Raw genomic sequence first — 72,089 nt, 5'->3', positions numbered from 1 at the left:
AATCAGTGACTTCGAGCATCCATGATGATCAGTGACTTCCAGCATCCATGATGATCAGTGACTTCCAGCATTCAGAATGATCAGTGACTTCTAGCATCCGTGATGATCAGTGACTTCCAGCATCCACGATGATAAGTGACTACCAGCATCCGTGATGATAAGTGACTACCAGCATCCGTGATGATCAGTGAGTTCCAGCATCCATGATGATCAGTGAATTCCAGCGTCCACGATGATCAGTGACTTCCAGGATCCATGATGATCAGCGACTTCCAGCATCCACGATGATCAGTGACTTCCAGCATCCGTGATGATTAGTGACTTCCAGCATCCACGATGAACAGTGACTTCCAACATCCGTGATGATCAGTGAATTCCAACATCAGTGATCAGTGACTTCCAGCATGCATGATGATCAGTGACTTCCAGCATCCACGATGATCAGTGACTTCCAGAATCCATGATGATCTGTGACTTCCAGCATCCACGATGATCAGTGACTTCCAGAATCCATGATGATCTGTGACTTCCAGCATCCACGATGATCAGTGACTTCCAGCATCCATTTTGATCAGTGACTTCCAGCATCCATGATGATCCATGACTTCCAGCATCCGTGATCAGTGACTTCCAGCATCCATGATGATCAGTGACTTCCAGCATCCACGATGATCAGTGAATTCCAGCATCCACGATGATCAGTGACTTCCAGCATCCACGATGATCAGTGACATCCAGCATCCGTGATGATCAGTGACTTCCAGCATCTACGATGATCAGTGACTTCCAGGATCTATGATGATCAGTGACGTCCAGCATCCATCATGATCAGTGACTTCCAGCATCCGTGATCGGTGACTTCCAGCATCGATGATGATCAGTGACTTCCAGCATCCACGATGATCAGTGACTTCCAGCATCCATGATCAGTGACTTCCAGCATCCGTGATCAGTGACTTCCAGCATCCGGAATGATCAGTGACTTCCAGCATCCACGATGATCAGTGACTTCCAGCATCAGTGATCAGTGACTTCCCGCATCCGTGATGATCAGTGACTTCCAGCATCCACGATGATCAGTGACTTCCAGCATCTTTGATCAGTGACTTCCAGCATCCGTGATGATCAGTGACGTCCATTCTCCGTGATCAGTGACTTCCAGCATCCAGAATGATCAGTGACTTCCAGCATCCAGAATGATCAGTGACTTCCCGCATCCACGATGATCAGTGACTTCCAGCATCTGTGATCAGTGACTTCCAGCATCCGTGATGATCAGTGACGTCCATCCTCCGTGATCAGTGACTTCCAGCATCCATGATGATCAGTGACTTCCAGCATCCAGAATGATCAGTGACTTCCAGCATCCACGATGATAAGTGACTTCCAGCATCCGTGATGATCAGTGACTTCCAGCGTCCATGATGATCAGTGACTTCCAGCATCAATGATGATCAGCGACTTCCAGCATCCAGAATGATCAGTGACTTCCAGCATCCATGATGATCAGTGACTTCCAGCATCCATGATGATCAGTGACTTCCAGCATCCACGATGATAAGTGACTTCCAGCATCCGTGATGATCAGTGACTTCCAGCATCTATGATGATCAGTGAATTCCATCGTCCACGATGTTCAGTGACTTCCAGGATCTATGATGATCAGTGACGTCCAGCATCCATCATGATCAGTGACTTCCAGCATCCACGATGATCAGTGACTTCCAGCATCCATGATCAGTGACTTCCAGCATCCGTGATCAGTGACTTCCAGCATCCGGAATGATCAGTGACTTCCAGCATCCATGATGATCAGTGACTTCCTGCATCCATGATTATCAGTGACTTCCAGCATCCAGAATGATCAGTGACTTCTGGCATCCGTGATGATCAGTGACTTCCAGAATCCACGATGACAAGTGACTTCCAGCATCCGTGATGATCAGTGACTTCCAGCATCCATGATGATCAGTGAATTCCAGCGTCCACGATGATCAGTGACTTCCAGGATCTATGATGATCAGTGACGTCCAGCATCCATCATGATCAGTGACTTCCAGCATCCGTGATCGGTGACTTCCAGCATCGATGATGATCAGTGACGTCCAGCTTCCACGATGATCAGTGAATTCCAGCATCCACGATGATCAGTGACATCCAGCATCCGTGTTGATCAGTGACTTCCAGGATCCGTGATGATCAGTGACTTCCAGCATCCACGATGATCAGTGACTTCTAGCATCCACGATGATCAGTGAATTCCAGCATCCACGATGATCAGTGACATCCAGCATCCGTGATGATCAGTGACTTCCAGCATCCGTGATGATCAGTGACTTCCAGCATCCACGATGATCAGTGACTTCCAGCATCAGTGATCAGTGACTTCCAGCATCCGTGATGATCAGTGACTTCCAGCATCCACGATGATCAGTGACTTCCAGCATCTGTGATCAGTGACTTCCAGCATCCGTGATGATCAGTGACGTCCATCCTCCGTGATCAGTGACTTCCAGCATCCAGAATGATCAGTGACTTCGAGCATCCATGATGATCAGTGACTTCCAGCATCCAGAATGATCAGTGACTTCTAGCATCCGTGATGATCAGTGACTTCCAGCATCCACGATGAAAAGTGACTTCCAGCATCCGTGATGATCAGTGACTTCCAGCATCCATGATGATCAGTGAATTCCAGCGTCCACTATGATCAGTGACGTCCAGCATCCATGATCAGTGACTTCCAGCATCCAGAATGATCAGTGACTTCGAGCATCCATGATGATCAGTGACTTCCAGCATCCAGAATGATCAGTGACTTCTAGCATCCGTGATGATCGGTGACTTCCAGCATCGATGATGATCAGTGACTTCCAGCATCCACGATGATCAGTGACTTCCAGCATCCATGATCAGTGACTTCCAGCATCCGTGATCAGTGACTTCCAGCATCCGGAATGATCAGTGACTTCCAGCATCCATGATGATCAGTGACTTCCTGCATCCATGATTATCAGTGACTTCCAGCATCCAGAATGATCAGTGACTTCTAGCATCCGTGATGATCAGTGACTTCCAGAATCCACGATGACAAGTGACTTCCAGCATCCGTGATGATCAGTGACTTCCAGCATCCATGATGATCAGTGAATTCCAGCGTCCACGATGATCAGTGACTTCCAGGATCTATGATGATCAGTGACGTCCAGCATCCATCATGATCAGTGACTTCCAGCATCCGTGATCGGTGACTTCCAGCATCGATGATGATCAGTGACGTCCAGCTTCCACGATGATCAGTGAATTCCAGCATCCACGATGATCAGTGACATCCAGCATCCGTGTTGATCAGTGACTTCCAGGATCCGTGATGATCAGTGACTTCCAGCATCCACGATGATCAGTGACTTCTAGCATCCACGATGATCAGTGAATTCCAGCATCCACGATGATCAGTGACATCCAGCATCCGTGATGATCAGTGACTTCCAGCATCCGTGATGATCAGTGACTTCCAGCATCCACGATGATCAGTGACTTCCAGCATCAGTGATCAGTGACTTCCAGCATCCGTGATGATCAGTGACTTCCAGCATCCACGATGATCAGTGACTTCCAGCATCTGTGATCAGTGACTTCCAGCATCCGTGATGATCAGTGACGTCCATCCTCCGTGATCAGTGACTTCCAGCATCCAGAATGATCAGTGACTTCGAGCATCCATGATGATCAGTGACTTCCAGCATCCAGAATGATCAGTGACTTCTAGCATCCGTGATGATCAGTGACTTCCAGCATCCACGATGAAAAGTGACTTCCAGCATCCGTGATGATCAGTGACTTCCAGCATCCATGATGATCAGTGAATTCCAGCGTCCACTATGATCAGTGACTTCCAGGATCCATGATGATCAGTGACGTCCAGCATCCATGATGATCAGTGAATTCTTGCGTCCACGATGATCAGTGACTTCCAGCATCAATGATGATCAGCGACTTCCAGCATCCACGATGATCAGTGACTTCCAGCATCCGTGATGATTAGTGACTTCCAGCATCCACGATGAACAGTGACTTCCAACATCCGTGATGATCAGTGAATTCCAACATCAGTGATCAGTGACTTCCAGCATGCATGATTATCAGTGACTTCCAGAATCCATGATGATCTGTGACTTCCAGCATCCACGATGAGCAGTGACTTCCAGCATCCATGAGGATCAGTGACTTCCAGCATCCACGATGAGCAGTGACTTCCAGCATCCATGATGTTCAGTGACTTCCAGCATCCGTGATCACAGACTTCCAGCATCCACGATAATCAGTGACTTCCAGCATCCACGATGATCAGTGACTTCCAGAATCCATGATGATCTGTGACTTCCAGCATCCACGATGATCAGTGACTTCCAGCATCCATGTTGATAAGTGACTTCCAGCATCCATGATGATCAGTGACTTCCAGCATCCGTGATCAGTGACTTCCAGCATCCATGATGATCAGTGACTTCCAGCATCCACGATGATCAGTGAAATCCAGCATCCACGATGATCAGTGACATCCAGCATCCACGATGATCAGTGACATCCAGCATCCGTGATGATCAGTGACCTCCAGCATCCACGATGATCAGTGACTTCCAGCATCCGTGATCAGTGACTTCCAGCATCCGTGATGATCAGTGACTTCCAGCATCCGTGATCAGTGACTTCCAGCATCCATCATGATCAGTGACTTCCAGCATCCGTGATCGGTGACTTCCAGCATCGATGATGATCAGTGACTTCCAGCATCCACGATGATCAGTGACTTCCAGCATCCATGATCAGTGACTTCCAGCATCCGTGATCAGTGACTTCTAGCATCCGGAATGATCAGTGACTTCCAGCATCCATGATGATCAGTGACTTCCTGCATCCATGATTATCAGTGACTTCCAGCATCCAGAATGATCAGTGACTTCTAGCATCCGTGATGATCAGTGACTTCCAGAATCCACGATGACAAGTGACTTCCAGCATCCGTGATGATCAGTGACTTCCAGCATCCATGATGATCAGTGAATTCCAGCGTCCACGATGATCAGTGACTTCCAGGATCTATGATGATCAGTGACGTCCAGCATCCATCATGATCAGTGACTTCCAGCATCCGTGATCGGTGACTTCCAGCATCGATGATGATCAGTGACGTCCAGCTTCCACGATGATCAGTGAATTCCAGCATCCACGATGATCAGTGACATCCAGCATCCGTGTTGATCAGTGACTTCCAGGATCCGTGATGATCAGTGACTTCCAGCATCCACGATGATCAGTGACTTCTAGCATCCACGATGATCAGTGAATTCCAGCATCCACGATGATCAGTGACATCCAGCATCCGTGATGATCAGTGACTTCCAGCATCCGTGATGATCAGTGACTTCCAGCATCCACGATGATCAGTGACTTCCAGCATCAGTGATCAGTGACTTCCAGCATCCGTGATGATCAGTGACTTCCAGCATCCACGATGATCAGTGACTTCCAGCATCTGTGATCAGTGACTTCCAGCATCCGTGATGATCAGTGACGTCCATCCTCCGTGATCAGTGACTTCCAGCATCCAGAATGATCAGTGACTTCGAGCATCCATGATGATCAGTGACTTCCAGCATCCAGAATGATCAGTGACTTCTAGCATCCGTGATGATCAGTGACTTCCAGCATCCACGATGAAAAGTGACTTCCAGCATCCGTGATGATCAGTGACCTCCAGCATCCACGATGATCAGTGACTTCCAGCATCCGTGATCAGTGACTTCCAGCATCCGTGATGATCAGTGACTTCCAGCATCCGTGATCAGTGACTTCCAGCATCCATCATGATCAGTGACTTCCAGCATCCGTGATCGGTGACTTCCAGCATCGATGATGATCAGTGACTTCCAGCATCCACGATGATCAGTGACTTCCAGCATCCATGATCAGTGACTTCCAGCATCCATGATGATCAGTGATTTCCTGCATCCATGATTATCAGTGACTTCCAGCATCCATGATGATCCATGACTTCCAGCATCCGTGATCAGTGACTTCCAGCATCCATGATGATCAGTGACTTCCAGCATCCACGATTATCAGTGAATTCCAGCATCCACGATGATCAGTGACTTCCAGCATCCACGATGATCAGTGACATCCAGCATCCGTGATGATCAGTGACTTCCAGCATCCACGATGATCAGTGACTTCCAGCATCCATGATCAGTGACTTCCAGCATCCGTGATCAGTGACTTCCAGCATCCGGAATGATCAGTGACTTCCAGCATCCACGATGATCAGTGACTTCCAGCATCAGTGATCAGTGACTTCCCGCATCCGTGATGATCTGTGACTTCCAGCATCCACGATGAGCAGTGACTTCCAGCATCCGTGATCGGTGACTTCCAGCATCGATGATGATCAGTGACTTCCAGCATCCACGATGATCAGTGACTTCCAGCATCCATGATCAGTGACTTCCAGCATCCGTGATCAGTGACTTCCAGCATCCGGAATGATCAGTGACTTCCAGCATCCATGATGATCAGTGACTTCCAGCATCCACGATGATCAGTGAAATCCAGCATCCACGATGATCAGTGACATCCAGCATCCACGATGATCAGTGACATCCAGCATCCGTGATGATCAGTGACCTCCAGCATCCACGATGATCAGTGACTTCCAGCATCCGTGATCAGTGACTTCCAGCATCCGTGATGATCAGTGACTTCCAGCATCCGTGATCAGTGACTTCCAGCATCCAGAATGATCAGTGACTTCCAGCATCCATGATGATCAGTGATTTCCTGCATCCATGATTATCAGTGACTTCCAGCATCCATGATGATCCATGACTTCCAGCATCCGTGATCAGTGACTTCCAGCATCCATGATGATCAGTGACTTCCAGCATCCACGATTATCAGTGAATTCCAGCATCCACGATGATCAGTGACTTCCAGCATCCACGATGATCAGTGACATCCAGCATCCGTGATGATCAGTGACTTCCAGCATCCACGATGATCAGTGACTTCCAGCATCCATGATCAGTGACTTCCAGCATCCGTGATCAGTGACTTCCAGCATCCGGAATGATCAGTGACTTCCAGCATCCACGATGATCAGTGACTTCCAGCATCAGTGATCAGTGACTTCCCACATCCGTGATGATCTGTGACTTCCAGCATCCACGATGAGCAGTGACTTCCAGCATCCGTGATCGGTGACTTCCAGCATCGATGATGATCAGTGACTTCCAGCATCCACGATGATCAGTGACTTCCAGCATCCATGATCAGTGACTTCCAGCATCCGTGATCAGTGACTTCCAGCATCCGTGATGATCAGTGACTTCCAGCATCCACGATGATCAGTGACTTCCAGCATCAGTGATCAGTGACTTCCCGCATCCGTGATGATCTGTGACTTCCAGCATCCACGATGAGCAGTGACTTCCAGCATCCGTGATCGGTGACTTCCAGCATCGATGATGATCAGTGACTTCCAGCATCCACGATGATCAGTGACTTCCAGCATCCATGATCAGTGACTTCCAGCATCCGTGATCAGTGACTTCCAGCATCCGGAATGATCAGTGACATCCAGCATCCGTGATGATCAGTGACTTCCAGCATCCACGATGATCAGTGACTTCCAGCATCCATGATCAGTGACTTCCAGCATCCGCGATCAGTGACTTCCAGCATCCGGAATGATCAGTGACTTCCAGCATCCACGATGATCAGTGACTTCCAGCATCAGTGATCAGTGACTTCCCGCATCCGTGATGATCTGTGACTTCCAGCATCCACGATGAGCAGTGACTTCCAGCATCTTTGATCAGTGACTTCCAGCATCCGTGATGATCAGTGACGTCCATTCTCCGTGATCAGTGACTTCCAGCATCCAGAATGATCAGTGACTTCCAGCATCCAGAATGATCAGTGACTTCCAGCATCCATGATGATCAGTGACTTCCAGCATCTGTGATCAGTGACTTCCAGCATCCGTGATGATCAGTGACGTCCATCCTCCGTGATCAGTGACTTCCAGCATCCATGATGATCAGTGACTTCCAGCATCCAGAATGATCAGTGACTTCCAGCATCCACGATGATAAGTGACTTCCAGCATCCGTGATGATCAGTGACTTCCAGCGTCCACGATGATCAGTGACTTCCAGCATCAATGATGATCAGCGACTTCCAGCATCCAGAATGATCAGTGACTTCCAGCATTCATGATGATCAGTGACTTCCAGCATCCATGATGATCAGTGACTTCCAGCATCTACGATGATAAGTGACTTCCAGCATCCGTGATGATCAGTGACTTCCAGCATCTATGATGATCAGTGAATTCCATCGTCCACGATGATCAGTGACTTCCAGGATCTATGATGATCAGTGACGTCCAGCATCCATCATGATCAGTGACTTCCAGCATCCGTGATCGGTGACTTCCAGCATCGATGATAATCAGTGACTTCCAGCATCCACGATGATCAGTGACTTCCAGCATCCATGATCAGTGACTTCCAGCATCCGTGATCAGTGACTTCCAGCATCCGGAATGATCAGTGACTTCCAGCATCCATGATGATCAGTGACTTCCTGCATCCATGATTATCAGTGACTTCCAGCATCCAGAATGATCAGTGACGTCTAGCATCCGTGATGATCAGTGACTTCCAGAATCCACGATGACAAGTGACTTCCAGCATCCGTGATGATCAGTGACTTCCAGCATCCATGATGATCAGTGAATTCCAGCGTCCACGATGATCAGTGACTTCCAGGATCTATGATGATCAGTGACGTCCAGCATCCATCATGATCAGTGACTTCCAGCATCCGTGATCGGTGACTTCCAGCATCGATGATGATCAGTGACGTCCAGCTTCCACGATGATCAGTGAATTCCAGCATCCACGATGATCAGTGACATCCAGCATCTGTGTTGATCAGTGACTTCCAGCATCCGTGATGATCAGTGACTTCCAGCATCCACGATGATCAGTGACTTCTAGCATCCAAGATGATCAGTGAATTCCAGCATCTGTGATCAGTGACTTCCAGCATCCGTGATGATCAGTGATGTCCATCCTCCGTGATCAGTGACTTCCAGCATCCAGAATGATCAGTGACTTCGAGCATCCTTGATGATCAGTGACTTCCAGCATCCAGAATGATCAGTGACTTCTAGCATCCGTGATGATCAGTGACTTCCAGCATCCACGATGAAAAGTGACTTCCAGCATCCGTGATGATCAGTGACTTCCAGCATCCATGATGATCAGTGAATTCCAGCGTCCACTATGATCAGTGACTTCCAGGATCCATGATGATCAGTGACGTCTAGCATCCATGATGATCAGTGAATTCTTGCGTCCACGATGATCAGTGACTTCCAGCATCAATGATGATCAGCGACTTCCAGCATCCACGATGATCAGTGACTTCCAGCGTCTGTGATGATTAGTGACTTCCAGCATCCACGATGAACAGTGACTTCCAACATCCGTGATGATCAGTGAATTCCAACATCAGTGATCAGTGACTTCCAGCATGCATGATTATCAGTGACTTCCAGAATCCATGATGATCTGTGACTTCCAGCATCCACGATAAGCAGTGACTTCCAGCATCCATGAGGATCAGTGACTTCCAGCATCCACGATGAGCAGTGACTTCCAGCATCCATGATGTTCAGTGACTTCCAGCATCCGTGATCACAGACTTCCAGCATCCACGATAATCAGTGACTTCCAGCATCCACGATGATCAGTGACTTCCAGAATCCATGATGATCTGTGACTTCCAGCATCCACAATAATCAGTGACTTCCAGCATCCATGTTGATCAGTGACTTCCAGCATCCATGATGATCAGTGACTTCCAGCATCCGTGATCAGTGACTTCCAGCATCCATGATGATCAGTGACTTCCAGCATCCAGAATGATCAGTGACTTCTAGCATCCGTGATGATCAGTGACTTCCAGCATCCACGATGAAAAGTGACTTCCAGCATCCGTGATGATCAGTGACTTCCAGCATCCATGATGATCAGTGAATTCCAGCGTCCACTATGATCAGTGACTTCCAGCATCCATGATCAGTGACTTCCAGCATCCAGAATGATCAGTGACTTCGAGCATCCATGATGATCAGTGACTTCCAGCATCCAGAATGATCAGTGACTTCTAGCATCCGTGATGATCAGTGACTTCCAGCATCCACGATGAAAAGTGACTTCCAGCATCCGTGATGATCGGTGACTTCCAGCATCGATGATGATCAGTGACTTCCAGCATCCACGATGATCAGTGACTTCCAGCATCCATGATCAGTGACTTCCAGCATCCGTGATCAGTGACTTCCAGCATCCGGAATGATCAGTGACTTCCAGCATCCATGATGATCAGTGACTTCCTGCATCCATGATTATCAGTGACTTCCAGCATCCAGAATGATCAGTGACTTCTAGCATCCGTGATGATCAGTGACTTCCAGAATCCACGATGACAAGTGACTTCCAGCATCCGTGATGATCAGTGACTTCCAGCATCCATGATGATCAGTGAATTCCAGCGTCCACGATGATCAGTGACTTCCAGGATCTATGATGATCAGTGACGTCCAGCATCCATCATGATCAGTGACTTCCAGCATCCGTGATCGGTGACTTCCAGCATCGATGATGATCAGTGACGTCCAGCTTCCACGATGATCAGTGAATTCCAGCATCCACGATGATCAGTGACATCCAGCATCCGTGTTGATCAGTGACTTCCAGGATCCGTGATGATCAGTGACTTCCAGCATCCACGATGATCAGTGACTTCTAGCATCCACGATGATCAGTGAATTCCAGCATCCACGATGATCAGTGACATCCAGCATCCGTGATGATCAGTGACTTCCAGCATCCGTGATGATCAGTGACTTCCAGCATCCACGATGATCAGTGACTTCCAGCATCAGTGATCAGTGACTTCCAGCATCCGTGATGATCAGTGACTTCCAGCATCCACGATGATCAGTGACTTCCAGCATCTGTGATCAGTGACTTCCAGCATCCGTGATGATCAGTGACGTCCATCCTCCGTGATCAGTGACTTCCAGCATCCAGAATGATCAGTGACTTCGAGCATCCATGATGATCAGTGACTTCCAGCATCCAGAATGATCAGTGACTTCTAGCATCCGTGATGATCAGTGACTTCCAGCATCCACGATGAAAAGTGACTTCCAGCATCCGTGATGATCAGTGACTTCCAGCATCCATGATGATCAGTGAATTCCAGCGTCCACTATGATCAGTGACTTCCAGGATCCATGATGATCAGTGACGTCCAGCATCCATGATGATCAGTGAATTCTTGCGTCCACGATGATCAGTGACTTCCAGCATCAATGATGATCAGCGACTTCCAGCATCCACGATGATCAGTGACTTCCAGCATCCGTGATGATTAGTGACTTCCAGCATCCACGATGAACAGTGACTTCCAACATCCGTGATGATCAGTGAATTCCAACATCAGTGATCAGTGACTTCCAGCATGCATGATTATCAGTGACTTCCAGAATCTATGATGATCTGTGACTTCCAGCATCCACGATGAGCAGTGACTTCCAGCATCCATGAGGATCAGTGACTTCCAGCATCCACGATGAGCAGTGACTTCCAGCATCCATGATGTTCAGTGACTTCCAGCATCCGTGATCACAGACTTCCAGCATCCACGATGATCAGTGACTTCCAGAATCCATGATGATCTGTGACTTCCAGCATCCACGATGATCAGTGACTTCCAGCTTCCATGTTGATCAGTGACTTCCAGCATCCATGATGATCAGTGACTTCCAGCATCCGTGATCAGTGACTTCCAGCATCCATGATGATCAGTGACTTCCAGCATCCACGATGATCAGTGAAATCCAGCATCCACGATGATCAGTGACATCCAGCATCCACGATGATCAGTGACATCCAGCATCCGTGATGATCAGTGACCTCCAGCATCCACGATGATCAGTGACTTCCAGCATCCGTGATCAGTGACTTCCAGCATCCGTGATGATCAGTGACTTCCAGCATCCGTGATCAGTGACTTCCAGCATCCAGAATGATCAGTGACTTCCAGCATCCATGATGATCAGTGACTTCCTGCATCCATGATTATCAGTGACTTCCAGCAGCCAGAATGATCTGTGACTTCCAGCATCCACGATGATCAGTGACTTCCAGCATCCATGTTGATAAGTGACTTCCAGCATCCATGATGATCCATGACTTCCAGCATCCGTGATCAGTGACTTCCAGCATCCATGATGATCAGTGACTTCCAGCATCCACGATTATCAGTGAATTCCAGCATCCACGATGATCAGTGACTTCCAGCATCCACGATGATCAGTGACATCCAGCATCCGTGATGATCAGTGACTTCCAGCATCCACGATGATCAGTGACTTCCAGCATCCATGATCAGTGACTTCCAGCATCCGTGATCAGTGACTTCCAGCATCCGGAATGATCAGTGACTTCCAGCATCCACGATGATCAGTGACTTCCAGCATCAGTGATCAGTGACTTCCCGCATCCGTGATGATCTGTGACTTCCAGCATCCACGATGAGCAGTGACTTCCAGCATCTTTGATCAGTGACTTCCAGCATCCGTGATGATCAGTGACGTCCATCCTCCGTGATCAGTGACTTCCAGCATCCATGATGATCAGTGACTTCCAGCATCCAGAATGATCAGTGACTTCCAGCATCCACGATGATAAGTGACTTCCAGCATCCGTGATGATCAGTGACTTCCAGCGTCCACGATGATCAGTGACTTCCAGCATCAATGATGATCAGCGACTTCCAGCATCCAGAATGATCAGTGACTTCCAGCATTCATGATGATCAGTGACTTCCAGCATCCATGATGATCAGTGACTTCCAGCATCTACGATGATAAGTGACTTCCAGCATCCGTGATGATCAGTGACTTCCAGCATCTATGATGATCAGTGAATTCCATCGTCCACGATGATCAGTGACTTCCAGGATCTATGATGATCAGTGACGTCCAGCATCCATCATGATCAGTGACTTCCAGCATCCGTGATCGGTGACTTCCAGCATCGATGATAATCAGTGACTTCCAGCATCCACGATGATCAGTGACTTCCAGCATCCATGATCAGTGACTTCCAGCATCCGTGATCAGTGACTTCCAGCATCCGGAATGATCAGTGACTTCCAGCATCCATGATGATCAGTGACTTCCTGCATCCATGATTATCAGTGACTTCCAGCATCCAGAATGATCAGTGACTTCTAGCATCCGTGATGATCAGTGACTTCCAGAATCCACGATGACAAGTGACTTCCAGCATCCGTGATGATCAGTGACTTCCAGCATCCATGATGATCAGTGAATTCCAGCGTCCACGATGATCAGTGACTTCCAGGATCTATGATGATCAGTGACGTCCAGCATCCATCATGATCAGTGACTTCCAGCATCCGTGATCGGTGACTTCCAGCATCGATGATGATCAGTGACGTCCAGCTTCCACGATGATCAGTGAATTCCAGCATCCACGATGATCAGTGACATCCAGCATCTGTGTTGATCAGTGACTTCCAGCATCCGTGATGATCAGTGACTTCCAGCATCCACGATGATCAGTGACTTCTAGCATCCAAGATGATCAGTGAATTCCAGCATCCACGATGATCAGTGACATCCAGCATCCGTGATGATCAGTGACTTCCAGCATCCGTGATGATCAGTGACTTCCAGCATCCACGATGATCAGTGACTTCCAGCATCAGTGATCAGTGACTTCCAGCATCCGTGATGATCAGTGACTTCCAGCATCCACGAGGATCAGTGACTTCCAGCATCTGTGATCAGTGACTTCCAGCATCCGTGATGATCAGTGATGTCCATCCTCCGTGATCAGTGACTTCCAGCATCCAGAATGATCAGTGACTTCGAGCATCCATGATGATCAGTGACTTCCAGCATCCAGAATGATCAGTGACTTCTAGCATCCGTGATGATCAGTGACTTCCAGCATCCACGATGAAAAGTGACTTCCAGCATCCGTGATGATCAGTGACTTCCATCATCCATGATGATCAGTGAATTCCAGCGTCCACTATGATCAGTGACTTCCAGGATCCATGATGATCAGTGACGTCTAGCATCCATGATGATCAGTGAATTCTTGCGTCCACGATGATCAGTGACATCCAGCATCAATGATGATCAGCGACTTCCAGCATCCACGATGATCAGTGACTTCCAGCGTCTGTGATGATTAGTGACTTCCAGCATCCACGATGAACAGTGACTTCCAACATCCGTGATGATCAGTGAATTCCAACATCAGTGTTCAGTGACTTCCAGCATGCATGATTATCAGTGACTTCCAGAATCCATGATGATCTGTGACTTCCAGCATCCACGATGAGCAGTGACTTCCAGCATCCATGAGGATCAGTGACTTCCAGCATCCAGGATGAGCAGTGACTTCCAGCATCCATGATGTTCAGTGACTTCCAGCATCCGTGATCACAGACTTCCAGCATCCACGATAATCAGTGACTTCCAGCATCCACGATGATCAGTGACTTCCAGAATCCATGATGATCTGTGACTTCCAGCATCCACGATGATCAGTGACTTCCAGCATCCATGTTGATCAGTGACTTCCAGCATCCATGATGATCAGTGACTTCCAGCATCCGTGATCAGTGACTTCCAGCATCCATGATGATCAGTGACTTCCAGCATCCACGATGATCAGTGAAATCCAGCATCCACGATGATCAGTGAAATCCAGCATCCACGATGATCAGTGACATCCAGCATACACGATGATCAGTGACTTCCAGCATCCGTGATCAGTGACTTCCAGCATCCGTGATGATCAGTGACTTCCAGCATCCGTGATCAGTGACTTCCAGCATCCAGAATGATCAGTGACTTCCAGCATCCATGATGATCAGTGACTTCCTGCATCCATGATTATCAGTGACTTCCAGCAGCCAGAATGATCAGTGACTTCTCGCATCCGTGATGATCAGTGACTTCCAGCATACACGATGATAAGTGACTTCCAGCATCCACAATGATAAGTGACTTCCAGCATCCGTGATGATCAGTGACTTCCAGCATCCATGATGATCAGTGAATTCCAGCGTCCACGATGATCAGTGACTTCCAGGATCTATGATTATCAGTGACGTCCAGCATCCATCATGATCAGTGACTTCCAGCATCCGTGATCGGTGACTTCCAGCATCGATGATGATCAGTGACGTCCAGCTTCCACGATGATCAGTGAATTCCAGCATCCACGATGATCAGTGACATCCAGCATCCGTGATGATCAGTGACTTCCAGCATCCGTGATGATCAGTGACTTCCAGCATCCACGATGATCAGTGACTTCCAGCATCAGTGATCAGTGACTTCCCGCATCCGTGATGATCAGTGACTTCCAGCATCCACGATGATCAGTGACTTCCAGCATCTTTGATCAGTGACTTCCAGCATCCGTGATGATCAGTGACGTCCATCCTCCGTGATCAGTGACTTCCAGCATCCATGATGATCAGTGACTTCCAGCATCCAGAATGATCAGTGACTTCCAGCATCCACGATGATAAGTGACTTCCAGCATCCGTGATGATCAGTGACTTCCAGCGTCCACGATGATCAGTGACTTCCAGCATCAATGATGATCAGCGACTTCCAGCATCCACGATGATCAGTGACTTCCAGCATCCGTGATGATTAGTGACTTCCGGCATCCACGATGAACAGTGACTTCCAACATCCGTGATGATCAGTGAATTCCAACATCAGTGATCAGTGACTTCCAGCATGCATGATTATCAGTGACTTCCAGAATCCTTGATGATCTGTGACTTCCAGCATCCACGATGAACAGTGCCTTCCAGCATCCATGATGATCAGTGACTTCCAGCATCCACGATGAGCAGTGACTTCCAGCATCCATGATGATCAGTGACTTCCAGCATCCGTGATGATCAGTGACTTCTAGCATCAGTGATCAGTGACTTCCTGCATCTATGATGATCAGTGACTTCCAGCATCCATGATGATCAGTGACTTCCAGCATCCGTGATCAGTGACTTCCAGAATCCATGATGATCAGTGACTTCCAGCATACACGATGATCAGTGACATCCAGCATTCATGATGATCAGTGACATCCAGCATCCAGAATGATCAGTGACATTCATCATCCACGATGATCAGTGACTTCCAGCATTCACGATGATCAGTGACTTCCAGCATCCGTGATGATCAGTGACTTCCAGCATCGATGATGATCATTGACTTCCAAGCATCTACGATGATCAGTGACTTCCAGCATCCATGATGATCAGTGACTTCCAGCATCCGTGATGATCAGTGACGTCCAGCATCCGTGATCAGTGACTTCCAGCATCCAGAATGATCAGTGACTTCCAGCATCCATGATAATCAGTGACTTCCAGCATCCATGATGTTCAGTGACTTCCAGCATCCACGATGATAAGTGACTTCCAGCATCCGTGATGATCAGTGACTTCCCGCATCTATGATGAGCAGTGAATTCCATAGTCCACGATGATCAGTGACTTCCAGGATCTATGATGATCAGTGACATCCAGCATCCATCATGATCAGTGACTTCCAGCATCGATGATGATCAGTGACGTCCAGCTTCCACGATGATCAGTGACTTCCAGCATCCACGATGATCAGTGAATTCCAGCATCCACGATGATCAGTGACATCCAGCATCCGTGATGATCAGTGACTTCCAGCATCCGTGATGATCAGTGATTTCCAGCATCCATGATGATTAGTGACTTCCAGCATCCATGATGATCAGTGACTTCCAGCATCCAGAATGATCAGTGAATTCCAGCATCCACGATGATAAGTGACTTCCAGCATCCATGATGATCAGTGAATTCCAGCGTCCACGATGATCAGTGACTTCCAGGATCCATGATGATCAGTGACGTCCAGCATCCATGATGATCAGTGAATTCCAGCGTCCAAGATGATCAGTGACTTCCAGCATCAATGATGATCAGCGACTTCCAGCATCCACGATGATCAGTGACTTCCAGCATCCGTGATGATTAGTGACTTCCAGCATCCACGATGAACAGTGACCTCCAAAATCCGTGATGATCAGTGAATTCCAACATCAGTGATTAGTGACTTCCAGCATGCATGATTATCAGTGACTTCCAGAATCCATGATGATCTGTGACATCCAGCATCCACGATGATCAGTGCCTTCCAGCATCCATGATGATCAGTGACTTCCAGCATCCACGATGAGCAGTGACTTCCAGCATCCGCGATGATCAGTGACTTCCAGCATCCATGATGATCAGTGACTTCCAGCATCAGTGATCAGTGACTTCCTGCATCCATGATGATCAGTGACTTCCAGCATCCATGATGATCAGTGACTTCCAGCATCCGTGATCAGTGACTTCCAGCATCCATGATGATCAGTGACTTCCAGCATACACGATGATCAGTGACTTCCAGCATCCATGATGATCAGTGACATCCAGCATCCAGAATGATCAGAGACTTCCATCATCCACGATGATCAGTGACTTCCAGCATTCACGATGATCAGTGACTTCCAGCATCCGTGATGATCAGTGACTTCCAACATCCCTGATGATCAGTGATTCCCAGCATCCGTGATCAGTGACTTCCAGCATCCAGGATGATCAGTGACTTCCAGCATCCATGATGATCAGTGACTTCCAAGCATCTACGATGATCAGTGACTTACAGCATCCATGATGATCAGTGACTTCCAGCATCCGTGATGATCAGTGACGTCCAGCATCCGTGATCAGTGACTTCCAGCACCCAGAATGTTCAGTGACTTCCAGCATCCATGATGATCAGTGACTTCCAGCATCCATGATGATCAGTGATTTCCAGCATCCACGATGATAAGTGACTTCCAGCATCCGTGATGATCAGTGACTTCCAGCATCCATGATGATCAGAGAATTCCAGCGTCCACGATGATAAGTGACTTCCAGCATCCACAATGATAAGTGACTTCCAGCATCAGTGATGATCAGTGACTTCCAGCATCCATGATGATCAGTGAATTCCAGCGTCCACGATGATCAGTGACTTCCAGGATCTATGATGATCAGTGACGTCCAGCATCCATCATGATCAGTGACTTCCAGCATCCGTGATCGGTGACTTCCAGCATCGATGATGATCAGTGACGTCCAGCTTCCACGATGATCAGTGAATTCATGCATCCACGATGATCAGTGACATCCAGCATCCGTGATGATCAGTGACTTCCAGCATCCGTGATGATCAGTGACTTCCAGCATCCACGATGATCAGTGACTTCCAGCATCAGTGATCAGTGACTTCCCGCATCCGTGATGATCAGTGTCTTCCAGCATCCACGATGATCAGTGACTTCCAGCATCTTTGATCAGTGACTTCCAGCATCCGTGATGATCAGTGACGTCCATCCTCCGTGATCAGTGACTTCCAGCATCCAGAATGATCAGTGACTTCCAGCATCCACGATGATCAGTGACTTCCAGCATCTGTGATCAGTGACTTCCAGCATCCGTGATGATCAGAGACGTCCATCCTCCGTGATCAGTGACTTCCAGCATCCATGATGGTCAGTGACTTCCAGCATCCAGAATGATCAGTGACTTCCAGCATCCACGATGATAAGTGACTTCCAGCATCCGTGATGATCAGTGACTTCCAGCGTCCACGATGATCAGTGACTTCCAGCATCAATGATGATCAGCGAATTCCAGCATCCACGATGATCAGTGACTTCCAGCATCCGTGATGATTAGTGATCTCCGGCATCCACGATGAACAGTGACTTCCAACATCCGTGATGATCAGTGAATTCCAACATCAGTGATCAGTGACTTCCAGCATGCATGATTATCTGTGACTTCCAGAATCCATGATGATCTGTGACTTCCAGCATCCACGATGAACAGTGCCTTCCAGCATCCATGATGATCAGTGACTTCCAGCATCCACGATGAGCAGTGACTTCCAGCATCCACGATGATCAGTGACTTCCAGGATCTATGATGATCAGTGACGTCCAGCATCCATCATGATCAGTGACTTCCAGCATCCGTGATCGGTGACTTCCAGCATCGATGATGATCAGTGACTTCCAGCAACCACGATGATCAGTGACTTCCAGCATCCATGATCAGTGACTTCCAGCATCCGTGATCAGTGACTTCCAGCATCCGGAATGATCAGTGACTTCCAGCATCCATGATGATCAGTGACTTCCTGTATCCATGATTATCAGTGACTTCCAGCATCCAGAATGATCAGTGACTTCTAGCATCCGTGATGATCAGTGACTTCCAGAATCCACGATGACAAGTGACTTCCAGCATCCGTGATGATCAGTGACTTCCAGCATCCATGATGATCAGTGAATTCCAGCGTCCACGATGATCAGTGACTTCCAGGATCTATGATGATCAGTGACGTCCAGCATCCATTATGATCAGTGACTTCCAGCATCCGTGATCGGTGACTTCCAGCATCGATGATGATCAGTGACGTCCAGCTTCCACGATGATCAGTGAATTCCAGCATCCACGATGATCAGTGACATCCAGCATCCGTGTTGATCAGTGACTTCCAGGATCCGTGATGATCAGTGACTTCCAGCATCCACGATGATCAGTGACTTCTAGCATCCACGATGATCAGTGAATTCCAGCATCCACGATGATCAGTGACATCCAGCATCCGTGATGATCAGTGACTTCCAGCATCCGTGATGATCAGTGAACTCCAGCATCCACGATGATCAGTGACTTCCAGCATCAGTGATCAGTGACTTCCAGCATCCGTGATGATCAGTGACTTCCAGCATCCACGATGATCAGTGACTTCCAGCATCTGTGATCAGTGACTTCCAGCATCCGTGATGATCAGTGACGTCCATCCTCCGTGATCAGTGACTTCCAGCATCCAGAATGATCAGTGACTTCGAGCATCCATGATGATCAGTGACTTCCAGCATCCAGAATGATCAGTGACTTCTAGCATCCGTGATGATCAGTGACTTCCAGCATCCACGATGAAAAGTGACTTCCAGCATCCGTGATGATCAGTGACTTCCAGCATCCATGATGATCAGTGAATTCCAGCGTCCACTATGATCAGTGACTTCCAGGATCCATGATGATCAGTGACGTCCAGCATCCATGATGATCAGTGACTTCCAGCATCCGTGATCAGTGACTTCCAGAATCCATGATGATCAGTGACTTCCAGCATACACGATGATCAGTGACATCCAGCATTCATGATGATCAGTGACATCCAGCATCCAGAATGATCAGTGACATTCATCATCCACGATGATCAGTGACTTCCAGCATTCACGATGATCAGTGACTTCCAGCATCCGTGATGATCAGTGACTTCCAGCATCGATGATGATCAGTGACTTCCAAGCATCTACGATGATCAGTGACTTCCAGCATCCATGATGATCAGTGACTTCCATCATCCGTGATGATCAGTGACGTCCAGCATCCGTGGTCAGTGACTTCCAGCATCCAGAATGATCAGTGACTTCCAGCATCCATGATAATCAGTGACTTCCAGCATCCATGATGTTCAGTGACTTCCAGCATCCACGATGATAAGTGACTTCCAGCATCCGTGATGATCAGTGACTTCCCGCATCTATGATGAGCAGTGAATTCCATCGTCCACGATGATCAGTGACTTCCAGGATCTATGATGATCAGTGACATCCAGCATCCATCATGATCAGTGACTTCCAGCATCGATGATGATCAGTGACGTCCAGCTTCCACGATGATCAGTGACTTCCAGCATCCACGATGATCAGTGAATTCCAGCATCCACGATGATCAGTGACATCCAGCATCCGTGATGATCAGTGACTTCCAGCATCCGTGATGATCAGTGATTTCCAGCATCCATGATGATTAGTGACTTCCAGCATCCATGATGATCAGTGACTTCCAGCATCCAGAATGATCAGTGACTTCCAGCATCCACGATGATAAGTGACTTCCAGCATCCGTGATGATCAGTGACTTCCAGCATCCATGATGATCAGTGAATTCCAGCGTCCACGATGATCAGTGACTTCCAGGATCCATGATGATCAGTGACGTCCAGCATCCATGATGATCAGTGAATTCCAGCGTCCAAGATGATCAGTGACTTCCAGCATCAATGATGATCAGCGACTTCCAGCATCCACGATGATCAGTGACTTCCAGCGTCCGTGATGATTAGTGACTTCCAGCATCCACGATGAACAGTGACTTCCAAAATCCGTGATGATCAGTGAATTCCAACATCAGTGATCAGTGACTTCCAGCATGCATGATTATCAGTGACTTCCAGAATCCATGATGATCTGTGACATCCAGCATCCACGATGATCAGTGCCTTCCAGCATCCATGATGATCAGTGACTTCCAGCATCCACGATGAGCAGTGACTTCCAGCATCCGCGATGATCAGTGACTTCCAGCATCCATGATGATCAGTGACTTCCAGCATCAGTGATCAGTGACTTCCTGCATCCATGATGATCAGTGACTTCCAGCATCCATGATGATCAGTGACTTCCAGCATCCGTGATCAGTGACTTCCAGCATCCATGATGATCAGTGACTTCCAGCATACACGATGATCAGTGACTTCCAGCATCCATGATGATCAGTGACATCCAGCATCCAGAATGATCAGAGACTTCCATCATCCACGATGATCAGTGACTTCCAGCATTCACGATGATCAGTGACTTCCAGCATCCGTGATGATCAGTGACTTCCAACATCCCTGATGATCAGTGATTCCCAGCATCCGTGATCAGTGACTTCCAGCATCCAGGATGATCAGTGACTTCCAACATCCATGATGATCAGTGACTTCCAAGCATCTACGATGATCAGTGACTTACAGCATCCATGATGATCAGTGACTTCCAGCATCCGTGATGATCAGTGACGTCCAGCATCCGTGATCAGTGACTTCCAGCACCCAGAATGTTCAGTGACTTCCAGCATCCATGATGATCAGTGACATCCAGCATCCATGATGATCAGTGATTTCCAGCATCCACGATGATAAGTGACTTCCAGCATCCGTGATGATCAGTGACTTCCAGCATCCATGATGATCAGAGAATTCCAGCGTCCACGATGATAAGTGACTTCCAGCATCCACAATGATAAGTGACTTCCAGCATCAGTGATGATCAGTGACTTCCAGCATCCATGATGATCAGTGAATTCCAGCGTCCACGATGATCAGTGACTTCCAGGATCTATGATGATCAGTGACGTCCAGCATCCATCATGATCAGTGACTTCCAGCATCCGTGATCGGTGACTTCCAGCATCGATGATGATCAGTGACGTCCAGCTTCCACGATGATCAGTGAATTCATGCATCCACGATGATCAGTGACATCCAGCATCCGTGATGATCAGTGACTTCCAGCATCCGTGATGATCAGTGACTTCCAGCATCCACGATGATCAGTGACTTGCAGCATCAGTGATCAGTGACTTCCCGCATCCGTGATGATCAGTGACTTCCAGCATCCACGATGATCAGTGACTTCCAGCATCTTTGATCAGTGACTTCCAGCATCCGTGATGATCAGTGACGTCCATCCTCCGTGATCAGTGACTTGCAGCATCCAGAATGATCAGTGACTTCCAGCATCCAGAATGATCAGTGACTTCCAGCATCCACGATGATCAGTGACTTCCAGCATCTGTGATCAGTGACTTCCAGCATCCGTGATGATCAGAGACGTCCATCCTCCGTGATCAGTGACTTCCAGCATCCATGATGGTCAGTGACTTCCAGCATCCAGAATGATCAGTGACTTCCAGCATCCACGATGATAATTGACTTCCAGCATCCGTGATGATCAGTGACTTCCAGCGTCCACGATGATCAGTGACTTCCAGCATCAATGATGATCAGCGAATTCCAGCATCCACGATGATCAGTGACTTCCAGCATCCGTGATGATTAGTGACTTCCGGCATCCACGATGAACAGTGACTTCCAACATCCGTGATGATCAGTGAATTCCAACATCAGTGATCAGTGACTTCCAGCATGCATGATTATCTGTGACTTCCAGAATCCATGATGATCTGTGACTTCCAGCATCCACGATGAACAGTGCCTTCCAGCATCCATGATGATCAGTGACTTCCAGCATCCACGATGAGCAGTGACTTCCAGCATCCACGATGATCAGTGACTTCCAGGATCTATGATGATCAGTGACGTCCAGCAACCATCATGATCAGTGACTTCCAGCATCCGTGATCGGTGACTTCCAGCATCGATGATGATCAGTGACTTCCAGCATCCACGATGATCAGTGACTTCCAGCATCCATGATCAGTGACTTCCAGCATCCGTGATCAGTGACTTCCAGCATCCGGAATGATCAGTGACTTCCAGCATCCATGATGATCAGTGACTTCCTGCATCCATGATTATCAGTGACTTCCAGCATCCAGAATGATCAGTGACTTCTAGCATCCGTGATGATCAGTGACTTCCAGAATCCACGATGACAAGTGACTTCCAGCATCCGTGATGATCAGTGACTTCCAGCATCCATGATGATCAGTGAATTCCAGCGTCCACGATGATCAGTGACTTCCAGGATCTATGATGATCAGTGACGTCCAGTATCCATCATGATCAGTGACTTCCAGCATCCGTGATCGGTGACATCCAGCATCGATGATGATCAGTGACGTCCAGCTTCCACGATGATCAGTGAATTCCAGCATCCACGATGATCAGTGACATCCAGCATCCGTGTTGATCAGTGACTTCCAGCATCCGTGATGATCAGTGACTTCCAGCATCCACGATGATCAGTGACTTCTAGCATCCACGATGATCAGTGAATTCCAGCATCCATGATGATCAGTGACATCCAGCATCCGTGATGATCAGTGACTTCCAGCATCCGTGATGATCAGTGACTTCCAGCATCCACGATGATCAGTGACTTCCAGCATCAGTGATCAGTGACTTCCAGCATCCGTGATGATCAGTGACTTCCAGCATCCACGATGATCAGTGACTTCCAGCATCTGTGATCAGTGACTTCCAGCATCTGTGATGATCAGTGACGTCCATCCTCCGTGATCAGTGACTTCCAGCATCCAGAATGATCAGTGACTTCGAGCATCCATGATGATCAGTGACTTCCAGCATCCAGAATGATCAGTGACTTCTAGCATCCGTGATGATCAGTGACTTCCAGCATCCACGATGAAAAGTGACTTCCAGCATCCGTGATGATCAGTGACTTCCAGAATCCACGATGACAAGTGACTTCCAGCATCCGTGATGATCAGTGACTTCCAGCATCCATGATGATCAGTGAATTCCAGCGTCCACGATGATCAGTGACTTCCAGGATCTATGATGATCAGTGACGTCCAGCATCCATCATGATCAGTGACTTCCAGCATCCGTGATCGGTGACTTCCAGCATCGATGATGATCAGTGACGTCCAGCTTCCACGATGATCAGTGAATTCCAGCATCCACGATGATCAGTGACATCCAGCATCCGTGTTGATCAGTGACTTCCAGCATCCGTGATGATCAGTGACTTCCAGCATCCACGATGATCAGTGACTTCTAGCATCCACGATGATCAGTGAATTCCAGCATCCACGATGATCAGTGACATACAGCTTCCGTGATGATCAGTGACTTCCAGCATCCGTGATGATCAGTGACTTCCAGCATCCACGATGATCAGTGACTTCCAGCATCAGTGATCAGTGACTTCCAGCATCCGTGATGATCAGTGACTTCCAGCATCCACGATGATCAGTGACTTCCAGCATCTGTGATCAGTGACTTCCAGCATCCGTGATGATCAGTGACGTCCATCCTCCGTGATCAGTGACTTCCAGCATCCAGAATGATCAGTGACTTCGAGCATCCATGATGATCAGTGACTTCCAGCATCCAGAATGATCAGTGACTTCTAGCATCCGTGATGATCAGTGACTTCCAGCATCCACGATGAAAAGTGACTTCCAGCATCCGTGATGATCAGTGACTTCCAGAATCCACGATGACAAGTGACTTCCAGCATCCGTGATGATCAGTGACTTCCAGCATCCATGATGATCAGTGAATTCCAGCGTCCACGATGATCAGTGACTTCCAGGATCTATGATGATCAGTGACGTCCAGCATCCATCATGATCAGTGACTTCCAGCATCCGTGATCGGTGACTTCCAGCATCGATGATGATCAGTGACGTCCAGCTTCCACGATGATCAGTGAATTCCAGCATCCACGATGATCAGTGACATCCAGCATCCGTGTTGATCAGTGACTTCTAGCATCCGTGATGATCAGTGACTTCCAGCATCCACGATGATCAGTGACTTCTAGCATCCACGATGATCAGTGAATTCCAGCATCCACGATGATCAGTGACATCCAGCATCCGTGATGATCACTGACTTCCAGCATCCGTGATGATCAGTGACTTCCAGCATCCACGATGATCAGTGACTTCCAGCATCAGTGATCAGTGACTTCCAGCATCCGTGATGATCAGTGACTTCCAGCATCCACGATGATCAGTGACTTCCAGCATCTGTGATCAGTGACTTCCAGCATCCGTGATGATCAGTGACGTCCATCCTCCGTGATCAGTGACTTCCAGCATCCAGAATGATCAGTGACTTCGAGCATCCATGATGATCAGTGACTTCCAGCATCCAGAATGATCAGTGACTTCTAGCATCCGTGATGATCAGTGACTTCCAGCATCCACGATGAAAAGTGACTTCCAGCATCCGTGATGATCAGTGACTTCCAGCATCCATGATGATCAGTGAATTCCAGCGTCCACTATGATCAGTGACTTCCAGGATCCATGATGATCAGTGACGTCCAGCATCTATGATGATCAGTGACTTCCAGCATCCGTGATTAGTGACTTCCAGAATCCATGATGATCAGTGACTTCCAGCATACACGATGATCAGTGACATCCAGCATTCATGATGATCAGTGACATCCAGCATCCAGAATGATCAGTGACATTCATCATCCACGATGATCAGTGACTTCCAGCATTCACGATGATCAGTGACTTCCAGCATCGATGATGATCAGTGACTTCCAAGCATCTACGATGATCAGTGACTTCCAGCATCCATGATGATCAGTGACTTCCAGCATCCGTGATGATCAGTGACGTCCAGCATCCGTGATCAGTGACTTCCAGCATCCAGAATGATCAGTGACTTCCAGCATCCATGATAATCAGTGACTTCCAGCATCCATGATGTTCAGTGACTTCCAGCATCCGTGATGATCAGTGACTTCCCGCATCTATGATGAGCAGTGAATTCCATCGTCCACGATGATCAGTGACTTCCAGGATCTATGATGATCAGTGACATCCAGCATCCATCATGATCAGTGACTTCCAGCATCGATGATGATCAGTGACGTCCAGCTTCCACGATGATCAGTGACTTCCAGCATCCACGATGATCAGTGAATTCCAGCATCCACGATGATCAGTGACATCCAGCATCCGTGATGATCAGTGACTTCCAGCATCCGTGATGATCAGTGATTTCCAGCATCCATGATGATTAGTGACTTCCAGCATCCATGATGATCAGTGACTTCCAGCATCCAGAATGATCAGTGACTTCCAGCATCCACGATGATAAGTGACTTCCAGCATCCGTGATGATCAGTGACTTCCAGCATCCATGATGATCAGTGAATTCCAGCGTCCACGATGATCAGTGACTTCCAGGATCCATGATGATCAGTGACGTCCAGCATCCATGATGATCAGTGAATTCCAGCGTCCAAGATGATCAGTGACTTCCAGCATCAATGATGATCAGCGACTTCCAGCATCCACGATGATCAGTGACTTCCAGCATCCGTGATGATTAGTGACTTCCAGCATCCACGATGAACAGTGACTTCCAAAATCCGTGATGATCAGTGAATTCCAACATCAGTGATCAGTGACTTCCAGCATGCATGATTATCAGTGACTTCCAGAATCCATGATGATCTGTGACATCCAGCATCCACGATGATCAGTGCCTTCCAGCATCCATGATGATCAGTGACTTCCAGCATCCACGATGAGCAGTGACTTCCAGCATCCGCGATGATCAGTGACTTCCAGCATCCATGATGATCAGTGACTTCCAGCATCAGTGATCAGTGACTTCCTGCATCCATGATGATCAGTGACTTCCAGCATCCATGATGATCAGTGACTTCCAGCATCCGTGATCAGTGACTTCCAGCATCCGTGATGATCAGTGACTTCCAGCATCCACGATGATCAGTGACTTCCAGCATCTGTGATCAGTGACTTCCAGCATCCGTGATGATCAGTGACGTCCATCCTCCGTGATCAGTGACTTCCAGCATCCAGAATGATCAGTGACTTCGAGCATCCATGATGATCAGTGACTTCCAGCATCCAGAATGATCAGTGACTTCTAGCATCCGTGATGATCAGTGACTTCCAGCATCCACGATGAAAAGTGACTTCCAGCATCCGTGATGATCAGTGACTTCCAGAATCCACGATGACAAGTGACTTCCAGCATCCGTGATGATCAGTGACTTCCAGCATCCATGATGATCAGTGAATTCCAGCGTCCACGATGATCAGTGACTTCCAGGATCTATGATGATCAGTGACGTCCAGCATCCATCATGATCAGTGACTTCCAGCATCCGTGATCGGTGACTTCCAGCATCGATGATGATCAGTGACGTCCAGCTTCCACGATGATCAGTGAATTCCAGCATCCACGATGATCAGTGACATCCAGCATCCGTGTTGATCAGTGACTTCCAGCATCCGTGATGATCAGTGACTTCCAGCATCCACGATGATCAGTGACTTCTAGCATCCACGATGATCAGTGAATTCCAGCATCCACGATGATCAGTGACATCCAGCATCCGTGATGATCACTGACTTCCAGCATCCGTGATGATCAGTGACTTCCAGCATCCACGATGATCAGTGACTTCCAGCATCAGTGATCAGTGACTTCCAGCATCCGTGATGATCAGTGACTTCCAGCATCCACGATGATCAGTGACTTCCAGCATCTGTGATCAGTGACTTCCAGCATCCGTGATGATCAGTGACGTCCATCCTCCGTGATCAGTGACTTCCAGCATCCAGAATGATCAGTGACTTCGAGCATCCATGATGATCAGTGACTTCCAGCATCCAGAATGATCAGTGACTTCTAGCATCCGTGATGATCAGTGACTTCCAGCATCCACGATGAAAAGTGACTTCCAGCATCCGTGATGATCAGTGACTTCCAGCATCCATGATGATCAGTGAATTCCAGCGTCCACTATGATCAGTGACTTCCAGGATCCATGATGATCAGTGACGTCCAGCATCTATGATGATCAGTGACTTCCAGCATCCGTGATTAGTGACTTCCAGAATCCATGATGATCAGTGACTTCCAGCATACACGATGATCAGTGACATCCAGCATTCATGATGATCAGTGACATCCAGCATCCAGAATGATCAGTGACATTCATCATTCACGATGATCAGTGACTTCCAGCATTCACGATGATCAGTGACTTCCAGCATCGATGATGATCAGTGACTTCCAAGCATCTACGATGATCAGTGACTTCCAGCATCCATGATGATCAGTGACTTCCAGCATCCGTGATGATCAGTGACGTCCAGCATCCGTGATCAGTGACTTCCAGCATCCAGAATGATCAGTGACTTCCAGCATCCATGATAATCAGTGACTTCCAGCATCCATGATGTTCAGTGACTTCCAGCATCCACGATGATAAGTGACTTCCAGCATCCGTGATGATCAGTGACTTCCCGCATCTATGATGAGCAGTGAATTCCATCGTCCACGATGATCAGTGACTTCCAGGATCTATGATGATCAGTGACATCCAGCATCCATCATGATCAGTGACTTCCAGCATCGATGATGATCAGTGACGTCCAGCTTCCACGATGATCAGTGACTTCCAGCATCCACGATGATCAGTGAATTCCAGCATCCACGATGATCAGTGACATCCAGCATCCGTGATGATCAGTGACTTCCAGCATCCGTGATGATCAGTGATTTCCAGCATCCATGATGATTAGTGACTTCCAGCATCCATGATGATCAGTGACTTCCAGCATCCAGAATGATCAGTGACTTCCAGCATCCACGATGATAAGTGACTTCCAGCATCCGTGATGATCAGTGACTTCCAGCATCCATGATGATCAGTGAATTCCAGCGTCCACGATGATCAGTGACTTCCAGGATCCATGATGATCAGTGACGTCCAGCATCCATGATGATCAGTGAATTCCAGCGTCCAAGATGATCGGTGACTTCCAGCATCGATGATGATCAGTGACGTCCAGCTTCCACGATGATCAGTGAATTCATGCATCCACGATGATCAGTGACATCCAGCATCCGTGATGATCAGTGACTTCCAGCATCCATGATAATCAGTGACTTCCAGCATCCATGATGTTCAGTGACTTCCAGCATCCGTGATGATCAGTGACTTCCAACATCCCTGATGATCAGTGATTCCCAGCATCCGTGATCAGTGACTTCCAGCATCCAGGATGATCAGTGACTTCCAGCATCCATGATGATCAGTGACTTCCAAGCATCTACGATGATCAGTGACTTACAGCATCCATGATGATCAGTGACTTCCAGCATCCGTGATGATCAGTGACGTCCAGCATCCGTGATCAGTGACTTCCAGCACCCAGAATGTTCAGTGACTTCCAGCATCCATGATGATCAGTGACTTCCAGCATCCATGATGATCAGTGATTTCCAGCATCCACGATGATAAGTGACTTCCAGCATCCGTGATGATCAGTGACTTCCAGCATCCATGATGATCAGAGAATTCCAGCGTCCACGATGATAAGTGACTTCCAGCATCCACAATGATAAGTGACTTCCAGCATCAGTGATGATCAGTGACTTCCAGCATCCATGATGATCAGTGAATTCCAGCGTCCACGATGATCAGTGACTTCCAGGATCTATGATGATCAGTGACGTCCAGCATCCATCATGATCAGTGACTTCCAGCATCCGTGATCGGTGACTTCCAGCATCGATGATGATCAGTGACGTCCAGCTTCCACGATGATCAGTGAATTCATGCATCCACGATGATCAGTGACATCCAGCATCCGTGATGATCAGTGACTTCCAAAATCCGTGATGATCAGTGAATTCCAACATCAGTGATCAGTGACTTCCAGCATGCATGATTATCAGTGACTTCCAGAATCCATGATGATCTGTGACATCCAGCATCCACGATGATCAGTGCCTTCCAGCATCCATGATGATCAGTGACTTCCAGCATCCACGATGAGCAGTGACTTCCAGCATCCGCGATGATCAGTGACTTCCAGCATCCATGATGATCAGTGACTTCCAGCATCAGTGATCAGTGACTTCCTGCATCCATGATGATCAGTGACTTCCAGCATCCATGATGATCAGTGACTTCCAGCATCCGTGATCAGTGACTTCCAGCATCCATGATGATCAGTGACTTCCAGCATACACGATGATCAGTGACTTCCAGCATCCAAGATGATCAGTGACATCCAGCATCCAGAATGATCAGAGACTTCCATCATCCACGATGATCAGTGACTTCCAGCATTCACGATGATCAGTGACTTCCAGCATCCGTGATGATCAGTGACTTCCAACATCCCTGATGATCAGTGATTCCCAGCATCCGTGATCAGTGACTTCCAGCATCCAGGATGATCAGTGACTTCCAGCATCCATGATGATCAGTGACTTCCAAGCATCTACGATGATCAGTGACTTACAGCATCCATGATGATCAGTGACTTCCAGCATCCGTGATGATCAGTGACGTCCAGCATCCGTGATCAGTGACTTCCAGCACCCAGAATGTTCAGTGACTTCCAGCATCCATGATGATCAGTGACTTCCAGCATCCATGATGATCAGTGATTTCCAGCATCCACGATGATAAGTGACTTCCAGCATCCGTGATGATCAGTGACTTCCAGCATCCATGATGATCAGAGAATTCCAGCGTCCACGATGATAAGTGACTTCCAGCATCCACAATGATAAGTGACTTCCAGCATCAGTGATGATCAGTGACTTCCAGCATCCATGATGATCAGTGAATTCCAGCGTCCACGATGATCAGTGACTTCCAGGATCTATGATGATCAGTGACGTCCAGCATCCATCATGATCAGTGACTTCCAGCATCCGTGATCGGTGACTTCCAGCATCGATGATGATCAGTGACGTCCAGCTTCCACGATGATCAGTGAATTCATGCATCCACGATGATCAGTGACATCCAGCATCCGTGATGATCAGTGACTTCCAAAATCCGTGATGATCAGTGAATTCCAACATCAGTGATCAGTGACTTCCAGCATGCATGATTATCAGTGACTTCCAGAATCCATGATGATCTGTGACATCCAGCATCCACGATGATCAGTGCCTTCCAGCATCCATGATGATCAGTGACTTCCAGCATCCACGATGAGCAGTGACTTCCAGCATCCGCGATGATCAGTGACTTCCAGCATCCATGATGATCAGTGACTTCCAGCATCAGTGATCAGTGACTTCCTGCATCCATGATGATCAGTGACTTCCAGCATCCATGATGATCAGTGACTTCCAGCATCCGTGATCAGTGACTTCCAGCATCCATGATGATCAGTGACTTCCAGCATACACGATGATCAGTGACTTCCAGCATCCAAGATGATCAGTGACATCCAGCATCCAGAATGATCAGAGACTTCCATCATCCACGATGATCAGTGACTTCCAGCATTCACGATGATCAGTGACTTCCAGCATCCGTGATGATCAGTGACTTCCAACATCCCTGATGATCAGTGATTCCCAGCATCCGTGATCAGTGACTTCCAGCATCCAGGATGATCAGTGACTTCCAGCATCCATGATGATCAGTGACTTCCAAGCATCTACGATGATCAGTGACTTACAGCATCCATGATGATCAGTGACTTCCAGCATCCGTGATGATCAGTGACGTCCAGCATCCGTGATCAGTGACTTCCAGCACCCAGAATGTTCAGTGACTTCCAGCATCCATGATGATCAGTGACTTCCAGCATCCATGATGATCAGTGATTTCCAGCATCCACGATGATAAGTGACTTCCAGCATCCGTGATGATCAGTGACTTCCAGCATCCATGATGATCAGAGAATTCCAGCGTCCACGATGATAAGTGACTTCCAGCATCCACAATGATAAGTGACTTCCAGCATCAGTGATGATCAGTGACTTCCAGCATCCATGATGATCAGTGAATTCCAGCGTCCACGATGATCAGTGACTTCCAGGATCTATGATGATCAGTGACGTCCAGCATCCATCATGATCAGTGACTTCCAGCATCCGTGATCGGTGACTTCCAGCATCGATGATGATCAGTGACGTCCAGCTTCCACGATGATCAGTGAATTCATGCATCCACGATGATCAGTGACATCCAGCATCCGTGATGATCAGTGACTTCCAGCATCCGTGATGATCAGTGACTTCCAGCATCCACGATGATCAGTGACTTCCAGCATCAGTGATCAGTGACTTCCCGCATCCGTGATGATCAGTGACTTCCAGCATCCACGATGATCAGTGACTTCCAGCATCTTTGATCAGTGACTTCCAGCATCCGTGATGATCAGTGACGTCCATCCTCCGTGATCAGTGAATTGCAGCATCCAGAATGATCAGTGACTTCCAGCATCCAGAATGATCAGTGACTTCCAGCATCCACGATGATCAGTGACTTCCAGCATCTGTGATCAGTGACTTCCAGCATCCGTGATGATCAGAGAAGTCCATCCTCCGTGATCAGTGACTTCCAGCATCCATGATGGTCAGTGACTTCCAGCATCCAGAATGATCAGTGACTTCCAGCATCCACGATGATAAGTGACTTCCAGCATCCGTGATGATCAGTGACTTCCAGCGTCCACGATGATCAGTGACTTCCAGCATCAATGATGATCAGCGAATTCCAGCATCCACGATGATCAGTGACTTCCAGCATCCGTGATGATTAGTGACTTCCGGCATCCAGGATGAACAGTGACTTCCAACATCCGTGATGATCAGTGAATTCCAACATCAGTGATCAGTGACTTCCAGCATGCATGATTATCTGTGACTTCCAGAATCCATGATGATCTGTGACTTCCAGCATCCACGATGAACAGTGCCTTCCAGCATCCATGATGATCAGTGACTTCCAGCATCCACGATGAGCAGTGACTTCCAGCATCCACGATGATCAGTGACTTCCAGGATCTATGATGATCAGTGACGTCCAGCATCCATCATGATCAGTGACTTCCAGCATCCGTGATCGGTGACTTCCAGCATCGATGATGATCAGTGACTTCCAGCATCCACGATGATCAGTGACTTCCAGCATCCATGATCAGTGACTTCCAGCATCCGTGATCAGTGACTTCCAGCATCCGGAATGATCAGTGACTTCCAGCATCCATGATGATCAGTGACTTCCTGCATCCATGATTATCAGTGACTTCCAGCATCCAGAATGATCAGTGACTTCTAGCATCCGTGATGATCAGTGACTTCCAGAATCCACGATGATAAGTGACTTCCAGCATCCGTGATGATCAGTGACTTCCAGCATCCATGATGATCAGTGAATTCCAGCGTCCACGATGATCAGTGACTTCCAGGATCTATGATGATCAGTGACGTCCAGTATCCATCATGATCAGTGACTTCCAGCATCCGTGATCGGTGACTTCCAGCATCGATGATGATCAGTGACGTCCAGCTTCCACGATGATCAGTGAATTCCAGCATCCACGATGATCAGTGACATCCAGCATCCGTGTTGATCAGTGACTTCCAGCATCCGTGATGATCAGTGACTTCCAGCATCCACGATGATCAGTGACTTCTAGCATCCACGATGATCAGTGAATTCCAGCATCCACGATGATCAGTGACATCCAGCATCCGTGATGATCAGTGACTTCCAGCATCCGTGATGATCAGTGACTTCCAGCATCCACGATGATCAGTGACTTCCAGCATCAGTGATCAGTGACTTCCAGCATCCGTGATGATCAGTGACTTCCAGCATCCACGATGATCAGTGACTTCCAGCATCTGTGATCAGTGACTTCCAGCATCCGTGATGATCAGTGACGTCCATCCTCCGTGATCAGTGACTTCCAGCATCCAGAATGATCAGTGACTTCGAGCATCCATGATGATCAGTGACTTCCAGCATCCAGAATGATCAGTGACTTCTAGCATCCGTGATGATCAGTGACTTCCAGCATCCACGATGAAAAGTGACTTCCAGCATCCGTGATGATCAGTGACTTCCAGCATCCATGATGATCAGTGAATTCCAGCGTCCACTATGATCAGTGACTTCCAGGATCCATGATGATCAGTGACGTCCAGCATCCATGATGATCAGTGAATTCTTGCGTCCACGATGATCAGTGACTTCCAGCATCAATGATGATCAGCGACTTCCAGCATCCACGATGATCAGTGACTTCCAGCATCCGTGATGATTAGTGACTTCCAGCATCCACGATGAACAGTGACTTCCAACATCCGTGATGATCAGTGAATTCCAACATCAGTGATCAGTGACTTCCAGCATGCATGATTATCAGTGACTTCCAGAATCCATGATGATCTGTGACTTCCAGCATCCACGATGAGCAGTGACTTCCAGCATCCATGAGGATCAGTGACTTCCAGCATCCACGATGAGCAGTGACTTCCAGCATCCATGATGTTCAGTGACTTCCAGCATCCGTGATCACAGACTTCCAGCATCCACGATAATCAGTGACTTCCAGCATCCACGATGATCAGTGACTTCCAGAATCCATGATGATCTGTGACTTCCAGCATCCACGATGATCAGTGACTTCCAGCATCCATGTTGATCAGTGACTTCCAGCATCCATGATGATCAGTGACTTCCAGCATCCGTGATCAGTTACTTCCAGCATCCATGATGATCAGTGACTTCCAGCATCCACGATGATCAGTGAAATCCAGCATCCACGATGATCAGTGACATCCAGCATCCACGATGATCAGTGACATCCGGCATCCGTGATGATCAGTGACCTCCAGCATCCACGATGATCAGTGACTTCCAGCATCCGTGATCAGTGACTTCCAGCATCCGTGATGATCAGTGACTTCCAGCATCCGTGATCAGTGACTTCCAGCATCCAGAATGATCAGTGACTTCCAGCATCCATGATGATCAGTGACTTCCTGCATCCATGATTATCAGTGACTTCCAGCAGCCAGAATGATCAGTGACTTCTCGCATCCGTGATGATCAGTGACTTCCAGCATCCACGATGATAAGTGACTTCCAGCATCCACAATGATAAGTGACTTGCAGCATCCGTGATGATCAGTGACTTCCAGCATCCATGATGATCAGTGAATTCCAGCGTCCACGATGATCAGTGACTTCCAGGATCTATGATGATCAGTGACGTCCAGCATCCATCATGATCAGTGACTTCCAGCATCCGTGATCGGTGACTTCCAGCATCGATGATGATCAGTGACGTCCAGCTTCCACGATGATCAGTGAATTCCAGCATCCACGATGATCTGTGACATCCAGCATCCGTGATGATCAGTGACTTCCAGCATCCGTGATGATCAGTGACTTCCAGCATCCACGATGATCAGTGACTTCCAGCATCAGTGATCAGTGACTTCCCGCATCCGTGATGATCAGTGACTTCCAGCATCCACGATGATCAGTGACTTCCAGCATCTTTGATCAGTGACTTCCAGCATCCGTGATGATCAGTGACGTCCATCCTCCGTGATCAGTGACTTCCAGCATCCAGAATGATCAGTGACTTCCAGCATCCACGATGATCAGTGACTTCCAGCATCTGTGATCAGTGACTTCCAGCATCCGTGATGATCAGTGACGTCCATCCTCCGTGATCAGTGACTTCCAGCATCCATGATGATCAGTGACTTCCAGCATCCAGAATGATCAGTGACTTCCAGCATCCACGATGATAAGTGACTTCCAGCATCCGTGATGATCAGTGACTTCCAGCGTCCACGATGATCAGTGACTTCCAGCATCAATGATGATCAGCGACTTACAGCATCCACGATGATCAGTGACTTCCAGCATCCGTGATGATCAGTGACTTCCGGCATCCACGATGATCAGTGACTTCCAGCATCCGTGATGATTAGTGACTTCCGGCATCCACGATGAACAGTGACTTCCAACATCCGTGATGATCAGTGAATTCCAACATCAGTGATCAGTGACTTCCAGCATGCATGATTATCAGTGACTTCCAGAATCCTTGATGATCTGTGACTTCCAGCATCCACGATGAACAGTGCCTTCGAGCATCCATGATGATCAGTGACTTCCAGCATCCACGATGAGCAGTGACTTCCAGCATCCATGATGATCAGTGACTTCCAGCATCCGTGATGATCAGTGACTTCCAGCATCAGTGATCAGTGACTTCCTGCATCTATGATGATCAGTGACTTCCAGCATCCATGATGATCAGTGACTTCCAGCATCCGTGATCAGTGACTTCCAGAATCCATGATGATCAGTGACTTCCAGCATACACGATGATCAGTGACATCCAGCATTCATGATGATCAGTGACATCCAGCATCCAGAATGATCAGTGACATTCATCATCCACGATGATCAGTGACTTCCAGCATTCACGATGATCAGTGACTTCCAGCATCCGTGATGATCAGTGACTTCCAGCATCGATGATGATCAGTGACTTCCAAGCATCTACGATGATCAGTGACTTCCAGCATCCATGATGATCAGTGACTTCCAGCATCCGTGATGATCAGTGACGTCCAGCATCCGTGATCGGTGACTTCCAGCATCCAGAATGATCAGTGACTTCCAGCATCCATGATAATCAGTGACTTCCAGCATCCATGATGTTCAGTGACTTCCAGCATCCACGATGATAAGTGACTTCCAGCATCCGTGATGATCAGTGACTTCCCGCATCTATGATGATCAGTGAATTCCATCGTCCACGATGATCAGTGACTTCCAGGATCTATGATGATCAGTGACATCCAGCATCCATCATGATCAGTGACTTCCAGCATCGATGATGATCAGTGACGTCCAGCTTCCACGATGATCAGTGACTTCCAGCATCCACGATGATCAGTGAATTCCAGCATCCACGATGATCAGTGACATCCAGCATCCGTGATGATCAGTGACTTCCAGCATCCGTGATGATCAGTGATTTCCAGCATCCATGATGATTAGTGACTTCCAGCATCCATGATGATCAGTGACTTCCAGCATCCAGAATGATCAGTGACTTCCAGCATCCACGATGATAAGTGACTTCCAGCATCCGTGATGATCAGTGACTTCCAGCATCCATGATGATCAGTGAATTCCAGCGTCCACGATGATCAGTGACTTCCAGGATCCATGATGATCAGTGACGTCCAGCATCCATGATGATCAGTGAATTCCAGCGTCCAAGATGATCAGTGACTTCCAGCATCAATGATGATCAGCGACTTCCAGCATCCACGATGATCAGTGACTTCCAGCATCCGTGATGATTAGTGACTTCCAGCATCCACGATGAACAGTGACTTCCAAAATCCGTGATGATCAGTGAATTCCAACATCAGTGATCAGTGACTTCCAGCATGCATGATTATCAGTGACTTCCAGAATCCATGATGATCTGTGACATCCAGCATCCACGATGATCAGTGCCTTCCAGCATCCATGATGATCAGTGACTTCCAGCATCCACGATGAGCAGTGACTTCCAGCATCCGCGATGATCAGTGACTTCCAGCATCCATGATGATCAGTGACTTCCAGCATCAGTGATCAGTGACTTCCTGCATCCATGATGATCAGTGACTTCCAGCATCCATGATGATCAGTGACTTCCAGCATCAGTGATCAGTGACTTACAGCATCCATGATGATCAGTGACTTCCAGCATACACGATGATCAGTGACTTCCAGCATCCATGATGATCAGTGACATCCAGCATCCAGAATGATCAGAGACTTCCATCATCCACAATGATCAGTGACTTCCAGCATTCACGATGATCAGTGACTTCCAGCATCCGTGATGATCAGTGACTTCCAACATCCCTGATGATCAGTGATTCCCAGCATCCGTGATCAGTGACTTCCAGCATCCAGGATGATCAGTGACTTCCAGCATCCATGATGATCAGTGACTTCCAAGCATCTACGATGATCAGTGACTTACAGCATCCATGATGATCAGTGACTTCCAGCATCCGTGATGATCAGTGACGTCCAGCATCCGTGATCAGTGACTTCCAGCACCCAGAATGTTCAGTGACTTCCAGCATCCATGATGATCAGTGACTTCCAGCATCCATGATGATCAGTGATTTCCAGCATCCACGATGATAAGTGACTTCCAGCATCCGTGATGATCAGTGACTTCCAGCATCCATGATGATCAGAGAATTCCAGCGTCCACGATGATAAGTGACTTCCAGCATCCACAATGATAAGTGACTTCCAGCATCCGTGATGATTAGTGACTTCCAGCATCCATGATGATCAGTGAATTCCAGCGTCCACGATGATCAGTGACTTCCAGGATCTATGATGATCAGTGACGTCCAGCATCCATCATGATCAGTGACTTCCAGCATCCGTGATCGGTGACTTCCAGCATCGATGATGATCAGTGACGTCCAGCTTCCACGATGATCAGTGAATTCATGCATCCACGATGATCAGTGACATCCAGCATCCGTGATGATCAGTGACTTCCAGCATCCGTGATGATCAGTGACTTCCAGCATCCACGATGATCAGTGACTTCCAGCATCCACGATGATCAGTGACTTCCAGCATCAGTGATCAGTGACTTCCCGCATCCGTGATGATCAGTGACTTCCTGCATCCACGATGATCAGTGACTTCCAGCATCTTTGATCAGTGACTTCCAGCATCCGGGATGATCAGTGACGTCCATCCTCCGTGATCAGTGACTTGCAGCATCCAGAATGATCAGTGACTTCCAGCATCCAGAATGATCAGTGACTTCCAGCATCCACGATGATCAGTGACTTCCAGCATCTGTGATCAGTGACTTCCAGCATCCGTGATGATCAGAGACGTCCATCCTCCGTGATCAGTGACTTCCAGCATCCATGATGGTACGTGACTTCCAGCATCCAGAATGATCAGTGACTTCCAGCATCCACGATGATAAGTGACTTCCAGCATCCGTGATGATCAGTGACTTCCAGCGTCCACGATGATCAGTGACTTCCAGCATCAATGATGATCAGCGACTTCCAGCATCCACGATGATCAGTGACTTCCAGCATCCGTGATGATTAGTGACTTCCGGCATCCACGATGAACAGTGACTTCCAACATCCGTGATGATCAGTGAATTCCAACATCAGTGATCAGTGACTTCCAGCATGCATGATTATCTGTGACTTCCAGAATCCATGATGATCTGTGACTTCCAGCATCCACGATGAACAGTGCCTTCCAGCATCCATGATGATCAGTGACTTCCAGCATCCACGATGAGCAGTGACTTCCAGCATCCACGATGATCAGTGACTTCCAGCATCCGTGATGATCAGTGACTTCCAGCATCAGTTATCAGTGACTTCCTGCATCTATGATGATCAGTGACTTCCAGCATCCATGATGATCAGTGACTTCCAGCATCCGTGATCAGTGACTTCCAGCATCCATGATGATCAGTGACTTCCAGCATACACGATGATCAGTGACTTCCAGCATTCATGATGATCAGTGACATCCAGCATCCAGAATGATCAGTGACATTCATCATCCACGATGATCAGTGACTTCCAGCATTCACGATGATCAGTGACTTCCAGCATCCGTGTTGATCAGTGACTTCCAAGCATCTACGATGATCAGTGACTTCCAGCATCCATGATGATCAGTGACTTCCAGCATCCGTGATGATCAGTGACGTCCAGCATCCGTGATCAGTGACTTCCAGCATCCAGAATGATCAGTGACTTCCAGCATCCATGATGATCAGTGACTTCCAGCATCCACGATGATAAGTGACTTCCAGCATCCGTGATGATCAGTGACTTCCAGCATCTATGATGATCAGTGAATTCCATCGTCCACGATGATCAGTGACTTCCAGGATCTATGATGATCAGTGACGTCCAGCATCCATCATGATCAGTGACTTCCAGCATCCGTGATCGGTGACTTCCAGCATCGATGATGATCAGTGACGTCCAGCTTCCACGATGATCAGTGACTTCCAGCATCCACGATGATCAGTGAATTCCAGCATCCACGATGATCAGTGACATCCAGCATCCGTGATGATCAGTGACTTCCAGCATCCGTGATGATCAGTGATTTCCAGCATCCATGATGATTAGTGACTTCCAGCATCCATGATGATCAGTGACTTCCAGCATCCAGAATGATCAGTGACTTCCAGCATCCACGATGATAAGTGACTTCCAGCATCCGTGATGATCAGTGAATTCCAGCGTCCACGATGATCAGTGACTTCCAGGATCCATGATGATCAGTGACGTCCAGCATCCATGATGATCAGTGAATTCCAGCGTCCAAGATGATCAGTGACTTCCAGCATCAATGATGATCAGCGACTTCCAGCATCCACGATGATCTGTGACTTCCAGCATCCGTGATGATTAGTGACTTCCAGCATCCACGATGAACAGTGACTTCCAAAATCCGTGATGATCAGTGAATTCCAACATCAGTGATCAGTGACTTCCAGCATGCATGATTATCAGTGACTTCCAGAATCCATGATGATCTGTGACATCCAGCATCCACGATGATCAGTGCCTTCCAGCATCCATGATGATCAGTGACTTCCAGCATCCACGATGAGCAGTGACTTCCAGCATCAGTGATCAGTGTCTTCCTGCATCCATGATGATCAGTGACTTCCAGCATCTATGATGATCAGTGACTTCAAGCATCCGTGATCAGTGACTTCCAGCATCCATGATGATCAGTGACTTCCAGCATACACGATGATCTGTGACTTCCAGCATCCATGATGATCAGTGACTACCTGCATCCGTGATCTGTGACTTCCAGCATCCATGATGATCAGTGACTTCCAGCATCCGTGATCAGTGACTTCCAGCATCCTTTATGATCAGTGACGTCCAGCTTCCACGATGATCAGTGACTTCCTGCATGCACGATGAACTGTGACATCCAGCATTCGTGATGATCAGTGACTTCCAACATACGTGATGATCAGTGACTTCACTGAGCATCCACGATGATCAGTTACTTCCAGCATCCACGATAATCAGTGACTTCCAGCATCCACGATGATCAGTGACTTCCAGCATCCACGATGATCAGTGACTTCCAGCATCAGTGATCTGTGACTTCCAGCATCCATGATGATCAGTGACTTCCAGCATCCGTGATCAGTGACTTCCAAGCATTCTTTATGATCAGTGACGTCCAGCTTCCACGATGATCAGTGACTTCCAGCATGCACGATGATCTGTGACATCCAGCATTCGTGATGATCAGTGACTTCCAACATACGTGATGATCAGTGACTTCACTGAGCATCCACGATGATCAGTTACTTCCAGCATCCACGATAATCAGTGACTTCCAGCATCCACGATGATCAGTGACTTCCAGCATCCACGATGATCAGTGAATTCCAGCATCCACGATGATCAGTGACTTCCAGCATCCGTGATGATCAGTGACTTCCAGCATCAGTGATCAGTGACTTCCTGCATCCATGTTGATCAGTGACTTCCAGCATCCATGATGATCAGTGACTCCCAGCATCCGTAATCGGTGACTTCCAGCATCCAGGATGATCAGTGACTTCCAGCATCCATGATGATCAGTGACTTCCAGCATCCATGATGATCAGTGTCATCCAGCATCCAGAATGATCAGTGACTTCCATCATCCACGATGATCAGTGACTTCCAGTATCCACGAAGATCAGTGACTTCCAGCATCCGTGATGATCAGTGACTTCCAACATCCCTGATGATCAGTGATTTCCAGCAACCGTGATCAGTGACTTCCAGCATCCAGGATGATCAGTGACTTCCAGCATCCATGATGATCAGTGACTTCCAGCATCCATGATGATCAGTGACTTCCAAGCATCTACGATGATCAGTGACTTCCAGCATTCATGATGATCAGTGACTTCCAGCATCTGTGATGATCAGTGACGTCCAGCATCCGTGATCAGTGACTTCCAGCATCCAGAATGATCAGTGACTTCTAGCATCCATGATGATCAGTGACTTCCAGCATCCATGATGATCAGTGACTTCCAGCATCCGTGATCAGTGACTTCCAGCATCAATGATGATCAGCGACTTCCAGCATCCACGATGATCAGTGACTTCCAGCATCCGTGATGATCAGTGACTTCCAGCATCCACGATGATCAGTGATTTCCAACATCCGTGATGATCAGTGAATTCCAACATCAGTGATCAGTGACTTTCAGCATGCATGATTATCAGTGACTTCCAGAATCCATGATAATCTGTGACTTCCAGCATCCACGATGATCAGTGACTTCCAGCATCCATGATGATCAGTGACTTCCAGCATCCATGATGATCAGTGACTTCCAGCATCCGTGTTCAGTGACTTCCAGCATCCATTATGATCAGTGACTTCCAGCATCCACGATGAGCAGTGACTTCCAGCATCCACGATGATCAGTGACTTCCAGCATCCGTGATCAGTGACTTCCAGCATCCATGATGATCAGTGACTTCCAGCGTCCATGTTGATCAGTGACTTCACTGAGCATCCACGATGATCAGTTACTTCCAGCATTCGTGATCAGTGACTTCCAGCATGCATGATGATCAGTGACTTCCAGAATGCATAATGATCAGTGACTTCCATCATCCAGGATGATCATTGACTTCCAGCATCCATGATGATCAGTGACTTCCAGCATCCATGATGTTCAGTGACTTCCAGCATCCGTGATCACAGACTTCCAGCATCCATGATGATCTGTGATTTCCATCATCCACGATGATCAGTGACTTCCAGCATCCAGAATGATCAGTGACTTCTAGCATCCGTGATGATCAGTGATTTCCAGCATCCACGATGATAAGTGACTTCCAGCATCCGTGATGATCAGAGACTTCCAGCATCCATGATGATCAGTGAATTCCAGCGTGCACGATGATCAGTGACTTCCAGGATCCATGATGATCAGTGACGTCCAGCATCCATGATGATCAGTGAATTCCTGCGTCCACGATGATCAGTGACTTCCAGCATCAATGATGATCAGCGAATTCCAGCATCCACGATGATCAGTGACTTCCAGCATCCGTGATGATTAGTGACTTCCAGCATCCACGATGAACAGTGACTTCCAACATCCGTGATGATCAGTGAATTCCAACATCAGTGATCAGTGACTTCCAGCATGCATGATTATCAGTGACTTCCAGAATCCATGATGATCTGTGACTTCCAGCATCCACGATGATCAGTGACTTCCAGCATCCATGATGATCAGTGACTTCCAGCATCCACGATGAGCAGTGACTTCCAGCATCCATGATGTTCAGTGACTTCCAGCATCCGTGATCACAGACTTCCAGCATCCACGATAATCAGTGACTTCCAGCATCCACGATGATCAGTGACTTCCAGCATCCACGATGATCAGTGAATTCCAGCATTCACGATGATCACTGACTTCCAGCATCCGTGATGATCAGTGACTTCCAGCATCAGTGATCAGTGACTTCCTGCATCCATGATGATCAGTGACTTCCAGCATCCATGATGATCAGTGACTCCAGCATCCGTAATCAGTGACTTCCAGCATCCATGATGATCAGTGACTTCCAGCATCCGTAATCAGTGACTTCCAGCATCCATGATGATCAGTGACTTCCAGCATCCACGATGATTAGTGACTTCCAGCATCCATGATGATCAGTGTCATCCAGCATCCAGAATGATCAGTGACTTCCATCATCCACGATGATCAGTGACTTCCAGCATCCACGAAGATCAGTGACTTCCAGCATCCGTGATGATCAGTGACTTCCAACATCCCTGATGATCAGTGATTTCCAGCAACCGTGATCAGTGACTTCCAGCATCCAGGATGATCAGTGACTTCCAGCATCCATGATGATCAGTGACTTCCAGCATCCATGATGATCAGTGACTTCCAAGCATCTACGATGACCAGTGACTTCCAGCATCCATGATGATCAGTGACTTCCAGCATCCGTGATGATCAGTGACGTCCAGCATCCGTGATCAGTGACTTCCAGCATCCGTGATCAGTGACTTCCAGCATCAATGATGATCAGCGACTTCCAGCATCCACGATGATCAGTGACTTCCAGCATCCGTGATGATCAGTGACTTCCAGCATCCTTTATGATCAGTGACGTCCAGCTTCCACGATGATCAGTGATTTCCAACATCCGTGATGATCAGTGAATTCCAACATCAGTGATCAGTGACTTCCAGAATCCATAATGATCAGTGACTTCCATCATCCAGGATGATCATTGACTTCCAGCATCCATGATGATCAGTGACTTCCAGCATCCATGATGTTCAGTGACTTCCAGCATCCGTGATCACAGACTTCCAGCATCCATGGTGATCTGTGATTTCCATCATCCACGATGATCAGTGACTTCCAGCATCCACGATGATCAGTGACTTCCAGCATCCGTGATGATCAGTGACTTCCAGCATCCACGATGATCAGTGACTTCCAGCATCCACGATGATCTGTGAATTCCAGCAACCACGATGATAAGTGACTTCCAGCATCCGTGATGATCAGTGACTTCCAGCATCAGTGATCAGTGACTTCCAGCATCCATGATGATCAGTGACTTCCAGCATCCGTGATCAGTGACTTCCAGCATCCATGATGATCAGTGACTTCCAGCATCCACGATGATCTGTGACTTCCAGCATCCATGATGATCAGTGACTACCTGCATCCGTGATCTGTGACTTCCAGCATCCATGATGATCAGTGACTTCCAGCATCCGTGATCAGTGACTTCCAGCATCCTTTATGATCAGTGACGTCCAGCTTCCACGATGATCAGTGATTTCCAACATCCGTGATGATCAGTGAATTCCAACATCAGTGATCAGTGACTTTCAGCATGCATGATTATCAGTGACTTCCAGAATCCATGATGATCTGTGACTTCCAGCATCCACGATGATCTGTGACTTCCAGCATCCATGATGATCAGTGACTTCCAGCATCCATGATGATCAGTGACTTCCAGCATCCGTGATCAGTGACTTCCAGCATCCATTATGATCAGTGACTTCCAGCATCCACGATGAGCAGTGACTTCCAGCATCCACGATGATCAGTGACTTCCAGCATCCGTGATCAGTGACTTCCAGCATCCATGATGATCAGTGACTTCCAGCATCCATGTTGATCAGTGACTTCACTGAGCATCCACGATGATCAGTTACTTCCAGCATTCGTGATCAGTGACTTCCAGCATGCATGATGATCAGTGACTTCCAGCATCCATGATGATCAGTGACTTCCAGCATCCACGATGATAAGTGACTTCCAGCATCCGTGATGATCAGTGACTTCCAGCATCTATGATGATCAGTGAATTCCATCGTCCACGATGATCAGTGACTTCCAGGATCTATGATGATCAGTGACGTCCAGCATCCACCATGATCAGTGACTTCCAGCATCCGTGATCGGTGACTTCCAGCATCGATGATGATCAGTGACGTCCAGCTTCCACGATGATCAGTGACTTCCAGCATCCACGATGATCAGTGAATTCCAGCATCCACGATGATCAGTGACATCCAGCATCCGTGATGATCAGTGACTTCCAGCATCCGTGATGATCAGTGATTTCCAGCATCCATGATGATTAGTGACTTCCAGCATCCATGATGATCAGTGACTTCCAGCATCCAGAATGATCAGTGACTTCCAGCATCCGTGATGATCAGTGACTTCCAGCATCCATGATGATCAGTGAATTCCAGCGTCCACGATGATCAGTGACTTCCAGGATCCATGATGATCAGTGACGTCCAGCATCCATGATGATCAGTGAATTCCAGCGTCCAAGATGATCAGTGACTTCCAGCATCAATGATGATCAGCGACTTCCAGCATCCACGATGATCTGTGACTTCCAGCATCCGTGATGATTAGTGACTTCCAGCATCCATGATGAACAGTGACTTCCAAAATCCGTGATGATCAGTGAATTCCAACATCAGTGATCAGTGACTTCCAGCATGCATGATTATCAGTGACTTCCAGAATCCATGATGATCTGTGACATCCAGCATCCACGATGATCAGTGCCTTCCAGCATCCATGATGATCAGTGACTTCCAGCATCCACGATGAGCAGTGACTTCCAGCATCAGTGATCAGTGACTTCCTGCATCCATGATGATCAGTGACTTCCAGCATCTATGATTATCAGTGACTTCAAGCATCCGTGATCAGTGACTTCCAGCATCCATGATGATCAGTGACTTCCAGCATACACGATGATCTGTGACTTCCAGCATCCATGATGATCAGTGACTACCTGCATCCGTGATCTGTGACTTCCAGCATCCATGATGATCAGTGACTTCCAGCATCCGTGATCAGTGACTTCCTGCATCCTTTATGATCAGTGACGTCCAGCTTCCACGATGATCAGTGACTTCCAGCATGCACGATGAACTGTGACATCCAGCATTCGTGATGATCAGTGACTTCCAACATACGTGATGATCAGTGACTTCACTGAGCATCCACGATGATCAGTTACTTCCAGCATCCACGATAATCAGTGACTTCCAGCATCCACGATGATCAGTGACTTCCAGCATCCACGATGATCAGTGACTTCCAGCATCAGTGATCTGTGACTTCCAGCATCCATGATGATCAGTGACTTCCAGCATCCGTGATCAGTGACTTCCAAGCATTCTTTATGATCAGTGACGTCCAGCTTCCACGATGATCAGTGACTTCCAGCATGCACGATGATCTGTGACATCCAGCATTCGTGATGATCAGTGACTTCCAACATACGTGATGATCAGTGACTTCACTGAGCATCCACGATGATCAGTTACTTCCAGCATCCACGATAATCAGTGACTTCCAGCATCCACGATGATCAGTGACTTCCAGCATCCACGATGATCAGTGAATTCCAGCATCCACGATGATCAGTGACTTCCAGCATCCGTGATGATCAGTGACTTCCAGCATCAGTGATCAGTGACTTCCTGCATCCATGATGATCAGTGACTTCCAGCATCCGTAATCGGTGACTTCCAGCATCCATGATGATCAGTGACTTCCAGCATCCACGATGATCAGTGACTTCCAGCATCCATGATGATCAGTGTCATCCAGCATCCAGAATGATCAGTGACTTCCATCATCCACGATGATCAGTGACTTCCAGCATCCACGAAGATCAGTGACTTCCAGCATCCGTGATGATCAGTGACTTCCAACATCCCTGATGATCAGTGATTTCCAGCAACCGTGATCAGTGACTTCCAGCATCCAGGATGATCAGTGACTTCCAGCATCCATGATGATCAGTGACTTCCAGCATCCATGATGATCAGTGACTTCCAAGCATCTACGATGATCAGTGACTTCCAGCATTCATGATGATCAGTGACTTCCAGCATCTGTGATGATCAGTGACGTCCAGCATCCGTGATCAGTGACTTCCAGCATCCAGAATGATCAGTGACTTCTAGCATCCATGATGATCAGTGACTTCCAGCATCCATGATGATCAGTGACTTCCAGCATCCGTGATCAGTGACTTCCAGCATCAATGATGATCAGCGACTTCCAGCATACACGATGATCAGTGACTTCCAGCATCCGTGATGATCAGTGACTTCCAGCATCCACGATGATCAGTGATTTCCAACATCCGTGATGATCAGTGAATTCCAACATCAGTGATCAGTGACTTTCAGCATGCATGATTATCAGTGACTTCCAGAATCCATGATAATCTGTGACTTCCAGCATCCACGATGATCAGTGACTTCCAGCATCCATGATGATCAGTGACTTCCAGCATCCATGATGATCAGTGACTTCCAGCATCCGTGTTCAGTGACTTCCAGCATCCATTATGATCAGTGACTTCCAGCATCCACGATGAGCAGTGACTTGCAGCATCCACGATGATCAGTGACTTCCAGCATCCGTGATCAGTGACTTCCAGCATCCATGATGATCAGTGACTTCCAGCGTCCATGTTGATCAGTGACTTCACTGAGCATCCACGATGATCAGTTACTTCCAGCATTCGTGATCAGTGACTTCCAGCATGCATGATGATCAGTGACTTCCAGAATGCATAATGATCAGTGACTTCCATCATCCAGGATGATCATTGACTTCCAGCATCCATGATGATCTGTGATTTCCATCATCCTCGATGATCAGTGACTTCCAGCATCCAGAATGATCAGTGACTTCTAGCATCCGTGATGATCAGTGACTTCCAGCATCCACGATGATAAGTGACTTCCAGCATCCGTGATGATCAGTGACTTCCAGCATCCATGATGATCAGTGAATTCCAGCGTGCACGATGATCAGTGACTTCCAGGATCCATGATGATCAGTGACGTCCAGCATCCATGATGATCAGTGAATTCCTGCGTCCACGATGATCAGTGACTTCCAGCATCAATGATGATCAGCGAATTCCAGCATCCACGATGATCAGTGACTTCCAGCATCCGTGATGATTAGTGACTTCCAGCATCCACGATGAACAGTGACTTCCAACATCCGTGATGATCAGTGAATTCCAACATCAGTGATCAGTGACTTCCAGCATGCATGATTATCAGTGACTTCCAGAATCCATGATGATCTGTGACTTCCAGCATCCACGATGATCAGTGACTTCCAGCATCCATGATGATCAGTGACTTCCAGCATCCACGATGAGCAGTGACTTCCAGCATCCATGATGTTCAGTGACTTCCAGCATCCGTGATCACAGACTTCCAGCATCCACGATAATCAGTGACTTCCAGCATCCACGATGATCAGTGACTTCCAGCATCCACGATGATCAGTGAATTCCAGCATTCACGATGATCACTGACTTCCAGCATCCGTGATGATCAGTGACTTCCAGCATCAGTGATCAGTGACTTCCTGCATCCATGATGATCAGTGACTTCCAGCATCCATGATGATCAGTGACTTCCAGCATCCGTAATCAGTGACTTCCAGCATCCATGATGATCAGTGACTTCCAGCATCCGTAATCAGTGACTTCCAGCATCCATGATGATCAGTGACTTCCAGCATCCACGATGATTAGTGACTTCCAGCATCCATGATGATCAGTGTCATCCAGCATCCAGAATGATCAGTGACTTCCATCATCCACGATGATCAGTGACTTCCAGCATCCACGAAGATCAGTGACTTCCAGCATCCGTGATGATCAGTGACTTCCAACATCCCTGATGATCAGTGATTTCCAGCAACCGTGATCAGTGACTTCCAGCATCCAGGATGATCAGTGACTTCCAGCATCCATGATGATCAGTGACTTCCAAGCATCTACGATGATCAGTGACTTCCAGCATCCATGATGATCAGTGACTTCCAGCATCCGTGATGATCAGTGACGTCCAGCATCCGTGATCAGTGACTTCCAGCATCCGTGATCAGTGACTTCCAGCATCAATGATGATCAGCGACTTCCAGCATCCGCGATGATCAGTGACTTCCAGCATCCGTGATGATCAGTGACTTCCAGCATCCTTTATGATCAGTGACGTCCAGCTTCCACGATGATCAGTGATTTCCAACATCCGTGATGATCAGTGAATTCCAACATCAGTGATCAGTGACTTCCAGAATGCATGATGATCAGTGACTTCCAGAATCCATAATGATCAGTGACTTCCATCATCCAGGATGATCATTGACTTCCAGCATCCATGATGATCAGTGACTTCCAGCATCCATGATGTTCAGTGACTTCCAGCATCCGTGATCACAGACTTCCAGCATCCATGGTGATCTGTGATTTCCATCATCCACGATGATCAGTGACTTCCAGCATCCACGATGATCAGTGACTTCCAGCATCCGTGATGATCAGTGACTTCCAGCATCCACGATGATCAGTGACTTCCAGCATCCACGATGATCAGTGAATTCCAGCATCCACGATGATAAGTGACTTCCAGCATCCGTGATGATCAGTGACTTCCAGCATCAGTGATCAGTGACTTCCAGCATCCATGATGATCAGTGACTTCCAGCATCCGTGATCAGTGACTTCCAGCATCCATGATGATCAGTGACTTCCAGCATCCACGATGATCTGTGACTTCCAGCATCCATGATGATCAGTGACTACCTGCATCCGTGATCTGTGACTTCCAGCATCCATGATGATCAGTGACTTCCAGCATCCACGATGATCTGTGACTTCCAGCATCCATGATGATCAGTGACTACCTGCATCCGTGATCTGTGACTTCCAGCATCCATGATGATCAGTGACTTCCAGCATCCGTGATCAGTGACTTCCAGCATCCTTTATGATCAGTGACGTCCAGCTTCCACGATGATCAGTGATTTCCAACATCCGTGATGATCAGTGAATTCCAACATCAGTGATCAGTGACTTTCAGCATGCATGATTATCAGTGACTTCCAGAATCCATGATGATCTGTGACTTCCAGCATCCACGATGATCAGTGACTTCCAGCATCCATGATGATCAGTGACTTCCAGCATCCATGATGATCAGTGACTTCCAGCATCCGTGATCAGTGACTTCCAGCATCCATTATGATCAGTGACTTCCAGCATCCACGATGAGCAGTGACTTCCAGCATCCACGATGATCAGTGACTTCCAGCATCCGTGATCAGTGACTTCCAGCATCCATGATGATCAGTGACTTCCAGCATCCATGTTGATCAGTGACTTCACTGAGCATCCACGATGATCAGTTACTTCCAGCATTCGTGATCAGTGACTTCCAGCATGCATGATGATCAGTGACTTCCAGCATCCATGATGATCAGTGACTTCCAGCATCCACGATGATAAGTGACTTCCAGCATCCGTGATGATCAGTGACTTCCAGCATCTATGATGATCAGTGAATTCCATCGTCCACGATGATCAGTGACTTCCAGGATCTATGATGATCAGTGACGTCCAGCATCCATCATGATCAGTGACTTCCAGCATCCGTGATCGGTGACTTCCAGCATCGATGATGATCAGTGACGTCCAGCTTCCACGATGATCAGTGACTTCCAGCATCCACGATGATCAGTGAATTCCAGCATCCACGATGATCAGTGACATCCAGCATCCGTGATGATCAGTGACTTCCAGCATCCGTGATGATCAGTGATTTCCAGCATCCATGATGATTAGTGACTTCCAGCATCCATGATGATCAGTGACTTCCAGCATCCAGAATGATCAGTGACTTCCAGCATCCACGATGATAAGTGACTTCCAGCATCCGTGATGATCAGTGACTTCCAGCATCCATGATGATCAGTGAATTCCAGCGTCCACGATGATCAGTGACTTCCAGGATCCATGATGATCAGTGACGTCCAGCATCCATGATGATCAGTGAATTCCAGCGTCCAAGATGATCAGTGACTTCCAGCATCAATGATGATCAGCGACTTCCAGCATCCACGATGATCTGTGACTTCCAGCATCCGTGATGATTAGTGACTTCCAGCATCCATGATGAACAGTGACTTCCAAAATCCGTGATGATCAGTGAATTCCAACATCAGTGATCAGTGACTTCCAGCATGCATGATTATCAGTGACTTCCAGAATCCATGATGATCTGTGACATCCAGCATCCACGATGATCAGTGCCTTCCAGCATCCATGATGATCAGTGACTTCCAGCATCCACGATGAGCAGTGACTTCCAGCATCAGTGATCAGTGACTTCCTGCATCCATGATGATCAGTGACTTCCAGCATCTATGATGATCAGTGACTTCAAGCATCCGTAATCAGTGACTTCCAGCATCCATGATGATCAGTGACTTCCAGCATACACGATGATCTGTGACTTCCAGCATCCATGATGATCAGTGACTACCTGCATCCGTGATCTGTGACTTCCAGCATCCATGATGATCAGTGACTTCCAGCATCCGTGATCAGTGACTTCCTGCATCCTTTATGATCAGTGACGTCCAGCTTCCACGATGATCAGTGACTTCCAGCATGCACGATGAACTGTGACATCCAGCATTCGTGATGATCAGTGACTTCCAACATACGTGATGATCAGTGACTTCACTGAGCATCCACGATGATCAGTTACTTCCAGCATCCACGATAATCAGTGACTTCCAGCATCCACGATGATCAGTGACTTCCAGCATCCACGATGATCAGTGACTTCCAGCATCAGTGATCTGTGACTTCCAGCATCCATGATGATCAGTGACTTCCAGCATCCGTGATCAGTGACTTCCAAGCATTCTTTATGGTCAGTGACGTCCAGCTTCCACGATGATCAGTGACTTCCAGCATGCACGATGATCTGTGACATCCAGCATTCGTGATGATCAGTGACTTCCAACATACGTGATGATCAGTGACTTCACTGAGCATCCACGATGATCAGTTACTTCCAGCATCCACGATAATCAGTGACTTCCAGCATCCACGATGATCAGTGACTTCCAGCATCCACGATGATCAGTGAATTCCAGCATCCACGATGATCAGTGACTTCCAGCATCCGTGATGATCAGTGACTTCCAGCATCAGTGATCAGTGACTTCCTGCATCCATGATGATCAGTGACTTCCAGCATCCGTAATCGGTGACTTCCAGCATCCATGATGATCAGTGACTTCCAGCATCCACGATGATCAGTGACTTCCAGCATCCATGATGATCAGTGTCATCCAGCATCCAGAATGATCAGTGACTTCCATCATCCACGATGATCAGTGACTTCCAGCATCCACGAAGATCAGTGACTTCCAGCATCCGTGATGATCAGTGACTTCCAACATCCCTGATGATCAGTGATTTCCAGCAACCGTGATCAGTGACTTCCAGCATCCAGGATGATCAGTGACTTCCAGCATCCATGATGATCAGTGACTTCCAGCATCCATGATGATCAGTGACTTCCAAGCATCTACGATGATCAGTGACTTCCAGCATTCATGATGATCAGTGACTTCCAGCATCTGTGATGATCAGTGACGTCCAGCATCCGTGATCAGTGACTTCCAGCATCCATGATGATCAGTGACTTCCAGCATCCATGATGATCAGTGACTTCCAGCATCCGTGATCAGTGACTTCCAGCATCAATGATGATCAGCGACTTCCAGCATACATGATGATCAGTGACTTCCAGCATCCGTGATGATCAGTGACTTCCAGCATCCACGATGATCAGTGATTTCCAACATCCGTGATGATCAGTGAATTCCAACATCAGTGATCAGTGACTTTCAGCATGCATGATTATCAGTGACTTCCAGAATCCATGATAATCTGTGACTTCCAGCATCCACGATGATCAGTGACTTCCAGCATCCATGATGATCAGTGACTTCCAGCATCCATGATGATCAGTGACTTCCAGCATCCGTGTTCAGTGACTTCCAGCATCCATTATGATCAGTGACTTCCAGCATCCACGATGAGCAGTGACTTGCAGCATCCACGATGATCAGTGACTTCCAGCATCCGTGATCAGTGACTTCCAGCATCCATGATGATCAGTGACTTCCAGCGTCCATGTTGATCAGTGACTTCACTGAGCATCCACGATGATCAGTTACTTCCAGCATTCGTGATCAGTGACTTCCAGCATTCGTGATCAGTGACTTCCAGCATGCATGATGATCAGTGACTTCCAGAATGCATAATGATCAGTGACTTCCATCATCCAGGATGATCATTGACTTCCAGCATCCATGATGATCAGTGACTTCCAGCATCCATGATGTTCAGTGACTTCCAGCATCCGTGATCACAGACTTCCAGCATCCATGATGATCTGTGATTTCCATCATCCTCGATGATCAGTGACTTCCAGCATCCAGAATGATCAGTGACTTCTAGCATCCGTGATGATCAGTGACTTCCAGCATCCACGATGATAAGTGACTTCCAGCATCCGTGATGATCAGTGACTTCCAGCATCCATGATGATCAGTGAATTCCAGCGTGCACGATGATCAGTGACTTCCAGGATCCATGATGATCAGTGACGTCCAGCATCCATGATGATCAGTGAATTCCTGCGTCCACGATGATCAGTGACTTCCAGCATCAATGATGATCAGCGAATTCCAGCATCCACGATGATCAGTGACTTCCAGCATCCGTGATGATTAGTGACTTCCAGCATCCACGATGAACAGTGACTTCCAACATCCGTGATGATCAGTGAATTCCAACATCAGTGATCAGTGACTTCCAGCATGCATGATTATCAGTGACTTCCAGAATCCATGATGATCTGTGACTTCCAGCATCCACGATGATCAGTGACTTCCAGCATCCATGATGATCAGTGACTTCCAGCATCCACGATGAGCAGTGACTTCCAGCATCCATGATGTTCAGTGACTTCCAGCATCCGTGATCACAGACTTCCAGCATCCACGATAATCAGTGACTTCCAGCATCCACGATGATCAGTGACTTCCAGCATCCACGATGATCAGTGAATTCCAGCATTCACGATGATCACTGACTTCCAGCATCCGTGATGATCAGTGACTTCCAGCATCAGTGATCAGTGACTTCCTGCATCCATGATGATCAGTGACTTCCAGCATCCATGATGATCAGTGACTTCCAGCATCCGTAATCAGTGACTTCCAGCATCCATGATGATCAGTGACTTCCAGCATCCGTAATCAGTGACTTCCAGCATCCATGATGATCAGTGACTTCCAGCATCCACGATGATTAGTGACTTCCAGCATCCATGATGATCAGTGTCATCCAGCATCCAGAATGATCAGTGACTTCCATCATCCACGATGATCAGTGACTTCCAGCATCCACGAAGATCAGTGACTTCCAGCATCCGTGATGATCAGTGACTTCCAACATCCCTGATGATCAGTGATTTCCAGCAACCGTGATCAGTGACTTCCAGCATCCAGGATGATCAGTGACTTCCAGCATCCATGATGATCAGTGACTTCCAGCATCCATGATGATCAGTGACTTCCAAGCATCTACGATGATCAGTGACTTCCAGCATCCATGATGATCAGTGACTTCCAGCATCCGTGATGATCAGTGACGTCCAGCATCCGTGATCAGTGACTTCCAGCATCCGTGATCAGTGACTTCCAGCATCAATGATGATCAGCGACTTCCAGCATCCGCGATGATCAGTGACTTCCAGCATCCGTGATGATCAGTGACTTCCAGCATCCTTTATGATCAGTGACGTCCAGCTTCCACGATGATCAGTGATTTCCAACATCCGTGATGATCAGTGAATTCCAACATCAGTGATCAGTGACTTCCAGAATGCATGATGATCAGTGACTTCCAGAATCCATAATGATCAGTGACTTCCATCATCCAGGATGATCATTGACTTCCAGCATCCATGATGATCAGTGACTTCCAGCATCCATGATGTTCAGTGACTTCCAGCATCCGTGATCACAGACTTCCAGCATCCATGGTGATCTGTGATTTCCATCATCCACGATGATCAGTGACTTCCAGCATCCACGATGATCAGTGACTTCCAGCATCCGTGATGATCAGTGACTTCCAGCATCCACGATGATCAGTGACTTCCAGCATCCACGATGATCAGTGAATTCCAGCATCCACGATGATAAGTGACTTCCAGCATCCGTGATGATCAGTGACTTCCAGCATCAGTGATCAGTGACTTCCAGCATCCATGATGATCAGTGACTTCCAGCATCCGTGATCAGTGACTTCCAGCATCCATGATGATCAGTGACTTCCAGCATCCACGATGATCTGTGACTTCCAGCATCCATGATGATCAGTGACTACCTGCATCCGTGATCTGTGACTTCCAGCATCCATGATGATCAGTGACTTCCAGCATCCGTGATCAGTGACTTCCAGCATCCTTTATGATCAGTGACGTCCAGCTTCCACGATGATCAGTGATTTCCAACATCCGTGATGATCAGTGAATTCCAACATCAGTGATCAGTGACTTTCAGCATGCATGATTATCAGTGACTTCCAGAATCCATGATGATCTGTGACTTCCAGCATCCACGATGATCTGTGACTTCCAGCATCCATGATGATTAGTGACTTCCAGCATCCATGATGATCAGTGACTTCCAGCATCCGTGATCAGTGACTTCCAGCATCCATTATGATCAGTGACTTCCAGCATCCACGATGAGCAGTGACTTCCAGCATCCACGATGATCAGTGACTTCCAGCATCCGTGATCAGTGACTTCCAGCATCCATGATGATCAGTGACTTCCAGCATCCATGTTGATCAGTGACTTCACTGAGCATCCACGATGATCAGTTACTTCCAGCATTCGTGATCAGTGACTTCCAGCATGCATGATGATCAGTGACTTCCAGAATGCATAATGATCAGTGACTTCCATCATCCAGGATGATCATTGACTTCCAGCATCCATGATGATCAGTGACTTCCAGCATCCATGATGTTCAGTGACTTCCACCATCCGTGATCACAGACTTCCAGCATCCATGATGATCTGTGATTTCCATCATCCACGATGATCAGTGACTTCCAGCATCCACGATGATCAGTGACTTCCAGCATCCGTGATGATCAGTGACTTCCAGCATCCACGATGATCAGTGACTTCCAGCATCCACGATGATCAGTGAATTCCAGCATCCACGATGATCATTGACTTCCAGCATCCGTGATGATCAGTGACTTCCAGCATCAGTGATCAGTGACTTCCAGTATCCATGATGATCAGTGACTTCCAGCATCCGTGATCAGTGACTTCCAGCATCAATGATGATCAGTGACTTCCAGCATCCACGATGATCTGTGACTTCCAGCATCCATGATGATCAGTGACTTCCTGCATCCGTGATCTGTGACTTCCAGCATCCATGATGATCAGTGACTTCCAGCATCCGTGATCAGTGACTTCCAGCATCCTTTATGATCAGTGACGTCCAGCTTCCACGATGATCAGTGACTTCCAGCATGCACGATTATCAGTGAATTCCAGCATCCACGATGATCTGTGACATCCAGCATTCGTGATGATCAGTGACTTCCAACATACGTGATGATCAGTGACTTCACTGAGCATCCACGATGATCAGTTACTTCCAGCATTCGTGATCAGTGACTTCCAGCATGCATGATGATCAGTGACTTCCAGAATGCATAATGATCAGTGACTTCCATCATCCAGGATGATCATTGACTTCCAGCATCCATGATGATCAGTGACTTCCAGCATCCATGATGTTCAGTGACTTCCAGCATCCGTGATCACAGACTTCCAGCATCCATGATGATCTGTGATTTCCATCATCCACGATGATCAGTGACTTCCAGCATCCAGAATGATCAGTGACTTCTAGCATCCGTGATGATCAGTGACTTCCAGCATCCACGATGATAAGTGACTTCCAGCATCCGTGATGATCAGTGACTTCCAGCATCCATGATGATCAGTGAATTCCAGCGTGCACGATGATCAGTGACTTCCAGGATCCATGATGATCAGTGACGTCCAGCATCCATGATGATCAGTGAATTCCTGCGTCCACGATGATCAGTGACTTCCAGCATCAATGATGATCAGCGAATTCCAGCATCCACGATGATCAGTGACTTCCAGCATCCGTGATGATTAGTGACTTCCAGCATCCACGATGAACAGTGACTTCCAACATCCGTGATGATCAGTGAATTCCAACATCAGTGATCAGTGACTTCCAGCATGCATGATTATCAGTGACTTCCAGAATCCATGATGATCTGTGACTTCCAGCATCCACGATGATCAGTGACTTCCAGCATCCATGATGTTCAGTGACTTCCAGCATCCGTGATCACAGACTTCCAGCATCCACGATAATCAGTGACTTCCAGCATCCACGATGATCAGTGACTTCCAGCATCCACGATGATCAGTGAATTCCAGCATTCACGATGATCACTGACTTCCAGCATCCGTGATGATCAGTGACTTCCAGCATCAGTGATCAGTGACTTCCTGCATCCATGATGATCAGTGACTTCCAGCATCCATGATGATCAGTGACTTCCAGCATCCGTGATCAGTGACTTCCAGCATCCATGATGATCAGTGACTTCCAGCATCCGTAATCAGTGACTTCCAGCATCCATGATGATCAGTGACTTCCAGCATCCACGATGATTAGTGACTTCCAGCATCCATGATGATCAGTGTCATCCAGCATCCAGAATGATCAGTGACTTCCATCATCCACGATGATCAGTGACTTCCAGCATCCACGAAGATCAGTGACTTCCAGCATCCGTGATGAACAGTGACTTCCAACATCCCTGATGATCAGTGATTTCCAGCAACCGTGATCAGTGACTTCCAGCATCCAGGATGATCAGTGACTTCCAGCATCCATGATGATCAGTGACTTCCAGCATCCATGATGATCAGTGACTTCCAAGCATCTACGATGATCAGTGACTTCCAGCATCCATGATGATCAGTGACTTCCAGCATCCGTGATGATCAATGACGTCCAGCATCCGTGATCAGTGACTTCCAGCATCAATGATGATCAGCGACTTCCAGCATCCGCGATGATCAGTGACTTCCAGCATCCGTGATGATCAGTGACTTCCAGCATCCTTTATGATCAGTGACGTCCAGCTTCCACGATGATCAGTGATTTCCAACATCCGTGATGATCAGTGAATTCCAACATCAGTGATCAGTGACTTCCAGAATGCATGATGATCAGTGACTTCCAGAATCCATAATGATCAGTGACTTCCATCATCCAGGATGATCATTGACTTCCAGCATCCATGATGATCAGTGACTTCCAGCATCCATGATGTTCAGTGACTTCCAGCATCCGTGATCACAGACTTCCAGCATCCATGGTGATCTGTGATTTCCATCATCCACGATGATCAGTGACTTCCAGCATCCACGATGATCAGTGACTTCCAGCATCCGTGATGATCAGTGACTTCCAGCATCCACGATGATCAGTGACTTCCAGCATCCACGATGATCAGTGAATTCCAGCATCCACGATGATAAGTGACTTCCAGCATCCGTGATGATCAGTGACTTCCAGCATCAGTGATCATTGACTTCCAGCATCCATGATGATCAGTGACTTCCAGCATCCGTGATCAGTGACTTCCAGCATCCATGATGATCAGTGACTTCCAGCATCCACGATGATCTGTGACTTCCAGCATCCATGATGATCAGTGACTACCTGCATCCGTGATCTGTGACTTCCAGCATCCATGATGATCAGTGACTTCCAGCATCCGTGATCAGTGACTTCCAGCATCCTTTATGATCAGTGACGTCCAGCTTCCACGATGATCAGTGATTTCCAACATCCGTGATGATCAGTGAATTCCAACATCAGTGATCAGTGACTTTCAGCATGCATGATTATCAGTGACTTCCAGAATCCATGATGATCAGTGAATTCCAGCATCCACGATGATCAGTGACTTCCAGCATCCGTGATGATCAGTGACTTCCAGCATCAGTGATCAGTGACTTCCTGCATCCATGATGATCAGTGACTTCCAGCATCCGTAATCGGTGACTTCCAGCATCCATGATGATCAGTGACTTCCAGCATCCACGATGATCAGTGACTTCCAGCATCCATGATGATCAGTGTCATCCAGCATCCAGAATGATCAGTGACTTCCATCATCCACGATGATCAGTGACTTCCAGCATCCACGAAGATCAGTGACTTCCAGCATCCGTGATGATCAGTGACTTCCAACATCCCTGATGATCAGTGATTTCCAGCAACCGTGATCAGTGACTTCCAGCATCCAGGATGATCAGTGACTTCCAGCATCCATGATGATCAGTGACTTCCAGCATCCATGATGATCAGTGACTTCCAAGCATCTACGATGATCAGTGACTTCCAGCATTCATGATGATCAGTGACTTCCAGCATCTGTGATGATCAGTGACGTCCAGCATCCGTGATCAGTGACTTCCAGCATCCATGATGATCAGTGACTTCCAGCATCCATGATGATCAGTGACTTCCAGCATCCGTGATCAGTGACTTCCAGCATCAATGATGATCAGCGACTTCCAGCATACATGATGATCAGTGACTTCCAGCATCCGTGATGATCAGTGACTTCCAGCATCCACGATGATCAGTGATTTCCAACATCCGTGATGATCAGTGAATTCCAACATCAGTGATCAGTGACTTTCAGCATGCATGATTATCAGTGACTTCCAGAATCCATGATAATCTGTGACTTCCAGCATCCACGATGATCAGTGACTTCCAGCATCCATGATGATCAGTGACTTCCAGCATCCATGATGATCAGTGACTTCCAGCATCCGTGTTCAGTGACTTCCAGCATCCATTATGATCAGTGACTTCCAGCATCCACGATGAGCAGTGACTTGCAGCATCCACGATGATCAGTGACTTCCAGCATCCGTGATCAGTGACTTCCAGCATCCATGATGATCAGTGACTTCCAGCGTCCATGTTGATCAGTGACTTCACTGAGCATCCACGATGATCAGTTACTTCCAGCATTCGTGATCAGTGACTTCCAGCATTCGTGATCAGTGACTTCCAGCATGCATGATGATCAGTGACTTCCAGAATGCATAATGATCAGTGACTTCCATCATCCAGGATGATCATTGACTTCCAGCATCCATGATGATCAGTGACTTCCAGCATCCATGATGTTCAGTGACTTCCAGCATCCGTGATCACAGACTTCCAGCATCCATGATGATCTGTGATTTCCATCATCCTCGATGATCAGTGACTTCCAGCATCCAGAATGATCAGTGACTTCTAGCATCCGTGATGATCAGTGACTTCCAGCATCCACGATGATAAGTGACTTCCAGCATCCGTGATGATCAGTGACTTCCAGCATCCATGATGATCAGTGAATTCCAGCGTGCACGATGATCAGTGACTTCCAGGATCCATGATGATCAGTGACGTCCAGCATCCATGATGATCAGTGAATTCCTGCGTCCACGATGATCAGTGACTTCCAGCATCAATGATGATCAGCGAATTCCAGCATCCACGATGATCAGTGACTTCCAGCATCCGTGATGATTAGTGACTTCCAGCATCCACGATGAATAGTGACTTCCAACATCCGTGATGATCAGTGAATTCCAACATCAGTGATCAGTGACTTCCAGCATGCATGATTATCAGTGACTTCCAGAATCCATGATGATCTGTGACTTCCAGCATCCACGATGATCAGTGACTTCCAGCATCCATGATGATCAGTGACTTCCAGCATCCACGATGAGCAGTGACTTCCAGCATCCATGATGTTCAGTGACTTCCAGCATCCGTGATCACAGACTTCCAGCATCCACGATAATCAGTGACTTCCAGCATCCACGATGATCAGTGACTTCCAGCATCCACGATGATCAGTGAATTCCAGCATTCACGATGATCACTGACTTCCAGCATCCGTGATGATCAGTGACTTCCAGCATCAGTGATCAGTGACTTCCTGCATCCATGATGATCAGTGACTTCCAGCATCCATGATGATCAGTGACTTCCAGCATCCGTAATCAGTGACTTCCAGCATCCATGATGATCAGTGACTTCCAGCATCCGTAATCAGTGACTTCCAGCATCCATGATGATCAGTGACTTCCAGCATCCACGATGATTAGTGACTTCCAGCATCCATGATGATCAGTGTCATCCAGCATCCAGAATGATCAGTGACTTCCATCATCCACGATGATCAGTGACTTCCAGCATCCACGAAGATCAGTGACTTCCAGCATCCGTGATGATCAGTGACTTCCAACATCCCTGATGATCAGTGATTTCCAGCAACCGTGATCAGTGACTTCCAGCATCCAGGATGATCAGTGACTTCCAGCATCCATGATGATCAGTGACTTCCAGCATCCATGATGATCAGTGACTTCCAAGCATCTACGATGATCAGTGACTTCCAGCATCCATGATGATCAGTGACTTCCAGCATCCGTGATGATCAGTGACGTCCAGCATCCGTGATCAGTGACTTCCAGCATCCGTGATCAGTGACTTCCAGCATCAATGATGATCAGCGACTTCCAGCATCCGCGATGATCAGTGACTTCCAGCATCCGTGATGATCAGTGACTTCCAGCATCCTTTATGATCAGTGACGTCCAGCTTCCACGATGATCAGTGATTTCCAACATCCGTGATGATCAGTGAATTCCAACATCAGTGATCAGTGACTTCCAGAATGCATGATGATCAGTGACTTCCAGAATCCATAATGATCAGTGACTTCCATCATCCAGGATGATCATTGACTTCCAGCATCCATGATGATCAGTGACTTCCAGCATCCATGATGTTCAGTGACTTCCAGCATCCGTGATCACAGACTTCCAGCATCCATGGTGATCTGTGATTTCCATCATCCACGATGATCAGTGACTTCCAGCATCCACGATGATCAGTGACTTCCAGCATCCGTGATGATCAGTGACTTCCAGCATCCACGATGATCAGTGACTTCCAGCATCCACGATGATCAGTGAATTCCAGCATCCACGATGATAAGTGACTTCCAGCATCCGTGATGATCAGTGACTTCCAGCATCAGTGATCAGTGACTTCCAGCATCCATGATGATCAGTGACTTCCAGCATCCGTGATCAGTGACTTCCAGCATCCATGATGATCAGTGACTTCCAGCATCCACGATGATCTGTGACTTCCAGCATCCATGATGATCAGTGACTACCTGCATCCGTGATCTGTGACTTCCAGCATCCATGATGATCAGTGACTTCCAGCATCCGTGATCAGTGACTTCCAGCATCCTTTATGATCAGTGACGTCCAGCTTCCACGATGATCAGTGATTTCCAACATCCGTGATGATCAGTGAATTCCAACATCAGTGATCAGTGACTTTCAGCATGCATGATTATCAGTGACTTCCAGAATCCATGATGATCTGTGACTTCCAGCATCCACGATGATCTGTGACTTCCAGCATCCATGATGATTAGTGACTTCCAGCATCCATGATGATCAGTGACTTCCAGCATCCGTGATCAGTGACTTCCAGCATCCATTATGATCAGTGACTTCCAGCATCCACGATGAGCAGTGACTTCCAGCATCCACGATGATCAGTGACTTCCAGCATCCGTGATCAGTGACTTCCAGCATCCATGATGATCAGTGACTTCCAGCATCCATGTTGATCAGTGACTTCACTGAGCATCCACGATGATCAGTTACTTCCAGCATTCGTGATCAGTGACTTCCAGCATGCATGATGATCAGTGACTTCCAGAATGCATAATGATCAGTGACTTCCATCATCCAGGATGATCATTGACTTCCAGCATCCATGATGATCAGTGACTTCCAGCATCCATGATGTTCAGTGACTTCCACCATCCGTGATCACAGACTTCCAGCATCCATGATGATCTGTGATTTCCATCATCCACGATGATCAGTGACTTCCAGCATCCACGATGATCAGTGACTTCCAGCATCCGTGATGATCAGTGACTTCCAGCATCCACGATGATCAGTGACTTCCAGCATCCACGATGATCAGTGAATTCCAGCATCCACGATGATCATTGACTTCCAGCATCCGTGATGATCAGTGACTTCCAGCATCAGTGATCAGTGACTTCCAGTATCCATGATGATCAGTGACTTCCAGCATCCGTGATCAGTGACTTCCAGCATCAATGATGATCAGTGACTTCCAGCATCCACGATGATCTGTGACTTCCAGCATCCATGATGATCAGTGACTTCCTGCATCCGTGATCTGTGACTTCCAGCATCCATGATGATCAGTGACTTCCAGCATCCGTGATCAGTGACTTCCAGCATCCTTTATGATCAGTGACGTCCAGCTTCCACGATGATCAGTGACTTCCAGCATGCACGATTATCAGTGAATTCCAGCATCCACGATGATCTGTGACATCCAGCATTCGTGATGATCAGTGACTTCCAACATACGTGATGATCAGTGACTTCACTGAGCATCCACGATGATCAGTTACTTCCAGCATTCGTGATCAGTGACTTCCAGCATGCATGATGATCAGTGACTTCCAGAATGCATAATGATCAGTGACTTCCATCATCCAGGATGATCATTGACTTCCAGCATCCATGATGATCAGTGACTTCCAGCATCCATGATGTTCAGTGACTTCCAGCATCCGTGATCACAGACTTCCAGCATCCATGATGATCTGTGATTTCCATCATCCACGATGATCAGTGACTTCCAGCATCCAGAATGATCAGTGACTTCTAGCATCCGTGATGATCAGTGACTTCCAGCATCCACGATGATAAGTGACTTCCAGCATCCGTGATGATCAGTGACTTCCAGCATCCATGATGATCAGTGAATTCCAGCGTGCACGATGATCAGTGACTTCCAGGATCCATGATGATCAGTGACGTCCAGCATCCATGATGATCAGTGAATTCCTGCGTCCACGATGATCAGTGACTTCCAGCATCAATGATGATCAGCGAATTCCAGCATCCACGATGATCAGTGACTTCCAGCATCCGTGATGATTAGTGACTTCCAGCATCCACGATGAACAGTGACTTCCAACATCCGTGATGATCAGTGAATTCCAACATCAGTGATCAGTGACTTCCAGCATGCATGATTATCAGTGACTTCCAGAATCCATGATGATCTGTGACTTCCAGCATCCACGATGATCAGTGACTTCCAGCATCCATGATGTTCAGTGACTTCCAGCATCCGTGATCACAGACTTCCAGCATCCACGATAATCAGTGACTTCCAGCATCCACGATGATCAGTGACTTCCAGCATCCACGATGATCAGTGAATTCCAGCATTCACGATGATCACTGACTTCCAGCATCCGTGATGATCAGTGACTTCCAGCATCAGTGATCAGTGACTTCCTGCATCCATGATGATCAGTGACTTCCAGCATCCATGATGATCAGTGACTTCCAGCATCCGTGATCAGTGACTTCCAGCATCCATGATGATCAGTGACTTCCAGCATCCGTAATCAGTGACTTCCAGCATCCATGATGATCAGTGACTTCCAGCATCCACGATGATTAGTGACTTCCAGCATCCATGATGATCAGTGTCATCCAGCATCCAGAATGATCAGTGACTTCCATCATCCACGATGATCAGTGACTTCCAGCATCCACGAAGATCAGTGACTTCCAGCATCCGTGATGATCAGTGACTTCCAACATCCCTGATGATCAGTGATTTCCAGCAACCGTGATCAGTGACTTCCAGCATCCAGGATGATCAGTGACTTCCAGCATCCATGATGATCAGTGACTTCCAGCATCCATGATGATCAGTGACTTCCAAGCATCTACGATGATCAGTGACTTCCAGCATCCATGATGATCAGTGACTTCCAGCATCCGTGATGATCAATGACGTCCAGCATCCGTGATCAGTGACTTCCAGCATCAATGATGATCAGCGACTTCCAGCATCCGCGATGATCAGTGACTTCCAGCATCCGTGATGATCAGTGACTTCCAGCATCCTTTATGATCAGTGACGTCCAGCTTCCACGATGATCAGTGATTTCCAACATCCGTGATGATCAGTGAATTCCAACATCAGTGATCAGTGACTTCCAGAATGCATGATGATCAGTGACTTCCAGAATCCATAATGATCAGTGACTTCCATCATCCAGGATGATCATTGACTTCCAGCATCCATGATGATCAGTGACTTCCAGCATCCATGATGTTCAGTGACTTCCAGCATCCGTGATCACAGACTTCCAGCATCCATGGTGATCTGTGATTTCCATCATCCACGATGATCAGTGACTTCCAGCATCCACGATGATCAGTGACTTCCAGCATCCGTGATGATCAGTGACTTCCAGCATCCACGATGATCAGTGACTTCCAGCATCCACGATGATCAGTGAATTCCAGCATCCACGATGATAAGTGACTTCCAGCATCCGTGATGATCAGTGACTTCCAGCATCAGTGATCAGTGACTTCCAGCATCCATGATGATCAGTGACTTCCAGCATCCGTGATCAGTGACTTCCAGCATCCATGATGATCAGTGACTTCCAGCATCCACGATGATCTGTGACTTCCAGCATCCATGATGATCAGTGACTACCTGCATCCGTGATCTGTGACTTCCAGCATCCATGATGATCAGTGACTTCCAGCATCCGTGATCAGTGACTTCCAGCATCCTTTATGATCAGTGACGTCCAGCTTCCACGATGATCAGTGATTTCCAACATCCGTGATGATCAGTGAATTCCAACATCAGTGATCAGTGACTTTCAGCATGCATGATTATCAGTGACTTCCAGAATCCATGATGATCTGTGACTTCCAGCATCCACGATGATCTGTGACTTCCAGCATCCATGATGATTAGTGACTTCCAGCATCCATGATGATCAGTGACTTCCAGCATCCGTGATCAGTGACTTCCAGCATCCATTATGATCAGTGACTTCCAGCATCCACGATGAGCAGTGACTTCCAGCATCCACGATGATCAGTGACTTCCAGCATCCGTGATCAGTGACTTCCAGCATCCATGATGATCAGTGACTTCCAGCATCCATGTTGATCAGTGACTTCACTGAGCATCCACGATGATCAGTTACTTCCAGCATTCGTGATCAGTGACTTCCAGCATGCATGATGATCAGTGACTTCCAGAATGCATAATGATCAGTGACTTCCATCATCCAGGATGATCATTGACTTCCAGCATCCATGATGATCAGTGACTTCCAGCATCCATGATGTTCAGTGACTTCCACCATCCGTGATCACAGACTTCCAGCATCCATGATGATCTGTGATTTCCATCATCCACGATGATCAGTGACTTCCAGCATCCACGATGATCAGTGACTTCCAGCATCCGTGATGATCAGTGACTTCCAGCATCCACGATGATCAGTGACTTCCAGCATCCACGATGATCAGTGAATTCCAGCATCCACGATGATCATTGACTTCCAGCATCCGTGATGATCAGTGACTTCCAGCATCAGTGATCAGTGACTTCCAGTATCCATGATGATCAGTGACTTCCAGCATCCGTGATCAGTGACTTCCAGCATCAATGATGATCAGTGACTTCCAGCATCCACGATGATCTGTGACTTCCAGCATCCATGATGATCAGTGACTTCCTGCATCCGTGATCTGTGACTTCCAGCATCCATGATGATCAGTGACCTCCAGCATCCGTGATCAGTGACTTCCAGCATCCTTTATGATCAGTGACGTCCAGCTTCCACGATGATCAGTGACTTCCAGCATGCACGATTATCAGTGAATTCCAGCATCCACGATGATCTGTGACATCCAGCATTCGTGATGATCAGTGACTTCCAACATACGTGATGATCAGTGACTTCACTGAGCATCCACGATGATCAGTTACTTCCAGCATTCGTGATCAGTGACTTCCAGCATGCATGATGATCAGTGACTTCCAGAATGCATAATGATCAGTGACTTCCATCATCCAGGATGATCATTGACTTCCAGCATCCATGATGATCAGTGACTTCCAGCATCCATGATGTTCAGTGACTTCCAGCATCCGTGATCACAGACTTCCAGCATCCATGATGATCTGTGATTTCCATCATCCACGATGATCAGTGACTTCCAGCATCCAGAATGATCAGTGACTTCTAGCATCCGTGATGATCAGTGACTTCCAGCATCCACGATGATAAGTGACTTCCAGCATCCGTGATGATCAGTGACGTCCAGCATCCATGATGATCAGTGAATTCCTGCGTCCACGATGATCAGTGACTTCCAGCATCAATGATGATCAGCGAATTCCAGCATCCACGATGATCAGTGACTTCCAGCATCCGTGATGATTAGTGACTTCCAGCATCCACGATGAACAGTGACTTCCAACATCCGTGATGATCAGTGAATTCCAACATCAGTGATCAGTGACTTCCAGCATGCATGATTATCAGTGACTTCCAGAATCCATGATGATCTGTGACTTCCAGCATCCACGATGATCAGTGACTTCCAGCATCCATGATGTTCAGTGACTTCCAGCATCCGTGATCACAGACTTCCAGCATCCACGATAATCAGTGACTTCCAGCATCCACGATGATCAGTGACTTCCAGCATCCACGATGATCAGTGAATTCCAGCATTCACGATGATCACTGACTTCCAGCATCCGTGATGATCAGTGACTTCCAGCATCAGTGATCAGTGACTTCCTGCATCCATGATGATCAGTGACTTCCAGCATCCATGATGATCAGTGACTTCCAGCATCCGTAATCAGTGACTTCCAGCATCCATGATGATCAGTGACTTCCAGCATCCGTAATCAGTGACTTCCAGCATCCATGATGATCAGTGACTTCCAGCATCCACGATGATTAGTGACTTCCAGCATCCATGATGATCAGTGTCATCCAGCATCCAGAATGATCAGTGACTTCCATCATCCACGATGATCAGTGACTTCCAGCATCCACGAAGATCAGTGACTTCCAGCATCCGTGATGATCAGTGACTTCCAACATCCCTGATGATCAGTGATTTCCAGCAACCGTGATCAGTGACTTCCAGCATCCAGGATGATCAGTGACTTCCAGCATCCATGATGATCAGTGAATTCCAGCGTGCACGATGATCAGTGACTTCCAGGATCCATGATGATCAGTGACGTCCAGCATCCATGATGATCAGTGAATTCCTGCGTCCACGATGATCAGTGACTTCCAGCATCAATGATGATCAGCGAATTCCAGCATCCACGATGATCAGTGACTTCCAGCATCCGTGATGATTAGTGACTTCCAGCATCCACGATGAACAGTGACTTCCAACATCCGTGATGATCAGTGAATTCCAACATCAGTGATCAGTGACTTCCAGCATGCATGATTATCAGTGACTTCCAGAATCCATGATGATCTGTGACTTCCAGCATCCACGATGATCAGTGACTTCCAGCATCCATGATGTTCAGTGACTTCCAGCATCCGTGATCACAGACTTCCAGCATCCACGATAATCAGTGACTTCCAGCATCCACGATGATCAGTGACTTCCAGCATCCACGATGATCAGTGAATTCCAGCATTCACGATGATCACTGACTTCCAGCATCCGTGATGATCAGTGACTTCCAGCATCAGTGATCAGTGACTTCCTGCATCCATGATGATCAGTGACTTCCAGCATCCATGATGATCAGTGACTTCCAGCATCCGTAATCAGTGACTTCCAGCATCCATGATGATCAGTGACTTCCAGCATCCGTAATCAGTGACTTCCAGCATCCATGATGATCAGTGACTTCCAGCATCCACGATGATTAGTGACTTCCAGCATCCATGATGATCAGTGTCATCCAGCATCCAGAATGATCAGTGACTTCCATCATCCACGATGATCAGTGACTTCCAGCATCCACGAAGATCAGTGACTTCCAGCATCCGTGATGATCAGTGACTTCCAACATCCCTGATGATCAGTGATTTCCAGCAACCGTGATCAGTGACTTCCAGCATCCAGGATGATCAGTGACTTCCAGCATCCATGATGATCAGTGACTTCCAGCATCCATGATGATCAGTGACTTCCAAGCATCTACGATGATCAGTGACTTCCAGCATCCATGATGATCAGTGACTTCCAGCATCCGTGATGATCAATGACGTCCAGCATCCGTGATCAGTGACTTCCAGCATCAATGATGATCAGCGACTTCCAGCATCCGCGATGATCAGTGACTTCCAGCATCCGTGATGATCAGTGACTTCCAGCATCCTTTATGATCAGTGACGTCCAGCTTCCACGATGATCAGTGATTTCCAACATCCGTGATGATCAGTGAATTCCAACATCAGTGATCAGTGACTTCCAGAATGCATGATGATCAGTGACTTCCAGAATCCATAATGATCAGTGACTTCCATCATCCAGGATGATCATTGACTTCCAGCATCCATGATGATCAGTGACTTCCAGCATCCATGATGTTCAGTGACTTCCAGCATCCGTGATCACAGACTTCCAGCATCCATGGTGATCTGTGATTTCCATCATCCACGATGATCAGTGACTTCCAGCATCCACGATGATCAGTGACTTCCAGCATCCGTGATGATCAGTGACTTCCAGCATCCACGATGATCAGTGACTTCCAGCATCCACGATGATCAGTGAATTCCAGCATCCACGATGATAAGTGACTTCCAGCATCCGTGATGATCAGTGACTTCCAGCATCAGTGATCAGTGACTTCCAGCATCCATGATGATCAGTGACTTCCAGCATCCGTGATCAGTGACTTCCAGCATCCATGATGATCAGTGACTTCCAGCATCCACGATGATCTGTGACTTCCAGCATCCATGATGATCAGTGACTACCTGCATCCGTGATCTGTGACTTCCAGCATCCATGATGATCAGTGACTTCCAGCATCCGTGATCAGTGACTTCCAGCATCCTTTATGATCAGTGACGTCCAGCTTCCACGATGATCAGTGATTTCCAACATCCGTGATGATCAGTGAATTCCAACATCAGTGATCAGTGACTTTCAGCATGCATGATTATCAGTGACTTCCAGAATCCATGATGATCTGTGACTTCCAGCATCCACAATGATCTGTGACTTCCAGCATCCATGATGATTAGTGACTTCCAGCATCCATGATGATCAGTGACTTCCAGCATCCGTGATCAGTGACTTCCAGCATCCATTATGATCAGTGACTTCCAGCATCCACGATGAGCAGTGACTTCCAGCATCCATGATGATCAGTGACTTCCAGCATCCATGTTGATCAGTGACTTCACTGAGCATCCACGATGATCAGTTACTTCCAGCATTCGTGATCAGTGACTTCCAGCATGCATGATGATCAGTGACTTCCAGAATGCATAATGATCAGTGACTTCCATCATCCAGGATGATCATTGACTTCCAGCATCCATGATGATCAGTGACTTCCAGCATCCATGATGTTCAGTGACTTCCACCATCCGTGATCACAGACTTCCAGCATCCATGATGATCTGTGATTTCCATCATCCACGATGATCAGTGACTTCCAGCATCCACGATGATCAGTGACTTCCAGCATCCGTGATGATCAGTGACTTCCAGCATCCACGATGATCAGTGACTTCCAGCATCCACGATGATCAGTGAATTCCAGCATCCACGATGATCATTGACTTCCAGCATCCGTGATGATCAGTGACTTCCAGCATCAGTGATCAGTGACTTCCAGTATCCATGATGATCAGTGACTTCCAGCATCCGTGA

The sequence above is a fragment of the Hemitrygon akajei genome, chromosome 14, assembly GCF_048418815.1.
Source record: "Hemitrygon akajei chromosome 14, sHemAka1.3, whole genome shotgun sequence".
Lineage (NCBI taxonomy): Eukaryota > Metazoa > Chordata > Chondrichthyes > Myliobatiformes > Dasyatidae > Hemitrygon > Hemitrygon akajei.
Note: the sequence above shows the minus strand (reverse complement) of the source record.